The sequence below is a fragment of the Vigna angularis genome, chromosome 9 (assembly GCF_016808095.1).
Source record: "Vigna angularis cultivar LongXiaoDou No.4 chromosome 9, ASM1680809v1, whole genome shotgun sequence".
Classification (NCBI taxonomy): Eukaryota; Viridiplantae; Streptophyta; class Magnoliopsida; order Fabales; family Fabaceae; genus Vigna; species Vigna angularis.
The window spans coordinates 3,169,879-3,241,967 of record NC_068978.1 but is presented as its reverse complement, the minus strand read 5'-3'; the positions used below and the strand labels follow the sequence as shown (position 1 = coordinate 3,241,967).

The 72,089-nt window shown below is 31.9% G+C and overlaps 5 protein-coding genes and 1 long non-coding RNA gene across 14 annotated transcripts; 2 read left to right on the top strand and 4 right to left on the bottom strand.

Annotated features, from left to right (window-relative positions):
• Window positions 1-677: 677 nt before the first annotated feature.
• LOC108319325 (uncharacterized) lies at window positions 678-3,475 on the bottom strand. 3 transcript variants are annotated; one of them, XR_008245446.1, is made up of 6 exons: window positions 2,834-3,475; window positions 2,361-2,624; window positions 1,926-1,997; window positions 1,695-1,806; window positions 1,091-1,445; window positions 678-963 (listed from the first exon to the last, which is right to left on the bottom strand). It is a non-coding gene; the product is annotated as an uncharacterized LOC108319325 (long non-coding RNA). The 3 variants fall into 3 exon arrangements; XR_008245448.1 differs by lacking the exon at window positions 1,695-1,806; XR_008245447.1 differs by lacking the exon at window positions 2,361-2,624 and having other exon boundaries at window positions 679-963.
• Window positions 3,476-16,644: 13,169 nt separating this feature from the next.
• Window positions 16,645-18,317, bottom strand: LOC108319322 (transcription factor WER). The gene is made up of 3 exons (XM_017550423.2): window positions 17,985-18,317; window positions 17,633-17,762; window positions 16,645-17,432 (listed from the first exon to the last, which is right to left on the bottom strand). The coding sequence occupies exons 1-3, from the start codon at window positions 18,112-18,114 to the stop codon at window positions 16,904-16,906; spliced, it is 789 nt and encodes a 262-aa protein (XP_017405912.1). The 5' UTR covers window positions 18,115-18,317; the 3' UTR covers window positions 16,645-16,903.
• A 2,882-nt stretch (window positions 18,318-21,199) lies between these two features.
• LOC108319328 (transcription initiation factor TFIID subunit 12b) lies at window positions 21,200-34,591 on the bottom strand. Its single transcript, XM_017550429.2, has 14 exons — window positions 34,260-34,591; window positions 33,590-34,164; window positions 32,750-32,830; window positions 32,319-32,561; window positions 31,308-31,461; window positions 28,297-29,037; window positions 26,633-26,848; window positions 24,110-24,673; window positions 23,961-24,035; window positions 23,074-23,152; window positions 22,298-22,362; window positions 22,164-22,199; window positions 21,828-22,064; window positions 21,200-21,513 (listed from the first exon to the last, which is right to left on the bottom strand). The coding sequence occupies exons 1-13, from the start codon at window positions 34,470-34,472 to the stop codon at window positions 21,879-21,881; spliced, it is 3,228 nt and encodes a 1,075-aa protein (XP_017405918.2). The 5' UTR covers window positions 34,473-34,591; the 3' UTR covers window positions 21,200-21,513; window positions 21,828-21,878.
• Window positions 34,592-44,212: 9,621 nt separating this feature from the next.
• On the top strand, window positions 44,213-52,119 carry LOC108319314 (uncharacterized ATP-dependent helicase C29A10.10c). 2 transcript variants are annotated; one of them, XM_052868293.1, is made up of 9 exons: window positions 44,213-44,366; window positions 45,390-45,424; window positions 45,557-46,906; window positions 48,043-48,231; window positions 48,551-48,646; window positions 48,733-48,895; window positions 48,999-49,128; window positions 49,201-50,967; window positions 51,068-52,119. In XM_052868293.1, exons 2-9 carry the CDS (start codon window positions 45,421-45,423, stop codon window positions 51,497-51,499), a joined length of 4,131 nt encoding a protein of 1,376 aa, XP_052724253.1. In that variant the 5' UTR covers window positions 44,213-44,366; window positions 45,390-45,420; the 3' UTR covers window positions 51,500-52,119. The 2 variants fall into 2 exon arrangements, with proteins under 2 accessions (XP_052724253.1, XP_052724252.1); XM_052868292.1 differs by having other exon boundaries at window positions 45,390-46,906.
• A 4,622-nt stretch (window positions 52,120-56,741) lies between these two features.
• Window positions 56,742-58,391, top strand: LOC108319319 (protein ELF4-LIKE 4). 6 transcript variants are annotated; one of them, XM_017550417.2, is made up of 3 exons: window positions 56,742-57,050; window positions 57,599-57,652; window positions 57,754-58,391. In XM_017550417.2, the coding sequence occupies exon 3, from the start codon at window positions 57,789-57,791 to the stop codon at window positions 58,131-58,133; it is 345 nt and encodes a 114-aa protein (XP_017405906.1). In that variant the 5' UTR covers window positions 56,742-57,050; window positions 57,599-57,652; window positions 57,754-57,788; the 3' UTR covers window positions 58,134-58,391. The 6 variants fall into 6 exon arrangements, with proteins under 6 accessions (XP_017405906.1, XP_052724816.1, XP_017405908.1 ...); XM_052868856.1 differs by having other exon boundaries at window positions 57,741-58,391; XM_017550419.2 differs by lacking the exon at window positions 57,599-57,652 and having other exon boundaries at window positions 57,741-58,391.
• A 4,633-nt stretch (window positions 58,392-63,024) lies between these two features.
• Window positions 63,025-69,863, bottom strand: LOC108319305 (developmentally-regulated G-protein 2). The gene is made up of 12 exons (XM_017550397.2): window positions 69,735-69,863; window positions 69,570-69,651; window positions 69,295-69,362; window positions 67,988-68,064; window positions 67,580-67,760; window positions 65,513-65,569; window positions 64,857-64,931; window positions 64,606-64,725; window positions 64,167-64,337; window positions 63,936-64,049; window positions 63,640-63,810; window positions 63,025-63,447 (listed from the first exon to the last, which is right to left on the bottom strand). The coding sequence occupies exons 2-12, from the start codon at window positions 69,637-69,639 to the stop codon at window positions 63,352-63,354; spliced, it is 1,200 nt and encodes a 399-aa protein (XP_017405886.1). The 5' UTR covers window positions 69,640-69,651; window positions 69,735-69,863; the 3' UTR covers window positions 63,025-63,351.
• Between the last annotated feature and the right edge of the window lie 2,226 nt (window positions 69,864-72,089).

Here is a 72,089-nt window from a genome sequence, read left to right as displayed (position 1 = left end):
TAACATGAAAAATTATGAAAGTTTGTGTATAATGTAATATATTAAAAGAATATTATAATGAATGATATTAGATGTTTATTAAATTATCATTGAGAGAAATAGTGTTATGAATTTAAAAGTAATTAGTGAAAATTATGTTAAATGAAATTTAATTTTTTATTTAAAATTTTAGAAAAATATTATTAAAAGAATAAAATTAAAGTTATTATACTATTGTTATTAGTATGACTTGGTAGTACAGAAAAAATTACAAAAAAATGTAGACAATTCTTATATACGTAAATGTGTCGATATAACACTACAAAAATTTACAATTTTACCGGGGGTTATTTTTTCCGTTTTCGGCGGTTTTAACCCCTAGAAAATACGTTACCCGCGGTTAGGAAAGCCGTTGGGAAAAGCTGCGTCGCTAAGTAATTTCCGGCGATTTTTTTCAAAACCGCCGATATTAGCGGGGGTTTTATGCAAACCGCCGGTATTAACGGGGGTTCTGTGAAAACCGCCGGTATTAGTGGGGGTTTTGTGAAAACCGCCGGTATTATTGGGAGTTTTTCAAAACCGCCGATATTAGTCGGGATTTTCCTAAAACCGCCGGGAATATGCAATTTAGATTTTTTTTTTATTATTTCTAATTTTGATAAAAACTCTTTAATATATCAATCTAATAATTTGAAAAATTAAAATTGAATATTATAAAATAAATAGTAAACATGTTTTAATACAACAAATTATTCAAATAATGATTTACATTTATACCTAATTACACCTTCTAATAAACTAACATATAAACTAATAAAGTCCTCTTTAAAACATATGATACAATAGGAACCTCACATAATTACTTAAAAATTCCCATTAAAATGTTCTAAAGTGTAAATTCCAGCAGAGTTGTTGAGTGAGCCCTTTTATTACTATTGATCTCTTTTTCTTCTTTGATGACCCACTAGTATCCTTGTAGGTAACCTTAAAACAATATAAACAAATATTAAGCATCAAAATTTAGTATCCAAACAAATATTAAGCATCAAAATTTAGTACCCTAAAACATTGTACGTAATCAAGAAAACAAATGCCCAATGAAAAATCAAACCTTGCACCGAAAGCTCCAACTTCTCGTTATTTGTTTCGACATTCAAAGCTTCACTCGAAGGATGATTCCCTCATCCAATTATTGATGGGAAGCAACACTGGAATTAGTTTTCTTTTGAAATCGAGGACTATAATACTTAACAATCAAATATGTTTAGATAATAACCATAATATTATATTATCATCCAAAAAATCATAATATTATAATATCAAATATAAATTTCTTATAGTCAAAATAACAATTACATTAGTAAAAATTCGGACCTTGAATTTTAATTTCCAGCAAAGCCATCTTAGATATCCATCATGTCAAAACATTCATCAGGTTTCAACTGTGGAGGTGTGTGGCCGGAACCCTGAAATTATTAAAGTAAAAAAATAATAGAACAAAGAACTAAAATATTATTTACATAAACATCATTCTCAATGCATGATTGTAATGATTTTGGAAGAAAGAGTTTCACCATTCAAACCACATTGTAGAGTTCATTAATCGTAATAATCAACAAAGTGCTTATTGCTAAAATTATGGGTGAAAGTCTATAGTATTGCAAGTGCTAACTAATTATTATAAAAGAAAACCACTATCAGCTCTATCATCTCACCTTGCGAATATGAAGTAATCAGGCCAACTATACTTTTTCATTAGCTTCCATGCTTGCTTTCTACCTTCCAACCAAATTCCCTAACCCTTTACTCATCTTTACCTAAATGAAACTACAAAATTATGAAAAAGCAAGACTTTTAGCAAATTTAAGTATCAAATAGCAATACTTTTTGGTGCATAATTTTAAGTCAAGATGAAGGGAGCCTACGATAATAACGTTGTAACATACCACTTCTATTTTGCCCAGAGCATTTTCCAACTTTCCATTTAGTCGTTGATTTTCTGCTGTCAAAGCTTCAATCTGCATATACATATATATATATATATATATATATATATATATATATATATATATATATATATATATATATATATATATATATATATAAAAGACAATAAGCAAACATAAAAATAATGAATATCATACCAAAATATAAGCTTAAAAGATGCATCAGAAACAATGATTGTGTGTGAAGCTTTTAAGGAGCCGATGCACAGAACAATTTTGTCAGTACTATTTCTCAATCGAAAGCATGGTGTGTGAATGTCAGCCAAATTAGAAAATATCAATCTACTGCCTTGAACTTTTGAAACTTATTATTTACTCATCTTCAGAATGGAAGTTGGGCATCATCATCAGGTGCAAGAGTGAAATCAGAGCAACCTGACTCTTAAAGCTCCATGTTGTGTATATTCTGCTTGTCTCCTCTCTTGAGTCCATATAATATTAGCAGCTTTTATGAGAAGGGGTAATGAATGAGCGGTGAGATTGTAGAATGCCGCCACAGCCCTCTTGTACTTTGTGTATGTTAGGAATTAAATGCAGAATGTAGGTCTCTGATTTTCCTTTCCTAGTTCAGCTTGGTTTTGATCTTCATAGTTCGAATACTCATTGTTTTTCAGCAGTGTTTTTGTCAACATTAACCAACTAAATCAATAACAGAAGTTGTAAATTGATAAAAAATAACTCAATATATCTAACAGTTTAAACAACTATCAAACTAAGTTCAATCATCTATTTGCAATTTAAAACAACGTCAATTTCAGGGTTAAATACATTTCCCATACCAAATATTTTCTTGCAGTAATCTATATCATGGAAATCTTAGCTAGCTTCACCCAAACCCTATTGTTTACCTGAGAAAGTAGTGGATCATGAGTATATCGTTTCTCAACTTCACCGTATATTGGTATCTGTTGATGAACCTTGCTAGAATGCTCTGATAGAAACATTTTTTTCCCAAATCACCACCAATCAGACCCATTTGATTCATCAATCACATGTTCCTCCTACTCACAGGCACCAATCCCCAACCAATCAGCTTCCCAACACCCTTGGAACTCAAAACCCCTTTCGCAACCTTAATCCTTGCAGCCCTAAAGGGAACCAATTCTCCCTGGGAAGCCAGCACATTTCTCCTTAGCCACGACGAAACAATCCGCCATCTCCGCCTTCAGTTTGATAAAAATCGCCTTCAGCAGAGTCCTCGACGCCACCACCTCCACCTTGCCGTCTCGACCTTGCCGTCTCGACCTTGCTGCCTCGACCTTGCCGCCTCAACCTTGCCACCTCGACCTCGACACTCAACCCAAGCAGGGGAAGACACTCCACGAACACGAAGCAGGGGAAGATTATGGTGCGGGGAAAGGGTTTGGGGGAAAATTTGATGAATGCAGCTGGAAGAGATGCTCCACGAACACGAAGCAGGGAAGATTGGGGTGCGGGGACGGGGTTTGGGGAAAATTTTAACGAAGGCAGCGGGGAAGGAGGGAGAGAATTAGGACACATTTAGGGAATTAGAAGGAAATAAAGTGCGAGAGAGGAGGTAATAATAATTTTAAGAGACTACCGGCGGTTTCATTAAATAACCGCCAGAAATATTCGGGGTTTTTAAAACCTCCATAAAATAACCTCTCCTAAAATTAAATATTTTTGTAGTGTAAGTTTCTTTCTTTTCATTTTTCACATTTTTGCAAGTGGTATAAGGGTAAGATAAGTTGCATTTTTACACTCGTCTCATCTTTCTGGAAACAAACATGTTGGAAAACCCACAAATCAATAATCATGCACACTATGCCACCCGAAACAATCATAGTATAAAAGATGGAACGTTTCATCTTTTACTATTGTAATTCAAATTAAACTCACCAAATTCAAATATTATCATGTCATTTAAAATCTTTTTTTTTTCTTGCATGGAATAATTTAAGATCTCTTATTCAAGTTCTAAATCCAAAAATTAATATTCAAGATTTATCATTAGTTAATTTGAAATGGGGACGTATCTATATGGATACAAATTTTTCACACTTTATTTTTAGAGTAAATATATGATTTTTTTTTAACTATGGTGTTTGTATACCAAAAATCAATAATTGTAAAAGAAATTGAGTGATGTCTTCAAGAAATAACAACTACACATGTTTTGTGGTTACAACATTTTCTTTGGACTTATTATGAATTACTATTGTTTCATGAAAAATTACTGTGTTGAAGATCTCACATTAACCAAAACCTAAGTCAATTATAAGTAAAAATAATCTTCAACTTATAAGTTGGTATTATGAGAATGAACTAGACTTAAAATATTATAGAGAAAAAAACATGCAACCTACTCATGCTATATTGGAGTATAAGTTTGATTATGTTAAGATGTAGCAGAGGTAGCTCATAAGGTTAAGGACAAGGAAGAAAAATTCAATAGAAGTCAATCTCCTTCCAATTATGTACACTTTTCTTTGTATATGTGTTGAACCACTTAAAGTACTTGCTATATATTAATTTTTTATGCAAAAAAATTAAGAAAATTGTGATATGATACTTATATTTAGAAGGATATGAAGATGGATTTTCAATGGAAGGTTGATTAACTCAAGTAGAAGTAGAATATTAAGGTTGATGAACAATTGTAGAAATAATATGACGCTTTAACTAAGATAAACTTAATTGTGTCCTAGATGTTATAAAATATTGGGATAAAACATGTGTTACATTCTCAAATTTGTTGTGTTAATATCTTTAGGATCAATTAACACTTATGAGGTACTATTCTTGAAGCTTTATCACAACTTCATCCTTAAATGGTACCTTAAATGGTTAAAGAAGGAAAATGTATTTAAATTACCTTTAATCTCGATTGTTAAGCGATGAGAAACTATTTAAATGTGGTTCCTCCCTTAATCCTTTTATATATCTTTTAAGGATAAAACCATGATAGAATTCTGAGTTTCAAAGTAGACAATATTTCAAATACAATTATTAACCATAACAGTATTATCTCAATAGACTTAAAATTGAAACATTGACATCATATGTGAGAATGGAAAAAAAGTTTCCAAAGATGAATATTATAATTCCCTTAATCATTGACTAAGTTAATGAAAAAGTGCTTCTAAAATAAACTTTTGATTTCTTTAAACCTAAAATTAAAAGTGGGAAAAAGATTCCAATTTTTTTATATTTAATCTATAATAATCCAAATACATCTTTTTTTAAGCCATTTAGATGACTTTACCCCACATTCAAATCCATATTTTTGGATTTTAAATTCAACCCACTTAATTGGATTTAGATTGGGTCATTTCTTAGATTTTGAAAATCCAAATCCTAATTCACTTAATTGGATTGGATTTAGATTCCATCATTGTTTCAATTTTGAAAATCCAAAATCAATGTGTTTAAGTCAAGCCAAGGTGACTGAGGACAAAGCTGAAGGACAAAACCAGTTGATCACAACTAAAGATCAGTCAAATCAACCATGGTTAAAGGTCGTCCCGAGTTGATCTCAATCAAAGATCAGCTCGAGATTATCGTTAGTTGATCTCAATCAAAGATCATCTCGAGTTGATCCTGACAGAAGATCGGCTTCAGTGGGTCTCGACAAAACATTAGCCCAAGCCAGTCTAGGACAAAGGACAACCCAAGTCAGTCTCAATCAAATATTGTGTCGTATTGGCAAGGGTCGAAGGTCAGCTTGTCGTACCTGATCAAGCTAGCCAAGACCGAAAGTCGATCGAGTCATCCCCAATCAAAGATTGGCTTGGGTCTATCTTGGTTGAAGGTCGGTCTAGATTAGTCCCAACCAAAGGTCAATCTGCATCGTCCCAATTGAATGTTAGCTCAAGTCGGTTCTGGTCAAGTCGATCCCAAAGGAAGGTTAGTTTGAATCAATCCCAACTGTAGGTAGGTCTCCATCAGTCACAGTTGAAGGTTGACCTGAGTCAACGTGGCCAATTTGGTTAAGGCCAAAGGTCAATCAATTTGACCCTGACCAAAGAACGGACTAAGTCATCCATGACTAAAGGTTGGTCCAAGTCATCCCAGTTGAAAGTCAGCCACCGCAATTTAGCCAAAGGTTGACCGAAGTTTGATGAGTCAATAATCGAATATAAACTGAGTTAGTTAGATATAGATCGAGTTGGCTCAAAGATTTGCCCAGTCTGCCTAGCGAAGATCGACCGATTCGACTTGGTAATAGATCAACCGAATTAGCCTGACTGATGTTTAATCAAATCTGCCCAATTGAAGGTTGACCAAGTCGGTCAGGTGAAAGTCAACAAAGTCAGTTCGATTGAAGGTCGAATAAGTCAATCCTAACGAATGTTAGCCTAAGTCGGCTCGAGTCGGTATCAGTCGAAGGTCCACCAAAGTGAGCCCCGATCAAAATTTTACCATAGTCAATAGTTTGCTCGTGTCAAATTTAACCAAAGAAGGTTATAAGTCAAGTCGAACATGACCTAAGGCTGATTCAAGTTAGCGCAAGCCGAGGCGGCCTAAGCGAAAGGGTCAAGCCGAGACGGTCTAACCCATATCACTATAAAAAAAAACTTATTTTACTGATGATTAAAATTTTTCGGTAATGCTTACAATTCATTGATAAATCAAAATTATAAACGATCAATAATTTGTCGATAAATATCATAATCTGGTTTATCTTCTTCCTCTTCATCTATTTGATTGAAAATTTCATCAAAGAAATACATCTTCTTTATCACCTTCAACCCCTCAAAAAACAACAAAATCATTCCATCATCCTCAACCTCATCTCCAAATTCACACAAGAAACCCACAAATTTAATTTCTTCTCTTCCAAATCCTTACTTTATGTAAGTGCTCCAAGTCTCCATTAATTACCATGTGTGAATAAGGAGGAATCTATGTGTGAAGAAGATGGAGGCACAACGGTTACTCATTATGGTGTTCCTAGATCTGCAATTGAAAACGGAGAAGAAAAGGAATGACATCGGTGATGCCAACAACATTGTCAAACATGTCACACGATGTGAGAGTGGAGGTAGCGCAACTGTGGAAAGTGATGATAACCCTATGGTGTTTATGCGTGAAGGTAGAGGAAGAAGGGATGTATTCTCACGACAGCGTGACAAAGCTCTAATCATAGCAACAACAACTTTAAGCAACAATAAAGGTACTAATGAAGATGCTCTGGATAGTGGTCTTGGCAGCACTAGAGTGACAAAGGAACATGTGAAGGGAGGAGAAAGTCATGGAAGGTCCAATAGAAATAAATACATGTGTGTGGTAATGTCATGGAAAGGAATGAGAAAACCTTGAGGCTTCTATGATTGAAGAAGAAGAAGAAATTTAGGTTGGAAAATTTATTGTTGTTTTTTACCGACAAATTTTAAGGTATATAATTATCGATGGATTTTATCGATGAAAAATTTATCGATAATTAAAATTTGTATTAGTAACAAATTTATTGACAGATTTTACCGATAAAATTAAATTTGTCGATAATTGAAATTTTAAAATTCTTAATAAACCAAATATTTTTATAGTGTGTCTAATGAATATAAATATATTAAATCAATCTCATTTATTTTAATATTATTAACAAAGTGATTTCGATTTAGTTTAAATCCAATTTAAATTGGATTGAAAAAAATATGAATCTAATTTATTTAATAAACTGATTTTTCAAATCTATTTTAACTAAGTCATCTATATTTAAGTTATAGATACAATCCATTTAGTTATATCTAGATTTGATATTAAAAATTCAATCCATACCCATTCTTCCTTACTTCCTTAGAATGAAGGACTTATTCTTATAATAGTTATATATTTGTTAAAAGTTAAGATACAAAATAATTTAAATATACATTTCTTCCTTAATTTTTTTAAATACTTTTGAAGAAAAAATGGTAATGAAATTATAAATTTCAAAATGAACAATAATTAATTCTAAAATTATTAATTATCTAAACAACTTGAGGTCAAAACAACTCTGAAAGTTGTTCCAAATATAATTGTGTTTTTTTTCTTCTCATTTTTATCATATTTTCAATAGAGACAAATTAAAATTATTTTAAACATTGAATCTAGGTACGTATTCTTCTATCCCATTTTGCTATATCAACTAACGAGGAAAAAAAATCAACAAAAGTTGGTGTTATATGTGGAATAAACTTATATGTCATTTACACTGCCCAAAAACTAGAGAAACAAAGACCATATATATCAACTTAAAAAAGGAGAATTTGTTGACCATAAAAAAATAAAAAAATAAATGTTTAAGATCCAAAAATGGAGGACAGAGATTCATGTACATATAGAAACTGAGAAAAGGTAACAATCTAACAATTCAAGCTGTTATAACATAGCATATATTAGCATCTCTTATTTTCTAAATAAATTTTAAAAGTATACTATTTACGGTAAAATTAATCAATAAGTTTTAAATAAAATTTTAACATGGCAGTTTAGTTTTAAATTCTAACTAAAATTATTATAACTATTTTCTTAGCACTGCGTTTTTTTGAATGTTTTCGTAATTAAAATTAGTTTCCGAGAGATATAAAACAGGATTAAAATTTAAAAAAATGTTTAACTAAACTTTCTATATCTAAGTTTGAAACAGGAAGTAAAAATAGAGAAGTCACATAACAAAGGTACACACTACGAGGAAAAACGATGGTTCAAACAAGTGTCTCTAATGCTTCCTTAGAAATATTAAAAGAAAATAAAAAGGAATATTAAAAATAAATCAAATGAAAGATTGTTTAATTGAAAACACTTCATTATTATTTACTAATATCAATATTACTTTTTTTTATGGTATATAGTATAGACCGAACGGTTAACACTCAGGACCGTTCGATTTATCCGCTACATCAACATTGGTCAACCAGATTAAATGATTTTATTGATGTTGTACCATAATTGGACCCCCGTTTAAAGTTATTATTGGGCCAATAGTCAATAGTAGAATGATTAAAAGATATTAATTAAAGATATGATAAGTTATTTATGAGTAACTAACCGAATCTAAAGATAAATTTGTTTTTATTTTATTGGATCTGTGCTAGTTTAGCATCTATGGGATGAGTTATAAATATAAGGTCAATGCCAAAAACCAGGTATGTTCTACTAGATCCAAAATACTCAATTGTGATAAACAATTCACTAAACCACGTCTAACTTGAGCGTTAGAGATCCTTTTGCAAGTACCTCACCTCTGGTTAAGAGTGAAAGCATTCGGAGCAGGCGACTCAAACACTGGAAGACAAGAAGGCTACATCAGAAAGATATATCTCTCAACTCCCACCGTGGGGCCGAGAGAAGTATAAGAAACCTAATGGTGACCACAAGAAATATGGAAGAGTAACAAAGCACCAAAAATATGTTGCTCTACACCAAAACTGTTCCTCTGCACCAAAAATGGAGGAACAGAAGGAACATTTTTGGTGCTTTGTTGCTCCTCCATATTTCACGTGGTCACCATTGGGTTTCTTCTGTTTCTCCCAGCCCCACGGTGGGCGCCAAAATGTTCCTATATGATATGGATATGTGTAGGGCTAAGATATATATCTTTCTGTCGTAACCTTCTTGTCTTCTCTTGACCAAAAGGCACTCCGACGTTCAAGTTAGGCGTGGTTTAGTGAATTGTTTATCACCATTGAGTATTTTGGACCTAGTAGAACATACCTGTCTTTTGTCCTTGACCTTGTATTTATAAGTCATCCCATAGATCCTAAACTAGCACAGATCGAATCAAATAAAAACAAAGTTACTTTTATATTCGTTTAGTTACTCGTAAATAACTTATCAATATCAGATATCTTTAATTAATATCTTTTAATCATTCTACTATTATTTTATCATCTATTAGACTATTGATCCAATGATAACTTTAAACGTTGACCCAATTATGATCCAACATCAATAAAATCATTTAACTTGGTTGACTAATGTTGATGTAGCATATAAACCCAATCATCCTGAATGTTAACCGTTCGGTTTATAATATATACCATATACTTTTAAATTACTACTATTAAATGAAAAAATATGGATATCATTTAGTTGATTATGAATGTTAAGAAAACCCTTATTTCAATATCATTTTGAACACCTTAATAAATTATGTGTACATCTCTAATTAATTATATTACATTTATGTATTTCTTTACATATTTATTTAGATAAATATCTTCTTTTTTTCACAAATTTATACCACTTTTCGTTTTGTGACGTATTCATCCTCATGCTTTTTTCATCTTTAATCAACGCGAAACCTTAAAAAGTTGTGGGACTGTAAATTTTTCTCACATATCCGTGGTACGGTTCACTGTATTGGGATTGCGTAACAGAAGCAAGGTAGCTGGGGCTCACGATTATGAGAAAGTCACAAAATAAACAATTTAAAAATTAATTATATTTTACATGATATATATATATAAAAGCTCGTAATGGTATATTTATCAACGGTAAAAATGTAAGAAATTATAGTTATTTAACATATTTATCTTGATTAAAAGTTGAAATTAATAATAATTTAAATGTGTATTATTTCTGTACAGAGTGTCGATGATCGGTCTTTCTTATTCTGTTTATAGTTACTGTTTTAGGGTCGATTTACCTTTTCGAGGTTAATCGGCAAAAAATATTTTGACACTTAAATCATATGGTTTTTAAAAAATGTAACAAAATCTTGGTCATGAAAAAAATGTTTTTTTTATGTCGATATAAAACCTATATTTATAAACTTCGAAATAACAATTAAATCAAAAAAATTAATTACTTATTAATGATTATTATAATTTTATTAACTATCCATCAATATCATTATTAATTATCTCTTAATTATCTTAGTGGTTGTTTCCTCTGATCAATTGCAATCTAATTATCTATCAATATCATTATTAATTATTTTATCGGTTGTTTCTTGTTATCACTTACAAACTAGCTATATGTTAGACCAACTGACCAATCCACAATGGAACAATTATATATATATATATAAAAGTTGTAATAAAAGCTAAATCTTATAATTTGTAGTATATATATTAGTTTTAGTGTTAAATCCTGAATTAATTGATGTTGTATATAAATAATTATATATTAAAGATATTAAGCTCTTAACTTTTGTCAAATCAAAATTTATCAAAAACAATATTAAGGTATTTTGGCACTTATGAACGTGAAAGGTTATAAGACTTTTAATTTATAGTAATTAAAGACTAATTATATTTCCTAATGAGTAAATAAAAGGTTTAATAGGTTCGGAAGTCCCTATATTTGCGGGTTCGTTTCAATTGGATCCTTCAATTTTGAAAGTGATCAATTGGGTCCCACCACCGGCCTAATTTAATATTTTTAATAATTTCTAATTATATTTTCATTTATTAATATATTTAACAATTAAAAATGTTAAAAATTCATCTATACAGCTCAAACGGTGCCACCTGGATGTCATTTATATTTAACGAAAATGCTATTATTGAATCAAATTGACCAAATTAGGGACCCAATTGATCACTTCCAAAATTAGAGACCCAATTGAAACAAACCCGCAAATATAGGGACCTCCGAACCTATTAAACCTAAATAAAAATATTAAAAGATAATTGATATGACATTATATTCTTCGTATCATTTCATTATTACCAAAATTATCAATGAAAAATGAAAAGATAGTTAAAGAGTTATATGTGTTGATTTGGAAGAGTTCTACTCTTTGTTATTATTATAAATTCAAAAATATATTCAAATTTATATAAAGGATAACTGAGGTTTAAGTTTAGTTGTGACACAACAAAAGAATGAAAAGAAATAAAAATGTCATTTTCAATTGTTTTAGTTAAAACTTTTAAAAGTGAAAGTGGTAAAAGAGCAGTGATGTAAACATACTAAGCTTGATTATTAAATTCCCTTTTGTTTTATATATGAGGTGATGTAATCTAATATGAGGAGATTGAACTCAAAAGAGATTCTCCTTGCTTCTTTTTCTTGCAGCAACCTTTATTTTATAGGTAAAGATTAATTTTTTTTATTAATAATCATATGATCATAATGTGTACTAGGTTGGAAAACTATCATTATAATACGTGATTAGTGGGGTGGAGTAGAAAGGACGAGGGAGACATTGATTTTGTGTGTTTCTCATATAAATATGAGAAAAAAAAATAATTTGTAGATTCAGTGTAATATATATTTTATATTTATATTTATTTGTTTATTTCATTTCTTTATTCTTAATTTCAAATTTCTAATTCTTTGTAGACTCTTTCTTTCTCTATCTTTAAATATTTTTCTTCAAAAATATTTAAAATTTATTAAATGATTTTTTCTTTTTTAATAAGTTTTTAAATCCGTTAAAGATTTTTCAATAGATTTCGAAATCTATTAAAGTTTTTAAAAAACATTTAACGAATTTCTGTTATAGTTTTAGAAAAATTCTTCAATAAATTTTAAAATTTATTAAAAAAAAGTCATTCAACAGATTTTGAATTTATTGAAAAAAAGTTAGAGTATAAGATTTTTTAAACTACAAAGGTTTTGAAATTTAAAAAAAAAATTGAAAATACAATGGTTGGCCGGGCCAGAAAAAAAATGCATTTTTTTTTATGTTGGGTGTTACTCCCTCCACCTCCCCACTATTTTCTTTTATTTCAAAAATACTTTACATCTCTCCATTATTTTCTTTTATTTCAAAAATACCCTACACCTCCCCCACTATCTTATGACAACTCCACAGAATCACACCTTAGAACCACACCTCTAATTTGCAAGGTGGAAAACAGAGTCAAGATTTGAGCTTTGGAGAAAGAGAAAAGGAAAACCCTCATGAAAGAGGCAATGTGAGGGAAGGTTATAAGCTTTAGGAAATGGTGGCTGCCATTTCGGAAGACCCATTGACCTCTTCTGAGAAAGACAACAACAACAGCAATGGCACCATACCCAGAAGACCAAAGGGTAGGCAAATTTCTTCAAGGTACATGTCTCACTCTCCTTCACCTTCGCCTTCTTCAACCACAACAACAACAACTTCAACCTCAACATCAACGACAAGTTCTTCTTCTTGTCAATTCTCTTCCCCTCTTTTTTCTCATTCCACCAATCCCTTTACCCCTTTACTACCAAAGCGTTCCCAATCGGTGGACCGTCGCCACCCGCGCCCCTCAACATCGCTTCCCGAGGCGGCAAAGCTTCTGGTGACTTACACTCGAAGCTTGTCGGTTTCCTTTCAAGGAGAGGCCTTTTCGCTGCCCATTAGCAAGACCAAAGCCATCACCGCCGTGGAAGGCCGCGACGGAGGGCCACTCCAGTGAAGGGGGAGAATTCAAGGCCGGTGGATCAACATCGGTGGCTGGCGAGGACTAGGCAAGTGGATCATCTTTCCAAGAGTGTGGATATCAGTGATAAGAAGAAGGTTGTTGGGAATGGGTTTGGAAAAGTGGGGAGGGATTTGCAGAAGTCAATGGTAGTGGAAGGTGAAAAGAGAATGACTTCTTTTGATGGGTAATGGGAGGTGTAAGATATTTTTGGAATAAAAAAAATAGTAGAAAGGTGCAAGAGCTTGGGGGTGGTGGAGGGAGCGAACACCTTTTTATGTTTATTGTTACTAAATCTTAAAAGCCCATATTATAGCTATTGGGCTTGTTTTTTTCTCTTACATTCTACATTTTTTGGACACCTCTCATTCTTTTCAGATTACTTTCAAGTGTAAAAAATATACGTTTTGAAAAGTTGATTCCAAAATGAGTGAGGTGACCTAAAAAGTTTTATTGGGTGAAGAAAGAAATAACCTTATTTAGGTTGCTTCTTAAAGTCCAAACCAAATACTACTATTTCGAAATTTGAATCCAGTGTAGGCCCATTTTGTAGCTGAGAATCAATGCTATGTTACCTAAAAAGTGAATTATCATAACAGTGTCCATTTATATTATATTGATCTACTTAAAAAATAGTAATGCCCTTTTCGGAGAGAAAGGAAATACTAAAAGAGAAATGGGTAAAAAACAAAATAGAAATATAACTGTTTTGATTAGAAAAAACTGAAAATAAAAATGTAAAGTTATTTAGCTTAAAAGAAAAAAGAAATATATATATATATATATATATATATATATATATATATATATATATATATATATATATATATATATATATATATATATATATATATATATATATATATATATAAATTTAAGATTCCTCTCAATCAATACTAAGATCCATTCTAATTTTAAAGATACAGCAGAATCACTTTGCTAAAATTCTAACAAAGAATTTTAACTCAGATAAGCACATTCGATATATTAATGGATATAGAAGAATTCATCAAAGTTTAACAATATGAATGACATATATTCAAACTGAGTTATCTTCATGAAATTATTTTTTAATATGTCCATTCTTTTCATTTTTTATGTTTATTAACTTTTTATATTACATGCTTTTTTTATATATTGTACTAACTTCTGATCACCTTGAAATAAGCAAAGATATAAATTAAAACAAATAAATTGATAATCATAAAAAAATACATATAATTATGGAATTTAAAGTTACATTAACTAAGTTTTTTTATTAACAAATATTAATTGTTAAATTTTGTTAGTAAGAAAAGTTAAATTCGTAATTTTTATCAAAGTACATTCAAATCTTTCAAACCAATTTTATATATCCATAATGTTAATAAAGAAGTTGAACGTATAATTTCTCTTACTTTCCCTTCTAACTTTTACAACTAGATCAATTATAATTCCAAAATAAAAGAATTGTTACATTAACTAATAATAGTTTAAAATTTTATATAATTATTTAGAATAATATTTACAAATTAATCATGTGAAACACTTTTTCGATAAAAAATTAACTTATAAATTTGGAATTGTAAATAACATTTGACTATTTAAACAATGTGAAAAAAAAAAACACTTTGAATTGTACAATTTTCATTAAAGGTGCCTAATAGCTAAACCATGATATAATATTTGATTTCAAGTAGGTTTGAACACTGTATTCTTAAATTTTCATCATACATCATATTTATCAAAGACTTAATAGAGTCGAAGACATAATTTAAAAACTTTAAGACTTTCTTATAAAGACATAATTTAAGTTTAAGACAACATGTTTTATTTTATTATATTATTGTTATTTATACTTTTAGGAACTTTTTTAGTTGGTGGATATAATTATTTTTTCGAAGACTGTTAGATTTTTTTCAGGTAAATTAATTATATATTTATTGTTAGAAGTTTTAGACCAATATATAAATGGATATAAACTTTATCTTACAAATCTTATTTTACATATTAGTTGTGTAAAATTGAATTAGATTAAAAATCAACTTATAATTATTTTTAAGCGGTTTGTAAACATTACCTATAGGTAGTTAGTTTTAACTATAACTCTCGATTTCCATATCCATCAACTCATAATGATTTGTAAAAGGTGTCATTGAATTTATTTATTGATGAATTCTCTATTAAAATAATTATATTGGTTGGTGAAAGAGTAATTAGGAGAGAAAGAAACGTTTCCTTATTGTAAGAGATTTATATGCAAATGGAATTGAATTCGAGAGGCACGTAGAATAGATCTATGGGAAAGTGAACTGCTATGGCATTACAGAACAAAAGAACTACTTAATTGCATAGGCAGTGGTAGGGACATTTTTTATTAATGACCACCATACACTATTAAAACTATCTTCTCTTTTAGATAAATTTGCTTTCACATAGATTCTTACTCACCTCACCCATCACACCAATCATCACCACACAAAATTACTTTGCTAGCGACGTGGTGGTGAAATGGAGGGTAAAATTGTGAACTCATGGTTCTCTGAGTAATCAAGACTAATCAAACTCTAATATCACTAATTAATCTTTCGAAACAACCAGAAATCTAATACTAATGAAATATGAACTCAATTCACAAATTAGAGATTGAAATTATCTAGATAATTAACAACTATTTGTTGACTTAGAAATCAAAAGCAGTGAAAATACTTAACTATTTAGGATAACTTGAGATTATACGCTAATCCGGTATATAAGTATATGATGAAGAATACTCTAATTCAAAATTTTAACATAATAACTTTGTTGTCACACTTGTTCAACCTTTTCATTTTAGGTACTTATATTCAGTTAGATTTCCAAGAATAGTTGGATTCCCAACTGATATTTCTGACTTGAATGCCACAATTTCTAAGATTATGAAACCTGCTACCAAGAAATGTGTACATTCAAACTAGGTACTGCATCAACAAACTGTCGGATTCTTTAAGAAGGTTGGGAGAGAAGTGTAGCAAAGTGGTGCATGACTATGAAAATTGCAGATAGAACTGAAGACTGAAAACCAAGTTTGTGAAAACTAAGAATTGTTGGTAACAGGTTTTGCTTAACTATAGTTAGTGTGGGGAATTTTTGGCACCATATTCACGTTCAGAATAGAACTTACTTACATATGCTTATGAAGTTGTGGATGCATGAGTTGATTGTCAAAGGCTCTCCATCATTTTTTGTAAAAGCTGTGAAAGGTAGATAACCTCACATGGGCATATAAATATTTTTCTTCTTATCTAAAGCAACTTTTGGCGTCGTGCGTGACAGTGACACATCAAAGTTAAGCAAAAGTAATTTGTAAAAGGAAATTGTAGCAAAGAATCCAACATATTCTAAACAATAGATTGTACTGTCTAGTTGGAATAATGTTATTGATTTTGGAGGAACACAAGGGTTCGTACGTGAGTTCACAATCCAAGTAAGTAGAGAGGGAAAAGGAAAAGGAAAAGGAAAAAGAGAAGAAACCCTGGATTCGTGTGAAGATCTAGCTAGAGCTAGATGCTTAGTTAGGCGTTCCATATATAGATGGCATATTTATCTATAACACTTGATCTCTAAGTACTTGACCTTTTTCATCTCAGTGCAATAAATAAAATCCCTTGATCAATCATTTTCAAGTCCAAGAAAGGAAGCCATTCTCTTGAGTTCAACATCCAAGAGGGTCTCCAGAGGGTCAAATTTCTCTGCCAAGAGATGGTGACAATGATCAGAAGGTGATGATGAGCTAGGACTGTTGATTAAGCCTACCTGTTTGTTGTTGTGCTCTTCCTCCATTTGTGGGACCTTTGAGTTTGAATCATCACCAATCAACAAATGGCTTTGATCAATATCGATCAGGAAATCACTCAAAGAAGCTTCATCACTACTACCCTCCACTTTATTTGAGGGACTACACCTATTATTTTCCACAATTTTACTGTATTCAACTGCACTGACTCTCCTAGGGCGTGGAGCTTCCGGTGCGACATGAACTTGCTTGATCTTCTCTTCTTCATGACGTTTGTGTTCAGGTGAAGAAACAGATAATGATGGTGTACCATGTTTCTGTAACTTCTTTGACAGATTGGTGTTCCAGTAGTTCTTGATTTCATTGTCTGTTCGTCCAGGTAGCCTCTTTGCTATCAATGCCCATCTGCATAAAGATAAAAACCACTATGCTTTACAACCAAGTAATTAATGTACCAGTTTTCTTTCTTTACTTAGACTTTGTTACAGTTTTATACTCTTATATTTTAAAAAACTGCCTTCAAAATTGATTGAAAATGGTGCTGTTTATGATAATACACATGAGATCTTTTGAATATAAGTTAAAAGACAATAAATAAAAAGCACCTGTTACCAAGAAGACGATGAAGTCTGATAATCATATCTTCTTCATCCACTGATATGTCACCTCTTTTTATACCAGGCTTGAGATAGTTCAGCCACCTTTGTCTGCAGCTTTTTCCACATCGCTTTAAACCTGCAGACATCACTGTGATTTGTATATATATACAACAAAATGCCAATGTCTAGAATAAACAAAACCCTGATTTCAGGTCAAAGAAACACACGATTGTTCTGTGAGGTATCATGCAAAATAAACAAAACCAGCTTCCAACTTGAACATTCATTCACCAAATCAATTGCTTAGACTACAGATTTTTACAATGAATTTCTATGAGAATGATGTGAATGTGGATACCTGCATTTTGGGCAACCTTCTGCCATTTTCCTTCTCCATGGATGGCAACATATTTGGAGAGGGTTTCATCTTCTTCTCGAGACCAAGCACCTTTGTTGATCTCTTTGGGACAGCATGGTCTTCTTCCCATTTTCTTCAACAATGTTCCTTCTCACTACACACACAATCTATACTTTCATATTGCACTCAGATTAACACCTGGCACGCATAAAACATCAGTCTTATTATTACAAATATGATTAGGTTATCTTAGGAAACATGTTGTACTTTCAATATTCCGTAGCTACTGAAATGCTAGTCTTGTCTCTTTTCTTTCCACAACTATCTATTGATACAATTCTATAAATTTAAAGTACTGGTAGTACTCACTATTAATATTGTTTTTTCCTATATTTTTGTTTATAGCTGCAATAACAATTTGTCATAACTATATTATTTGCTACTTTTAAAATATTTTTGTTTTAAATTCTTTATTACTTTAAAGCATAAGTATAAGTTATTTTTCAAAAATCATATTTCAAATATAGTGTCATAGGTATATATGTAGAGAGAGATGTAAATGTACAACAATAGTTAATCATTGAATAATGATACCCATACATGTTTATTTTGTCTATATCTATTATATATTTGTTTTTTCTTTTTATCTCTTTCTTCTCATCACATCATCCAACATATTTATTTATTATTTTTGTTGTCTCTCTATCTATATGTACATGAATAAATTTCTAAATCATTTATAGGATTGAATATTTTGGTTAAACACCAACAAAAGAGTTAGTTTAATAATCGATTATTAAATTTTAAAATATACATAATAAATACATTGAATGAGAAATAAAAATGAGAGTGATACAATATTAATTAAGTATTTGATCATGGAGTTTGCATTAATTTTAAATTGTCTAAGAAATAGAGTTAGGAGGAAAAGAATGAATGATTAATATTGAAGGGAGAGAGCAATGGTGGTGTACTTCAAAGGGGACCATTCAACAACTGATGGACCATTACCAACCATGAATTTCATGTATGCAATATGGAGAAACCTTTTGGAGGTTGTGACCTGTGACACAATCAACTCTTCCATATGTAGAAACCTCATTAATGGGTACTTTAAACTAAGGACCAAACACACCCTCTTTTAAAGATATGTGAGAAATAACTAAACAATCAAATTATTCTTTCCACCATAATTTTTTAACAATTGAATTTGTATATTGGCTTTAGTATATGGATCTTATTCATATCAACTTTTTCACATTTCACATTTGCATATAAAAGAGTGGTGCTTTCTTTTTGACACTTATCCCTTTTATTATCTTATTGTATATGGATCAACTTAGGTTATTATCCATCCATTCATATAATCTCCATCCTTATATCAAGTAAAGACATATAATATAGTCAATCTAGATAAACTCTAAAAGTAATGTTATCACATATAATGTCATAACGACTAATTTACCTTGCATCTCCAATTATTTTATTTTGTACTACCAATTATTTTTAAAATTTCAAAATTCTTCTCTACAATTCAAAAAATCCTATATCCCATTTTTTTCTTAATCCAATAAAGATTTTTTTTTCTTCAGATTTCGAAATTTGTTAAAGGATTTTCAAGGCTTCATCCAATTTCAAAATTCGATGAATAATTTTTTTTTTCATTGAATTTCAAAATCTGATGAAGAATTTTTCATTTTTTTCGTCAAATTTTGAAATTCATTGAGATCTTGGAAAACCTTCATCGGATTTCGAAATCCAATAAAGACAACATCTTTCATCGGATTTTGAAATTCAATAAAGAAAAAATCCTTCACTGAATTTTAAAATTTGATGAAAAAAAATGTAACCTCTAAGACTATATTTTGAAATTGGAAATACATAATGAAATGATTGAAGTTACAAAGTGAAACAATCTACCATAATTTAGAGTTGTAAAAAATGTCTAATATAAATAAACTCTTGCCCACATGAACCAATAAAGCCCTTACGGGTTTAGAAAGATCCATGGGTCTTTAAGATATTAAAAATTTGACCTACTCCTTTTAGTATTTTTCTTGAAGTCATTTAAAAATTACGGTGGTGTTTAAGATAATAAGTCAATACTAAATTTAAGATAAGTTAATTGAACTCTAATTAAAAGTATTCTAATAGTTAAAAGTATATTTTACTTAAGTCAATAGAAAATATGATTAGACTAGTGTTAGTTAATAGTAAGAATATGACAAATGTCGTAAAAAAATGTGTTAATTAAGGCTAACAATAAAAAATTAAATTGAGGTCAATTGAAAAAAAGTTTTAATTAAGTTCGATTAAAATGTCAAAATTAATCTTAAGATGTTCTAAATTATACCAAAGATTAACTAAAATGAAATAATAAAAAAAATGTCGTAATAAAAGCCAAGACGAAGATCCTTCGTCGAGTCGAAAATATATTTAATAAGATTATTATAGTGTTTTAAATACGACCAAACAAAAATTATCTTAAAGGTGAAGATAAAGATGCCTAAATCTAAACCAACTAAAACATATACTTAATCGAAATTGACTAAAAAAATAACTAATAATGGTTAAGCTGACAATAATTAAAAAAAAAACTTTGACCAAGAACAAAGTAAAATATGTTTCATTTAAAGCCAATAGATTCTTTAGTTAAGTCAAACAAATATGAACTAAAATTACTGCTTAAAATTGAGTTAAAAATTATTTGAAGTCAAACTAAAATTACTTTATCATATAAATGAGCTAAAATTACTACTTAAATTTGAGTTAAAAGACTTCCACGAAGTCAAAATAAATTACTTTACCAGAAACCAAGTTCAAATTATTTTCCTTTCTTGTTTTAAGTACCTAGAAATGTTATCTTTTATTTGTATTCTCTATAAAAATGTCGTTTTTATTTAATGTTTTTGCACATGTACATTTTTTAATTTATTTTGAATCCATGTTATTTTATTTTAATTTATAGAAATCACGTTTGACATCATCATTTGCTAATTTAATAATTTTGGTGAAATGACACATAATGTCTACCTTATAATCTCGTTAATTCAAGTGTTATGGAAAAATTGAATAAAAGTACCAAGAGAAATAAAAATGAACAGGAATGAAAAGTATTCTTTAACAGACAACAAAATCAGAAACCCAGAGCCCAAAGCAAATGCTATAATTAGCACATATACTAGCGTTTCGTTTCCGTTTTATATTTGACTACATTAAAATTCAAAGCCCATGGTTTGCTTTACACTCGATCCAAAATTGAAAAGCTTTACACCAGTTTTGCCTACTTAATCATAAACAACATGTATCCTAGTATTTAAACTACAAAATGAACTCGGAAACAGGCACCAATGGACATTAGAAAACCATAATTAAGATCAAACAGTAAAACAAAAGGACTACTATTGAGGGTTGGGGCAATATCAAGAGTTACTGGGATCCTTTAACAACTATTTTTCATGTCTAAATACTAAGTAATTACAGTTCCCTTGTATACTAATCAGTTTCAGAAAGCAATCTCTTCCCAGACCTGCCAGATACCAAAATAATGCATAACACAATTAGAAAACTTACTATCCGCTCAAATAGTGGTAGTTTAAAGTAGCAAAGAGACAAATTAAAGAAAAATAAGGACATTTACAATTTTTATTATCTACAGCATTACTACATAGTCGAATATCGGTAGATAAGTGCTTACTGAAAAAACAAGAAAAGATTTCTGATCGTAATGATTATATATTTTGGAACCAGATTGACTTGTCCGGGTAAGCAAAATAAACAGACCACGACTTCAAAACAAAAGGAACGCGTTAAACAAACAAACAAAAAAAAATACGAACTTACCAGGCACAGGCAGTCAAACCTAGCAGCACGAAGTCCAAAATCAAAAGTTCATTAAAACCTTGTCATCTGCTGTAGCATTTGAGAACCAGCTGCCTGAGAAACCAACTGCTCTGAACTCATGGGTCTTACTAGATGGTGAGCTCCCATAGGGGTAGGATTTGAAATGCCCTGTCTACTCAACTCTTTAGAACTATTAATATTTGACTCAGAGGCCGAAGATTCCATCATTGTGCGAATCTGATCATTGAAAAAGAAAAGTTAGAAAAAAACACCAATTATATATTGTCCAACGGAAGAAATACAGATCAACCATATGCAAGAATCCTCCAAACGTACCATATCCAGGCGCCTCTTGTGAAGGTCATTTAATTGCTGCAAGTTTGAAAAATAGAATGTAAGATGATGAGATTGATTTCTTATTTTTGGGAAAGGGGAAAAGGAGGAAGAGAAAAAAACGCTTTATTCCATACAGGTTTGCTTTGATACTTCTTCTCTTCACTTGAATATCCTGGAATTGTTAAATCCCAATTTTTCTCTGCATAACACGGCAAATAGATAAATCAGCAAAGCTTTGATGCCAATTCTTGCAAACCATGATCATAATGTGCTATCAATCCAAGCATTCAATGTAAACCACATTCAAGATATCAGGAATATCACGGTCTTTTATAGATCATAGAAGCCTCAAATAAGTCGACAGGACTATATTGAAAGTAAAATTCTAACACAGGGCTTGGTAAAAGTCAACACAACATACAACTTATCTAGCCCGTCAGTAACCCAAAGAATAGGATTCAAAGTTCAAATACATATATCAGAAAAAAAATGCACTAGAAAGAGACAGCAGTAGAACTTAGACTCAAGGCCTAAGTCAACCCTTGCACACGCTTTACAAGTTCTATTTCATAGTCGATATGAGAAGTTACTATCCTTTGCGGCTGCAATTATTAAAGTAGCCCCTAAAGAGGCCATAACAAAAGCAGGTTGGGGGTAAATGCAATTAAGGTGGGTTTTCAACATACAGTAAGTAACTCTCCTATCTCTTTGCATGAGTAAACAATATTCATATTAAGAGAGCATATTTAATCACTTAGACAAAAGCTGCATGAAGCTAATAAAGTAGCCAATAATACTTCAGTGGTCAAATGTGTTTAACAAAATTTTAAACTAAATCACTTTGAAACACACAACAGTTTCTTCTTTTTTTGAACAGGTGAGCTGAAAATAAGGTACACAAACAACATACCTAGGTGTAGCAATAAATCCTTGGACTCCAAAGTTGATGATTTTCTATGTTTTGCCAAAATGCAACCGTGTGTAGTTGTCTGCGTGCAAGAAAATGATAAGTACATTTCTGAAAAACATAACAATCTTGGCCAAACACAAAATTATCAACAGTACATTTTCACATCAAAGCAAAGAAATAGAATACAATCCAGTTTCAAAATATTTATTTCCTCGGGAGACAATCTTGCATGACCATGACATTCGCGAGTACTGAGTATTACACTATGCACAGCAGTAAAATTTTAGCAAATTAACAATAAAGCTGGAAAATTGTCAATAGATTATTGTGTCAAAAAATCACTCAACCTAAAAGTTAATGTTGAAAAGTGATGTGGGAATACATTTAACACACAACATTAATAATATCAAGAATCCAGAGTTAAGACATTATTAATCTTTCAAATTGTAATCAACATGCAAGCTTTATAAGTCCAATTATAATATATGTTGTATATAATTCAGTTAGTGTTGTATGTTAGTTAGGTAGTGGCTGTCAACAAACTGCTTATAATATTTCTATAAATAGTAATGATGTATTCTTTCTGATACATCATGTGTTTGAAATATAAAATTTCAGATTCAGTGTCCATATCCCCTGTTCTCTTTCCCTATTCTTCTCTGTTCTTGAGTGTATCTAGTTTGTTCTAACAATAAAATCAATCCACTCAACAACTTCACCAATAATAAATTCCTGTATGGCAGGCAAGTTTATTTCACATGGTGTTTGCCCTGGATATCTAAAGTCAGGGCCTGCTGCTGGGTAACCATGAACTGTTTCGCATGCACTATATACGCATTCATCATGAAGTTGAAAAAAAAAAAGATAAAACATCTTAGCATCCTTACAGAGTCAATGAAGTCATCAGCAAGCTCTAAAAGAAGATCTATAACTTCGGGGTCCAGTGTACCTTGTGGATCCACCTGTACAATAAAGTTATGATTCAAAACATAACCAATAAAAAAAATTATGAAAAGGACAAAAGTTCAAGGAGAACCTGTGCAACTAAATCCTGTATCTTTCTCTTCCCAAGAACTTGGTTTGTTGCTTCTGTTCCTTGGCTAGAACTACCACCTGGTGTAGTTGCACCAGATGCAGTAGCGTCTGGCTGTGATCCTGTTAGACTGAATGACTTTTGGCCTGCAGTTCCTGGCATCCTTGGAGACTGTTGCTGTTGATGGACAGAAGCCTGTGGCTGAGACTGTTGTTGTGGCTGCTGATGTAAGAGCTGTTGTTGCAGCTGTTGTTGAGGCTGGTGCTGCTGCTGCTGCTGATGCAGCTGAGACTGCCCCATCGATTTCTGTTGCTGAATCAGCTGGGACAATTGTTGCTGGTTCAGGCTCATAGAGTTTTGTTGCAATTGAGTAGAAGAAGCCAACGGCTGCCTCTGCTGCTGTTGAAGACGCAATGGTGAGGCAGGGCCAGACATTGCTGGCATTTGCTTAAGCCACTGTTGCTGTGTTAAGGAGTTATGAACCATCCCTGGTTGCCCATTCTGAGACAACCCAGACAACTGAGAGTTCATAAAAGCAAGGGATGATGACCTTGGTAAACCTTGAACCTGCAGTCAACAGCATTATCAATGCTCTAATTCATCTCAATTCCATTTTGAAAAGTTCTATACATATTTATAAAAGTCAATTGAAGTAATTCTTGACATCTTGAGCACGAAGATAAACACATAAGTCCATTCCAACAGAAAATAATTATATATTATAATCATCTCAAAAGCCATTCTCTGAAAATTTATAATTATATATTATACATTAAGCCCATTTGTAACCAAAAATTTGGCCCATTCAAAATCTTGTATTTATGAACAAAAAAAGTCCCATTCACAAATCAAAGGAGAAAAATCAAAGGCAAAAATACATCAGATAAACCTTATAAGCAAAAACATCAGAGAAACCTGGGTGGTGGGGGTGGTGGTGGCAGTGGCGGCACAATCACAGTTTGCAATAATTTAGTTCACAAAACCAAGTTTGAAACAAAGTCACAAGAAAATGGGACTGTGGTCCAGGGTGACAGATTGGGGATGGCAGTTCAAAACAGTAAATGTGTCACAAATGGGTGAGGAGATAGGGTTGCACAGCAGACTATTAGTGCTTTTCAAATGAAGAAAGAAAATGTTTAGGGTTTGTACACTTTTATAAGATTGTGATTCTACTATAATTGATCTTATCTTCAAGTCAGCAACGGAGCCCTTCTTCTAATTATAGAATTGTGCAACTTATGAGTAAAATATCAATTTTAACAACAGAGCCCTAGCTCGTTCCATGAGATTCAGTGAACTATTTCAAAATTCCAAATCAACTTTGTCAACATTCCTAATCATGTATGGTAATAATCCACCCATTGAGTGGGTATAAACAATGGACGCTACTATGTGGGACAAACGAGACCGCCAATGGGGTTAGGGCTAGTTTGAAGCAATTCAATGAATAAGACAGGATAACTATTTGAAATGAATCAGAGAGTGAGCATAAAACATTTTGAAGATATTAGAATAGAGTATGATGAGAATTAAAAGGACATTCAATTAATAAAAGAAAGTATGGATTAGTAGAGCCAAAAACATGTTAGTTTAAACTTGAAAGAAAAAGTGACTTTAAGGAAATATAAAATAAGTAATTTATTTTTTTAGAAATTTTATAAAATAATATATTTCTTGTTCAGTTATGATTATAAAAGGTACTTATTATTCTGAAAGTTGTGTATAATGACAGTTTTTTCCAGAAGCTACTCAAAACAGATTCTAAACACAATAATATATATATATATATATATATATATATATATATATATATATATATACATTTTTTTTTTCTTATAAGGCTTAGACAAAATACTAGAAAAAATTATAAGTAATTTTTCTTCAAATAAAAGTGGTTATTTGTAAAAGAAAGTTCAAACAACTGGACAAGATCTAGATAAAATGGAAGGTGGCAGAACAATTGGTGGAATATAATTTCAGTCTTATGGGTCATTTTGATAAAATAGCAAGTATCAGAAACTTTTATGGCATGTGTTCCGGTGACAATGAAAACAAATTGCAAATCCTGCCATAGAAGACCAAATTAACAGTCTATGACAACTAATAAGAATTTCTAGCCTCTGGAGCTCCAGCCAACCCCAACTTATGAGATGAAATGAACAACCGAGGTAGTGACACTAGGATAAACATTCTACTCAGATACCACCTCTTAAAACAATGGTCTGCATAAAACCAAAACACAATGCGTGCAAGAACAGTCCATAACTACAAAATCAAATTGGGGTATATCATTGATGTTAAAAGTGAGAAGATATTTGGAAGTCCGAAAGCATGAACTTTAAAAATATGTACATCTTAAAATATCAAAAACACAGCAAACCTTGACAACATGTACATTTAAAATATAATCGATATAAGAGTGTATTACTGGCAAACTGGTCATACGACGAAACAAGAACATTGGTAAGCATTATTATTTCCTAGTTCACTGAAATTGTATCTATAAACATAAAGCATAGAATATACCTGTCCAGTTAGTGAACTTTGCTGAGACATCTGCTGCCTGATTTGACCCGGACCCATTCGCAGCTGCTGTGCATAAGCAAGGGCTCCATTAGCTCGCAGTTGAGAGGTGAGATTTGGTGTTCCAATCATACCCATTGCTTGCATTCCTTGCAGAGACTGTCCAGCAGAATTACCTGAGAACTGAGACTGCTGAACTAGCCCACCTTTTTGCCTTGGCTATACCAAATTGAAAATTATTTAAGAAAAATAGCTTTTTTGACACAGAAGGCATCACACTTCAATATCAATGCAGTAGCCAAATTAAAGGTTGTCAAACAAATTCATATCATGAATTGTTAAGCTAATTCTTTATGATTTATAGTTCAAAGCAAAATAGCTCTAAACGTAACAATTTTATAAAAAATTATGAGTCACAAAACAAAAATCACCAGTATCAATATCAAACAAATTATTAAGAGTCTCATAAAAGCATAACGGAACAACTAAATAGAAGAACTGAATACAATAGAGACTATGTGAGAGTTTGAAACTGCTACTACTTCAGAGGAATGAAAATAGAGCATTGGAACAAATAAGTTGGGTAAGTTTTGTAATGTACCTTTAAAAACTTTTTATTTTGAAGGTTGTCTTATTGGACTTTTCATTTTCTTCTATGAAAAATGGTAAAAGAAAAGTAAGACAAAAATCGTATCACAGTAGATGAAGTTGGCTACATGAGTTGTTTAATATAATTGGGCTCACATACAGACCAAATTCTCAAGGATACTATTCACATGAAATCTCTTTTAACAATTTCCTCTAATGTTAAACTTGGTTTCCCTTTACCCCTTTTCAAAAGCCTAAAAATCACCCAATATACCCTACTCCTCAGTGCTTCCAGTGGAAAATGGTAAAAGAAAAGTAAAAATAAAGAACCACGGATTGTGTGAATGGTATGAGTATATAAAATTGTAGTGATTGTCTCATTCATCCATGTATCACAAGATTCAAAGATTATGTGATTCATCGGAAGACATACAAATTCCTGGATAGCCTAATTGTATAGAATCAGGCAATCCAAATAAAGATTGTAAAATAACCATCCATTAAAAAAACACCAACCGCAAATCACATTTATAACCAACATGGTTTGTGAAGTCATCCAGCAATAACACTGCTCGGTATTACCAGACAGGAAAACTTGGTGTTATTAAAACACAGCCACACTATCGGGAAAGAATTTATACAAAACCTATCACAAATACCTAATAACAAACCATGGAACTAGACTTCAGCATGGTTGAAAAGGTAAACCGTAAGGCAACTCAGTTGCTCCGATGGATTCCAATCCTCTCCAGTTCATGAAATAATAAACAGATACAACTTCTATAAAGTAACAACTCATCCTTATGCACAAGTTGCGAAATTATATCAGTGACATGACTATGGCCCTCTTTGGATCAACATTCCCATAAACCTTCACAGGGGGAAAAAGCTACAGTAAACAGGCTTATGGAAAATTTTCAATTTTTTTTTTCATTAAACAGGCTTACTGGAGTTTTTAGGAAAAGAAATCTATACCCAAATAACTACAGTACGATTTACCAATTTTACTCCATTCAGTATCAAACACGAAAGACGAAATGCAAAAACAATTAGCAGAGGAAAACGAAGTTGAATCATACCGAGGAGAGCAAGTTAAACTGCGAGCCAGCACCAGACAACATGGGGAAGTGTCCGCTCTGCCCTATCAGCGCGGACCGCGACAAATTGGAGCCGCCCAACTGCTGCTGCTGGCCCGCTCCGCCACCAGCGGCAGCAAAGCTCATCTGTCCGCCGTACAATCCGGCCTGCTGGCGCATGACGCCGAACTGCTGCTGCTGCTGCGCCTGCTGCTGAGGCTGGATTTGATTGAGGCGCGAGATGGAAGGCGATCGCTGCAGCGTCTGCTGGAGTTGGAAATTGGAGATAGGGTTGATGCCGTTGATGGTGTTCATGGCTTGCGACGACACGAGAGGCTGTTGTTGTTGAGGCGGACTCAACTGTTGATGAAGATTTTGCTGCTGCTGCTGCTGCTGCTGCTGTTGCTGTTGCTGTTGCTGGTCTTGGGGAAGCGGAGGGAGCGAAGGTGAAGGCATGTTGTTGTGGGAAGGGGAAGGGATTGTAGGGTTGGAGGATGGTGCGGGGTTCTGAGGGTCCATTGGTGAGGGTTTGGACGACGGTGATGCGCTTTCCGCCATTGATTTTGATGTGATCGATTGATCAATCGGTGCTATGATGCGGCCATGGGCGTGCAGGGGAAGGCGCAGAGAGCTGAGTTGAATTGAAGGAAGGCGGAAGGCTGGAGAATCGATCTGCGTCAAGAACCTTGCTTTCGAACAACACAAACAAAACAATCTCTTCCTTTCTTCAAAATCGAAAAAACCCTTTTATCCATTATCGAATATTGAAACAATTCTTCAATATCTTTCTTAATGGCTAATCCTCAATCTATATGACAAACTTCCATGCCAACTGGAATAAAAGTTTTAACAAAATATTAACACGATGGACCGCGTTATTCTAACAACGAAATTTGCACACAGCCAACATCACGTGTCATGAATTCATTGGGCTGTATCTATTTTATTTTTTGTTTTAAGAAACGATCATGATATTCTAACAACAAAATTTTAACACATTTTTAACAACGTCAGGTGTCATTGCTGCATTGGTCCAATTCTTTTTCTTTTATTTTTGAAATTGTGACATCGAAATTAATGAGAACTTCAGAAAATTTGGGATTCTAAATATACCCCTTATCCTATTTCATTAGAAATCACTGTTCTCTTTCTTCCTTCTCGTTCACCATCTTCGTTCTAGCTCTCCCTTTTGCTTTTCGATCTCCCTCTTCCTTGTGGTTGTCGCTTTTCCTTCTCGTTCTCCTTCTACGTTTTCGTTACATTTCTTCCTTTTGGTTAATGTCGTCCTATTTGTTGAGTGTATTGTGCAAAATGGCAAGTTCTGGTAACGATGGTCCTTCAACGAGCAAGGTAAATGCATTCTTCCTTCATTTTGTACATTGCGTTTTCGGTTTGGATTTTGGGTTTTCCCTGTTAAATTTTTTGTTATTTTTGTTTTAGGGCTTTTATGTTTTGGTTATTTTGTTTGTTGTTGAGGGTTAGTCACTCCTTTTTAACAAAGTATATTTCTACTTTGAACGATCATTTGACAGAGAAGCACCGATCACTAATTGCAAAGATGATGGACAAAGTGTTTTATGTGAAGAACCGTCCATGAACACTAGATTTTTTTTCCCCGGGAGGCATGTCCACCAATCCACCTCCAATGAAGACTTATGTGAGGATGGGGTCACGAAGGCGTTACAAGAGTAGAGTGCTTAGGACTCCTTACACTTGATTTCTTAGAATAAAATATGAGTGATATTTGTATAGATTTCTTAAGACAAAGTAATACAAAATTGTACATAGATAAACAAATGTTTGTAATTTAGAATATATTTTGTTCAATGTTAAGAGAAAGTAATACAAAATTGTACATATTATTAATGTTAATTGATTTTTCTTTGTTATTGTCATTGTGAAATGAGGTTTTGTTTGAATTGTTAATGAATAAAGTGACCACTTTGATTAATATTGATGTATTTGATGGAGGAATGAAACAATGTTTGTGACATGATGAAGTTAGGTTAAGTCCTAGAACTTCTGCACCAAAAAACACAGTTGTAATCGATTACAACTCATTGGTAAACGATTACACGAAAATCCAGGATTTGTACATAAACTTGTATTGGAGGAGTCAGTTGTGGTAACCTAGGTGACCATGGTCAAAATTTTTAATTTTTTGACATAAATCCAATGGTTTCACTTGATTTTAGTATTTAAGTGTGAGTAAAATCTGGAAAGTCATGTTTGGGCACCCCATGATTGAGGAAAGGAACAATGTTTGTGAGATGAACAACTTAGATGAAGTCTTGAAACTTCTACACCAAAAAATACACTTGTAATCGTTTACAGATGCTTGGTAAACGATTACACAAACAAAATCCAGCATTTGTACAGAAACTTGTACTGGAGGAGTCAGTTGTGGTAACCTAGGTGACCATAGTCAAAATTTTTAATTTTTTGGCATAAATCCATTGGTTTTCACTTGATTTTAGTGTTTAAGTGTGAGTAGAGGCTGGAAAGTCATGTTTAGACACCCCAATATTCACAAAAGTAATACTGCTTTATTGTCGATTTTTTTGTTCAGAAGTCTATTACAGAACTTGGTTTATTCAAGTAGGTATTTATCAACAATAATCCGCAAAAGGTTGATGTATACATTCATGATGAGAACCTTAAATTTCCATAAAGCACTTGAGTATTAAAAACCTTACAATAGTAAAGTAGCAACATAGTAATTCATGCCTCGCTGGTGTGTACGAAATACCAAAACTTTGCCACCGACGAACATCCAAATAGGGGAAAATGATAGAACTCAGACAATGCGAAAACACAATACGGGTGTTTTTGAATAATTTTTGAAAGTCATAAAAGACTGGCGGAGATTCTCAAGAGAGTGGAGAGCGAAGAGCGACTTCGCAAAAGTGCTCAACTTTGAAAGAAAAAGACTCAAACAGGATATTCGATACAGTGGCAGAGAGCGGAGACCGACTTCGCAAAAGTGCAAAACTTTGAAAGAAGAAGATTCACACCGGAGAATCGAAAGAGTGGCAGAGAACGGAAACCGAATTTGCAAATGTGCTAAACTTCGAAAAAATAAGACTCAATCCGCCAAAAAGGGTTTCTGAATATTGTTTCTTTCCAAAAACGCCCTCCTGAACAAGCCGATTCCATTTAAAAATTAAACTAATCATTTTGCAACACGTGGCATTGTCAAATAGTTGGCAAAAATTTGTTGTCAAAGAATCATTTTCCTTAATTAAATAAGTGAGCGAGTATTATATTTTTTTTTATTTGGCTAAAACAAATTTATCGTAATTAATATCTATTTTAATTGATTATCGTAATATATAATCTATTTATTGTACTGATTATAGTACAATCTATTCCGATCCCATTTTACATGAATATTTTATTTACAATATAAGTTTAAATTAAGTAGTTGAGTCAAAATTTTCTTCTAGAGATCAACATAGTCGCAAATTCGACTCATTGTCATCCTATTCCCGACACTATTTTTTCACTTAAAAAAAATCAATTATAAACATCAACACCTATTTTATATGTAATTTTAAAAATCTATAATGAAGATATATCTTTAGATTAAAAAATTTATCCTTAAATAAATAAAAAATAATTTATTTATTTACTTTTAGATAAATATTTGGTTTAATATATATATATATTGTTTTTAGTACAATGATAACGTTGTTTAGCTTTTCCAGAGGATTTGCATTGATTAAAAAGAAAAACACAAACAAACATCGGCCAAGAAACTAAAGAATGTTGTTAATTGATCTGAATGAAAAATAAAATTAATTTAATTTGATATAAATTACTAGAATACAAGTGTCACAAAATGAAGAAAAACATGATAGAACGGGCATGTTCAGGAACCCTAATTTGTAGTACAACATGAGTACAGTGAGCTATGTTCTTGGTCAAATCAGGTTTATCACAACAGAAGTAATCCTGGATTCCAAAATTGGTGGAATTCAGCTTTCCAAACTCTATCATTTTTCTTCTCGGGTAATTTTCCCTGCTATCCTTTTAAACACATCAAACAGAACAAAAACATTACAGAAATGTAGACTAGAACAATTTGAGATTCCCTAGCAAGAGAACAATGGCTTATGCTCACTGCTCTTCCTGCCTTTTGGAAAGAGGCAATCACAAATCCAGGGTCATCTCTTGCGTTCCATGACATTGCTGGAACACTAATCTCACGAGTTCTGTCCCCATGAACGTGATCAGAAAACGTATACCTGTGAGCACTGAAAATAATCCTGCAGACAACGGGTAGATAGGCATGTCAAAGAACCATCATAGGACCAATATTTTTGTACCTGAAGGCTGAAAGAAGTATAACTTACGACTGAAACCATAACATTTTTCCAGAAACACACGTAACATGCAAGAGAGAATCCAATCAAGTACTTATCATATGAACACAATCAAATATGCACTTGATTACCTTGGTTTCAAAGCTTGTAAAATGTACTCAGAAGCATTCGGAGGCAGGGTATGAAGCAACTTGTACAGGCCACCCCTAATTCTAAAAGAAATAATTAGGAACAGAAAGTTTAACAACATGAATAATGCAAGAAGGAACACTGACAATTGCCTAACAAACTAAACAGCATAAAACTATAAACACAGATAAATATACCAAAAAATTTATTCAAGGAACTACGATTATACTCAGTCACACACTTTCAGAAAAGACTATAAGAAATGTACATCCTTCGGCAGAATGGTCTATTTGGTCATGAAAGTGTGGTGTGATTCCAAGTTAGTCCCTAAGCTTAAATAAACTAAAATAAAGTCCTGAAAGCAGCTTTCATATTTCACATTCATCTTCTATTTCATATGATTCATTGCATGATATCATTGAAATGCAATTTAGTCTCATATTTCACACTCATCTCTTAGTTCAAATGAGTTTGTCTGTGGTGTTATTAAAACACAATTTAGTTTCTTTATCTTATCATCAAGATGCAACATGGATCTCCAACAGCCCTGACGTCGAGGATTGAACATCTTAAATGTAGAAATAATGAAGGGCCTATTTGCAACTGCATAATATGTCAAACAAACTTCACCAGACTCTAATACTATCTAAGAAAGTGAACTTAAGCCTGGTTCGTCCTTTGAGATTTGCTCCCGCTTAACTTATATACTATAATTTAGTCATATCAATGGGGGATCTTCAACATTAGTCATAGATAGAGCAACTAAATTACATATTAATGATAATATGATCGTATTCAAAACCAAGGATGAATGTGAAAGACTAAAGCTACCAACCACTAACCTGCTTTCTGGCACCACATTTAACCCCTCCATGGAAGAAGTCCAATACTTCTCAAAATCACCAACCGAACCAAATTGTTCATTCCTCGTTTGATCCAACGGCAGGTGCAGCAAAACGACAGGCCCTGACCCAGATAAAACATCCGCATCTGCAAACTCCCCAAAACCATTGACTCTCTTCACCACCCTCTCCGTTCCCATGTGAACCTCCACACTCTCCCTTTCTATCACCTTCTCCACCTCAAAACGCAACCCACCACTCCCCCCGCAAAGCAGAGCCATCGAGTTCAGCGTGACAAAACTCACGTTCCCAATCTCAAACGCGGCGCAGCCAGAGGAATCCAACCCAGGAAACTTGCTCGCAATCCAACTAACCCTATCAACATCAACGGCCCCACACTCTCCAACGTCTCTGTCGCCGAGAACAGCGTGGAACGGAAGCCCAACAAAAGGGCCCAACACTCTGTAAAACCTCCGCAGCACCGACACCCACTTGCTCCTCGTTAGCTCCGAGCCTCGCGCCGAAACGTCGCCCAACACCAGAAGCAAATCGGGCCGCAGCACCTCGAACGATTTCTGAGCAATCGGTGACGCGTGGATAAATTAAAAAAAATTGAAATTGAGAAAACGGGGTTGTAGAAGTGGGTACCTTGAGTCCTCAACGTTAGTACCCGAAAGAATTTGGACATGTAGTAGTCTCGGAAGAAGCGGTTGACGAAACCGGAATCGGAGAGAAGGAGGTCAGCGACCATCATGACTTTAAGGTTGTTGTCGATGATGTTGTCGGTGTTGTTGCAAGAAGGCGTTGACACCCAGTCCTCGAAAAGGAGAAGAGAGAGGATTGCGAGTAGCATGAGGAAGAGCGTTCTGAAAGTAAGCGCCATGGTTACGCTTCTTCTTTACACATCTGCTTCTCACTCCATTCTTCTCGTATCTCACTTTCTGCGGCGCTGTTTGGTTTCTTTTCGATCACTGCCATTGTTACGTCACGTGTTAGTTACCGAAGGATACACACTGCAAATTCAAAGCTCTCTCTCACTCCTTTTACTTCCATATTTTTTTACTAATGCTCCATTTAACTTCTTACCAAGATAATTTGCTCATTTATATTTTTTATTTTATTTCCTATTTAACATTCGTTATAAATATAGAATTTAGAAAGTATTAAATTTTTTATATCGGTTATACAGTTGATATAAAAAGTTTTCCTTTGATATCAATTATTCCTAAAATTAATATGAAAATTTTCATTTTTCTACTGATTATTTTTATAACAAATATAAAAAATATCATTTTTTATATTAATCTAATCAAGTATAAAAATTCTTTTTTTCATATTTATTATTATTGAAATAAGTATAAAAAGCTTTTTTTTATACGTATTATTACCATAATAAATATAAAAAGTCTCTGTTTTTTATATCTATTGTCACTATAACATGTGTGACTTATGATACAGTGTGTGTAACTTTATGATTTTTCAAAGAGAATACAAATTTGGAGAGAATGGAATTAGGTGAAAAAAATTCACATTCAAAGGTACTAAAATTAAAATTAAAAATATTTTATATGTATCAACACGTACATGTAAAGTGAAATAATTAGAAAATTATTAAATATAAAAGGAGATTTGGAATCTAATATTCATAAACGAAGGCATAAAGTGAAGTGTAAACGTTAGGCTTACAAAAGTGACATGCCCTTTTGTTAGGCCAAACTTTCCACGGCCTGTTCTTTTCACGTTTTTTTTTTCTCTTCTCTTTTATGTTTCGTCAGTTTTCTCTTATATTATAGCTTCTTTTTTACAAAATGACTACCTAATATAATTATTTCATTTTTAGTAACGGTATCCTTAATTATTTATAAGTAAAGACCATTATTCTTCTTTTATTACTGTTTTAGTCTAAGAGGTCCAAATTAATTTTACTCCTTATAACGATTTCCAGACTCCAAGCTTGAGTACAAGTTTTTTCTTTTACTTCACGTTAGTTATTGTTTGGTTTATCTCATGTATTAGTATTAATAATGTACAACCAATATAACTAACTATCTGAAAATCATAAATATATATTTATAAATTTAAGATAGATTTTTTATTAGTGATATCCTAATTATAACTCAAACCGTAATAAACTAGCTTATACTTAACATAATTATTCTTAATGTTATTTTCAATTCAATTTTAGTCTGACCATTTGATCTTTTGGTCGGCTTATATAAAATCGTAAATTTAATCGATCGCTAGCTTTTGATTAATCGAACGATCATATTATTCAATTACGGTAGAAAAATTATTAAGCATTCAGTACTATTTCTTTTCTTTTTGTTTAATTTTGAAAAGTTGATAGTAATGGTGGTTTTACATTTATTGGTGTGGTTAGGTGTAGATGGTGGTTTAGAATGGGTAATGTAAGTACAGAGAAGTAGCATAAGAACTCACATGCTATGTTTAGTCATTTACTAATGAACATGCGTGATTTCAACGTACACACTTCTTACTGGATCACATTACTATAAAGTTATACCACCTTCTTTTGTTACCAACTTTTTTTTTATTTCCTACTACTTATATAAAATCAGTAATAATTTTACATGCGATGTTTACTGAATATATATATATATATATATATATATATAACAACAAGCTTGATAAAAAAAGACAACAGTAGAGATATTTTGAATTCACTACTTACATAACAACAAGTTGGTGGTGAGAAACTTTAAATAAGACCTGTAAGTAGTTTATTATGCATAATATTATAATAATTTTAATTAATTCATTGTTACATGCTTACATGTAATTATTATTATTATTATTATTATTATTATTATTATTTTAAAAATATTTTTTATTACAAGTGATCCGGAAGTAAATAAACTTGAAAAAAAAACTTTATGCTACTAATATTATTTATTTAACATTAACTGTGGACTTTATTGTTTTGAGGTTATAATACACGCGTATCCGTGTTATCTGTATGAAATATTATACCTGTATTTAATAATAACATTATTATATCGTGGATATCCAATTAATATTTTATAAAACTACAACAATTTTCATGGACGTTACAATTTTAAATATCAATAAAGATATTTTATAGCAATAATAATTAAGTCTTTTTAAATCTCTATTCTCATTTTTGTTTTTGAATTAAATTTTATAAAATATCTCAATTTTTTTCTCAAATTTCTTGCAATCAAACACTAAATTTATGAAAATCAAAGTAAAGATATTATCTAAAAAATTATATATTTCCACTCAAATCAAAATATATACACACGTACCCATACATTAACACCAATACACATACACACACGATAATTTTATATTAGTTTAATTTTATTTATAATTTAGGCAATTTTATGTTATATGGATTGATTCTATTTTATTTAGTTTTAAAAAATTCCTTCCCCTCTTGGTACCTTATGACATCAGATTTTATGTTGATTCACAATAAATTACTGCAAAAATATTTGATTTTATTTAAATTATAATACTTGTATGTATATATGTATGGACACGGAAAATAATTTCTATATACATATGAATAATTTGTAGGAGAAATAATTATATCTTTAAATATATAAACAATCTTATAATTAATGTTCGTAATAAGCAAATTACGTTTTAGGTTTTTAGTAAGTAATGTATATACTGTGGCACATTTTTTTTATTTGATAATTTTAAAAACTAAATAGAGGGAGTAATATATATAATAACGAAAGTGTATAATAATACATGAAATGCACTTTATTGATTGATCTTCACATTTTACTATACTACTTTTCTTTTCTTTTCTTTTCTTTTTTTTCATTTTAGCAGGAAAAAAATCAATTTTTATTTTTCACCATTTTTAAACAACTCACTATTTTCATTCATACTCTTATATCAAATTTAACTATTTTTTAAATCACCCACAAAAGCACACCATTGCTCTTAAATTATTGTTGCTTAATTTCAAACAATGTACCTCCAACTGCATAAAAAGACACAATGAACCTTCCATCTTCATAAAAAGTCATAAATGAAAAGTGATACAATGGATTCTCGAGCCTCTTCAGAATTATCACCATTAATGAAGTAGCTACAGTACTTTAAATTATTGTTTTTCTGTAAATTCCACACAATCACTGTATAGAAGAAAGGGTTTCTTTCAAACATCCAAATTACTCTCACTCACCAATTAACAAGGTTATCTATTTTGTAATATATGGTCAATGATTAATACATTTTTTACAAACACATTACATCCAATTATTAGTACTAATGTCACATTATACTTAAAAATAATAATATAATTTAAGTAAAATGGTGCATTCTGAGATGGTGGTCAAACTTTTCGTTCACACTGATGTAGATCATCACCTACCACCATTTTGAAAAAATGAGATGAAAAAAAGTGTACATAAAACAAAAACTAATAAATTAGCAAAAACTCACAACTCATAACTTTGTTTCGAAAATCTTAGGTGAAATACTCAAAAACATTTGCACAAATGTGGCCAACTTGAATTGATTGCTCTCAACATATACTCTCATAGGCATTTCATGCAAAACTTGACCAACTTCTAGCTATAATTTTTGTTTACCTTTTTTATTTACTTTATAATTAGAAATTTTTGTTAATTAGATGTTTTTTTTTATCTATTGGAAGTCTAAATTCAAATCTAGCAACAATTTTGCTACACTCAATAGGAAACGAACATCATGATATTCATTTATATATTATAAATTTATTTTATCTTTAACTAAGATAGAATTTTAAATTTCATTGAAATAATGATAAGATTAATTTTATGAACTTTAATTTATTTTTTATAAGATATATTGTTTTGATATCATAGCATATTAATTTTGATATTACTATATTTAATTTAAATATATATTAATCTTAGCATTGTATCGAAATGAATTTTACAGTTAAAATATATATAACTAATAAAATATATATTAAGATAAATAGTATTATTGTAAATATAATATGCTATTATAAGAGAAATCATTAAGAATTTTTAAAGTAATTAATACAGAACATCATATTGATGTAATTAGAATTTATCTGTAATTAGTAAACTAGAAAAAGTTATAATCATTTTAATAGGTAAGGAAATATATTTTTAAAATGTCTACATGCATGATGTTAAAATTTTCTAATTGCGGGGAGTAACAATCAAATATGAAGTATGCTCACCAACACCAACATATTTTATCCTTTCAAAGAAATTATTTCGCTTATCAAATCACAAATTGCCTCACTATCTATAATATTTCCTAAAATAATATATCTAATTTGTTAACTATAATTTTTTCCAATAAAATATGTCCCACACCTACTTTATATAAGGACAAAATTATGCATATTGAACTCCATTTAAGATACAAATCAAACCAACAAAATAGATAAGTAATGTATAAACACGGGTGATTGAATGTTCAAAGTGTTATGTATATCCTTACCATGTTTAAAAATGTGTTATGTATTTCCTTACCAACTTATTTTGATTTGTATACAGTATTTATTGTAAATGGTCATTTATAACCATTTAACTGTCATGTATTATCACTTTTCAAATATTTTGTTTAAGTTTTAAGTTAATCTTTATAGACTTGTTCCAAATAAACTTTCATAATTATGTATTATCTCTCCACACCCTTATTTGTGTCATATGATATTATTTCATGTTTGACAATGTGAAACAATTTATGCAACTTATACTAAAGAAATATTTTTCCAATCAATACATACACAATTTAAATTTAGAACTTAACCTGATTTTTTTACTTACTTTGCTATGAAATCAATTGGTTATGTTATGTCCTTTAGCTATTCTTCTAGATTTTTTCACCACAATAACTTTTTTTTTGTGTTGCTTTTTCTCCGTCCATTCGCCAGGAATATCATATTTTGTATAATATTTTACCTTAAATAATAATTTACATCTTCACTTGCCACATTCAAAACTTATTGAAATTTTTTATGTTTTTAATTCTGAATTCAACTTTATCCTCTGCCAAACAACAAAATTTATATACACACACGAACTTCATTTATCTTTCTTTCTCTATCAAGAATATTTTTCTCTACAACATTGTAATTTTGTAAGCCATTTTTCAACGTTTTTGTACAAGGTTAAAAAAAACAATTTTTATTAGAAAAAACTTGTAACACTCCTCACACCTTTAATAAATAAATATTTTTGTTTGCACAAACTTGATCTCCTCTCGAATTTCTAGAATAAATGTTTGAGATGTTTCTTAGTAACAATAAACATTGTTAAAACAATAAAAAAAATGGAAGGATTGAGTTGGTTCACACGATATTCACATACTTTATAGATTGTTTTTACATGTTGATAACAAATTTTGGCACACAATTCCTCATAAGGCGACCTCATCACCCCTTACTTTTATAAAAAACTTTTATAAAAAAAAAAAAGGAACTTGAACTTTGTAAGTGTTCATGGCTTTGAATAAGGAACTTGAACTTGAACTTGAAAGTGGTTATGCACTATGTGGTCATGACTTTTAAACTTGAGCATTCTACAAATAGTTTACGAAAAACAAAATGTTTGACCTATATGAGCTAGTAAAAAACATCCTCAATGAATTATTTGTAGTGTCTATGTAACCCCACAAAATTTTCAATCTCATATATTGTCTCAGGGATGTACTCATCATAACATTGCATGTACGTATAAATATAAAAATATTACCCTAACTTGATATGACATATCATAAGAATTTCACTTTAAAAAAACTAATTGGTAATTTAACATACAATTGTTTCTTCCTTAAGGCTGTGTTCACTTCGAAGGTATTTACTGTTTACTAATATCATCGAGCGATGGAAAACAATGCATTGTGTGTTCACTTGAAGGTATTTGCGCGCAAGTAACGTGATTGATTTGCGAGATGCACTTATTTTTGGTCACCCGTCAGATTGAGAAGATTTGGAGGGATAGTAGCATGAATTACTCATGTGCCCCTCACATTTTAAATTTTTCCAGAACCACTGCTCATTTGTCCTCATTCAATCTTCACTGCTCCACACGTATTCCAGCACAGCACCAATAAATCACATATTCATACACCTCTTTCACCACTCATAAAATTGTTCCATCATCCAATTAATCTCTTTTTTTAATCATTAGTTTAGGAGTGAAGAAAACAAACCCCAAATAACACTTCAACTTATTTTTCGTTCACTGTTATAAATTATGCATTTTTATAATTGAGAAATTTATATTTGAGTCTAATAAAATTGTTATAACAGTGGTTTATGTAATGCTGTGTTCACTTGGGGGTATTTTACCAAATTATAATTGAATTAATTTTTATAAATTATTTTTAATAATTATTTTTATTTTTTTCCTCTTAATAAACATTTTTACAAATAAATATAACATAAACAAATACCATTTTATATCACCTTAATACCTAGGGGCATTTTGGTAATCTTTAATTTCTACCAATTAAACAAAATTTTTAAAACTGTCACATCAATCAAATCCTACACTAATTCTCACAAACTTTACCCCTAAATCCACTCTCAATCACCTTCAAATCCACTCAAATAAACACAACAAAAATTACCCTCAAATCCCCTCAAATCCATTCAATCACTCTCCCCCAAATCATCTCCCCCAATCAACCCCAAGTGAACACACCCTAAAGCTTTTAATGTTGCCTTTTAAGGATGATTTATGTTTTTTTTACTCTTGGAATAAATAAATATGTCATTTATGAAGATAATGAAAATTTATTTTAAGAAATGTTGAAAGATTTTATTTATAGAGTTCATAATATGCTTGGAACATTTGTCACTTTAAAGAGCATAACAACATACTTAAAATATTCGTCACTATTACAACTACACTTTTTCTTCCTTTTTCTCTTCATCCTCCTTCTCCTTCTCTTTGTTTTTTTTTTCCTTTTTTTACACCTATCTCCTCTTAATATACAAAATAATCCCATCAAACTTGGCAGAAAAATTGTCACTCATTTTTATCTATAAAAATATCCATCGATAATAAAAATTATAAATTACCGACATAATTAACCTATGTATGTATTATCGACGAAATTATTCGTCAGTAATACAAGTTATAATTTATCAACACATCTTATCATCAAAATTTACCAATATATTTATTACAAAAAAAAATTGATTTATTGACAAATTTATTTATATCAATAAATTTATTTCTGTTGATAAAAGTTCGTGAAAAAATATGAATTTTTTTAATAATAACACATTACATAAACATCACGTCAATGCATAACAGATCATAAATGACATTTAATGATTCACCCCTTGTGATCACTCAAGCATATTATATCTCCAATCATTAATCAAATAACATTTTTAAAATTTTCATTTATTATTTACACAAATACGCATAACATTTTTTAATTTTAAAAAATGTTTATTTTATCATATATATATATATATATATATATATATATATATATATATATATATATATATATATATATATATATATATATATATATTCAGTTTACCAACCCAACATTTTCTTTTGTAGAAAATCCACAGCATAAGTTTTATTTTTATAATTATAATTTTGAGCGACATATTGTTACTTAAAAAAATCGCACTGCAACATAAAATATAAATTATCACTTTAAATGAAAAACTTATTTTAGCTTAGTGACAAACAACTATTAGTTTTGCTTGAATTTTTACTTATTAAAAATACTAAAAGCCTAGTCATTTTAATAACAAATTTTGGAATCAAAACATATGTACATTAGATTTAAACTTACTTTCAACCATTTCAATAGTGTTCAAACAATAGGCTACAGTGGTTTATGAAGTTATAACCTTAATATAACATCCTTAACTCTATTCATTATCTTTTAACTCTACATGTCTAGAAGATAAAAACAAAAGTAATGTTCCATAATCTTTTCAACACAATAAAACCAACCCAGCAATATAATTTATCTTAAATTTACTTTTAATATAATTAATACAGTTAGAAGTAAATTGTATCTATTTTAACATAGAGTAAATGATCTCTAAGCGTGTCTAACTAAACTAATATTTTGTTAATGAAAGCCTAACGTTACAAGTAAATTATTGAAAAAAATAATGAAAAAATATAATTATCTATTTTTGTATTAAATAATAGATATATTATTAACTGAATTATATAAAAATACAATTACTTTATTTAACAATATCTTAACTATATTTTATATTTTTAGTGTTGAACTAATTATATTAATAATAATAACTAAAAAAAGTATAGTTAGAAAATGTCATAGTTTAAAACAATAAATATTCTTGAGTCCAACAATAGAAGAAATCATATTTTCATAAAAACATATTTGAATATGTATTTTATAAAATACGTAAAATACGCTCAGGAATAAAAAGTTAAATTTGTTAAATGTAGAAGAAATAACAATTCATAAATATTTGTATCTATTCTGTTTTTTTTCTTCTTAAAATATTTAATTATCAGTAAACATTGACAAATTTATCCTTTTTTTTCACTGTAATTAAATGCTCTGGACAGGTATAAATTAATAAAAATTGAATTCCATGCACAGGTGTAAAAACTTTTACTTAGTTTTTTCTGCAATTATGCAATCGATGTCAACTTTGTTTATAATTAATCTTCATAAAGAATTTTGTCAAACCATATTTAATAATTTTTCTAGTTTTAAAGACTTTTACCTTATTAACTAGTTAAAATAAATTTAAATATGAATTTAATTGTAATACATCTTAGAAATAATAAATTTATTAATTTTTATAGTATTTATATTTTTTACTCATTTTTTTATACAGTTAGAGCATGAAAATTAATTTAAAACATAAATTGTGTTTTTGAGAAAAAAAAAATACAATTCTTTATTTTATGCATTTGAAAACAAGCCGATTACTTACTTTAATAAGGATCATTAGTGAAAGATATCAATATTTTGAAAAATAAAAAAAAAAGTAGTTATTCTCAATATTACTTGTGCCGATGCATAAGTTTTCTTAATATTATCCTATTAACAAAAAAAAAAGAGGGAAATATATTAAAAGTACAAATTAATAAAACATTTATTTACTTTTTCTAAATATCATTTTTGTAGAGTGGATTGACCGTTTAAAGTGAGAATATCAAATTATAGAAATGAAAATGTTTTAATGAATTTCCCTTTCTGTATTTTCCATTAAAAAAAAGATGACAAAAGAGATACGAAGGATCAGTATTACGCGAAGAGACACACGAAGGTGTCACCGGAAAAGTACAGCGAGAAATTAGGATTTTAATTGTTCTTAATAAATTAATTAGAAAAACTAACGGCCATAATTTCTCACGCGTTCCGTTTCGCGTGGGTTCCACTCGCCGCCGTCCAGAACCGTGGGTGAGGATTTTGAATCCTTTTCGTTTGGTCACGCTTAGGTATATCTATGCTTTCTACTCGCTAAGACAGGGGAAAATACCGAGTTACCCCTGGCGGCAGCGATTTTCCGATTTTACCCCTTTGTGAAAAAATTAAATGGCGAAAATATCCCTGGACGGAAATTACTTAACGGTGACCGGTGGAAACTCCGGCCGGCGACTTGGGATCCATGTTTTCTATAAAAGCCCGTCACCACACCCTCTCTTTCCCTCATCAAATTGCATTCTCTTTGTCTCTCTCTTTCTACTTTCTCTCTCTAAATTGCACCTATAGAGCGACCCTCTTCTATCTCTCTCTACATCGGTCTCTCTCTTAAATCGCCCCCTTCTGTGCGGAGTGAGAAGAGGTAAATTCTCTCTCTCCAGGACTAATTAATTTAATTTTCTATTTTTTAATATTAAAAAAAATTGGGGTGGTGTGGGTTGTTGATAATTTCAGTGGTGAAAATCTGGATGGGTAGAGAATCAGTAAATGATTATGATAGTGAATGAGGAAATCAGGGTTGACTGTTTCTTTTGATTTGTGGATTATTTGGTTTGATGGTTTGTGATTGGGAGAATGGAGGGCAACTGGTTTGATCTCTGAACGTGGGGTGTCTGTGTGTCTGTGAGGATAAGATCTTGGTGAACGGGTGTGTGGGAATCTGGAATCTTGGTGGATGAGGCGTTGGTGAAGGTACTAACTTGGTTTTGGTTATTGAAACCCTAGATATGATGATTAGGTCACTCGTGGATGGAGTTTTTGTGGTTCCACGTTCAGTGTTTTGATTTAGGTTTTGGGATGACAAGTTAGTGGTCGTTTGATCTGGGGTGGTGTGAGTTCAGGACTGTTTCTTGTGCTTGTATTTTGCTGGCTGCTTCTGATTTGACCCTTGTCATCTTATTCTTGAAAGGAGTTCTGTTGATAGGTGGATTGGTGTTGATGAGCATTGGATGGTTTATTGAAGATTGGCTTTTGGGGAGTTCTTAGTGTGAGGTTTTCTTTTGAAGTTGTTTTTGGTGATGGGTTTTGATTTGTTATTGGGGATTTCTGACTCTGTTGTGTTCCATTTGGATCATTTGTTTGTTTTAGTTTCATCCTCAATCATAGACATTGTGATCAATCCATCCATGTACACAAGTCGTCACTACCTGTAAAGATTGGTAAATTGTGGATTTCATTCTGTGTTTGTATAATTGTTTGTTTTTGGTTTGGGTTAGTTGACAGATGTAGATTCTTGTGATTGTCTTTGGCGATACTGCATCTAGGTTGTATGTGCTTCTTTTTACTTGTTATGTAAATTCATATATTGCTGCTTGTTACCTTACACTTTGAGGCAGTAGAATTTGTACCTCGAGCCTTACGGCCCTTTGTACCTTTCGATTTGCAGGTGCACTGTCTGTCCTCATTGTGGGCATGTCATGGGTATTGTCTCTTAAAAAAAATAAAAGCAACCTTTCTGTTCAACAATATATTCCGAGTTTAGTTTGTGTACTTATGCATATGAGATGGGTTCTCGAGGAAGGCCATTATTTGATCTCAATGAACCGCCTGCAGAGGATAATGATGATAGAGATGGTATTGTCTGCATCCAGCCCCAAAAGACACACCCATCGGCAAATCCCCATGCTTCTGAATTATTTGCAACATCAACTGCATCCCAAGGAATAGTAAATAATCATGCTTTTTCACATGCCTCATCTGTCTCTGGATTTCAACCTTTTGTTCGGCCTAAATCCACTGGTGTGCCTGAATCAGATGCTGAATTGAAGAGAGCAGGAGACCAGGACACAAAAGTTTCCTCAAAGTCAAGTAAAGATGAAGATGTGAAGGTTATAGATTCACTGATTCAAAGTTCAACAAATGCCCAACCTACTGAGAGGGAAGAAGGGGAATGGTCTGATGAGGACGTGTTTGCTAATGCAAATGGAGGTAATAATGCTAATGCAAATGGAGGTAGTAATGCTAATGCAAATGTAGGGAATAATTTGCCACAGCGAAGTCAAGCTTCAGAAGAGGTAGCAGCATCTGGAATGGTGGATGGGGGTGTTGTGGTTGCTTCTGACGGTAAGCATAGAAATCTTAAGAGTTCTGATAGTATAAATGATGAAAAGGGTAGTCATGCTTCTATAGGTCTAGAATCAAATTCGAGTGAGCAGAAAAGCAATAGTATTCCAAATTCAGAAAGCAATATAAAAAGTGAAACCTCTACTGATGCACTGGAGGAACCCGCTTTAGTTCCCAAGCAAAAAGAAGTGAAAGGTATTGAAGCAAGTCATGCGCTTAGGTGTGCAAATAATCCAGGGAAGAGGAAGATTGACCAACGTAAAGAGGAAATGTTGGGAAAGAAACGTAATAGACAGACAATGTTTCTTAACTTAGAGGATGTTAAGCAAGCAGGTCCTATTAAAACCTCAACCCCTAGAAGGCAGAATTTCTCGTCATCTGTTGTAAGTCGTACAATAAAGGAAGTCCGCACTATTCCTGCACAAGTTGAGCGTGTTGGAATAGCTAAGGATCAGAAGCTCACTGAGACTACTTCTGGTGAAGGTAGCAACCATGCTGAAGCACACGAACCTAAATCTGATTGTAATGGCGATACTACTGGACCACTTGTTAGATCCAGGAGGTTAAACAGTGAGACAGAACCTCCTGCAGAGGCCAATTTACCACCCATTCCGAGACAGGGTTCATGGAAACAATTGACAGATTCAAGGCAGCAGAAAAACACTCTCCATTCTAATAGGAAGTTGGGATTGAGTGGTCAAAGTTCCAATGATGTTAAGTTAGGAAACAAGAAACATCTTTCTATCAAGAAGCAGACTCCTATCAACAACCAGTCCCAGGACACATCTGTTGAACGTCTTATACGGGAGGTGACCAGTGAAAAGTTTTGGCATCACCCAGGTATCAAGTAATTGTGTTATTACCATAGTGCAGTTATATACTATTATTGTTAAGCTTTATGGTCTCTTTGGATTTGTTTCATTTTATTCTTTGCACTCGTGTGGTTTCTGATTTCTCATCTTGTTGCTCCCTTCCTCCAGTTATCACACTGTGAGATTCATAACACTGGAGAGATATGCAAAGGTGATGACAGTTGTTTTTGGAATGAAATTTGATATTGATTTGATAGCTTCCTCTGGTTTACATGAATTCTTTATGTAATCCAGTTGCCATCATATGCCTCTTTTGTGTTATGGTTCTCAAGTTGTCTTGTTTCTTGAGAGAAAATGAAAGATAACCGGTGGAAGGGAAACTTGGAGCTTTACTTCAATTTAGTATTTTGACTATTATCTGCCCTGTTGTTCTATTTTCTCTTCACTACTTGCTGATTTTATCCAATGTGTTGGATTGTTTGTTTTGTTTTCTGTGATTTGGATTGTATGAATGGTTTTAAATGCAAAATATTCATGTTGTCTCAATTTTGCCACCCATGGTTTTTTAGATTCTTTAAAAGGGTCAGTAACAGTTATTTGACCATTTTCAAAACAAAGTTCATCAACTGTTAAAATGTTAGTTTTATCTACACAATATCCATGCTGTAGATAAGAACTTCTCAAATGTTCTTAATCAGAAATTGTTATCTTTCCATTCAAATACAGGTTTATTTATTAGAATGTCATTTCATGGATATTAGGGTCTATGACTATTGTGGGTGGAAATATGGCAAACCTGCTGAACAATTTGACTGTAGTTTAAATAATCTGACATTTTATTTTCATGCTCTGTTATTCTTTATGTAATAGAACTTCTGGAAGAGTTCTCTCGTACGTTAAATATTATGATCACATGAGCAAACAAATGCAAAAACATGTATCAATCCTAGTTTCATATAGCTGGTTCCTATTATTTGTAGGTTAAGGCTTTATGTTGTAGTATGTACTTGCTCATTTAAACTCTAACGCATTTGCTTCTAGTAAATGAATTGATCTTCATTTGTCATTTTTCTGGTTAATGCAGATATATCCTTTGGTTCCTTTTGAATTTTTTGTTGTTTTTTCTATTATTGTTGGTAACTAATTGAAGATCCTGTCATTCAGAGGATACTGAGCTTCAGTGTGTTCCTGGACGGTTTGAATCAGTGGAAGAGTATGTTAGAGTATTTGAACCTTTGCTTTTTGAGGAATGCCGTGCTCAACTTTACAGTACTTGGGAAGAGTCAACAGAAACAGTGTCAAGGGATACTCATATTATGGTGCGAGTGAAGGCGAATGAGTCAAGGGAAAGAGGTACGTCTTACCTTTCAGTGTTTGTTTTGTGTTACATATATATTTTATTTCTTTTGCTAAGCAATTCATTGCTGTGAATTGATACTTATTGCATTATTTTAAACGCTCCATCTGTATAATAGAAACTGTCTCCTTAGTTCATGGAATTTAATTTTTACTTTTCCTGCTTGTAATTTTGTTTGGATCCTTACTAACTGTGCTTCATGCTTTATCCTTGCAACTTCAACAAACAAATATGTAGTAGTCCCTTACTTTTCTTCTTCTTATTGCTTTTGCTTTTTTTAATCCGTGGGTTTAATTTATCTGAATCTCTTTTTAGGGTGGTATGATGTTAAAGTTCTTCCAGTACATGAGTTCAAATGGTCATTTAAGGAGGGTGATGTTGCAATTCTTTCATCCCCCAGGCCTGGATCAGGTTTGTTGCCAAATATCTAGTACAGGATAATCAGTTCTAAATTTTTTTGTAGTTCAATTGTGTTAATAGTTTTATTATGCAAGCAGTTAGATCCAAGCAGAACAATTTATCTGTAGCTCAGGATGACGGGGAATCTGAAGTCACGGGACGAGTGGTTGGTACGGTTAGGCGTCACATACCTATTGATACCCGTGATCCTCCTGGTGCTATTCTTCATTACTATGTTGGAGACTCTTATGATCCCAGCAGGCAAGTGTTCGTTAGAACTTTCCCCTTGAGATTCCTTTATTGCGTTGCTGTGCACTTATTTGGTTCCCATATTGATCTCAAATGTTATTGTTGTTTCCTGTAGGGTTGATGATGACCATATCATAAGAAAGCTTCTAAGTGGAAGCATCTGGTACCTCACCGTTCTTGGTTCTCTTGCCACCACACAACGGGAGTATGTTGCCCTACATGCATTTCGTCGATTAAATTTGCAGGTAAATGCTGAAACTTATCATGATATGAAGTAGTGTTGTGGGGTTTTAATTCTAACTACTTTTGCTTTCCAGATGCAAAGTGCAATCCTTCAGCCTAGTCCCGAACACTTCCCTAAATACGAGCAACAGACCCCAGCCATGCCCGAATGCTTCACACAGAACTTTGTTGAGTATCTACGTAGGACCTTCAATGAACCCCAGTTGGCAGCAATCCAATGGGCAGCTACCCACACAGCTGCTGGCACAAGTAGTGGATCAACTAAAAGGCAAGAACCTTGGCCATTTACCCTTGTTCAAGGACCTCCAGGAACAGGAAAAACACATACAGTGTGGGGAATGTTGAATGTCATTCACCTTGTTCAGTATCAGCACTACTACACCTCTTTACTAAAGCATGTGGCCCCTGAGAGCTACAAGCAAGTCAATGAGATTAATTCAGATAATGTCCCCACTGGATCTATTGATGAAGTTCTTCAAAACATGGACCAGAATCTCTTGCGAACCTTACCTAAACTGGTCCCAAAACCTAGAATGTTAGTCTGTGCTCCATCTAATGCTGCCACTGATGAGCTTCTTGCTCGTGTTCTGGATCGTGGATTTATTGATGGGGAGATGAAAGTTTATCGACCAGATGTGGCTCGAGTAGGGGTTGATTCTCAGACACGTGCTGCCCAAGCAGTATCTGTTGAGCGTAGAACTGAACAGCTTTTAATCAAGAGTCGGGAAGAAATTATGGGATGGATGCACCAGTTAAAGAATCGTGAGGCACAGCTGACTCAGCAGTTGCATTGTCTCCACAGAGATCTTAATGCTGCTGCTGCTGCTGTTCGTTCCCAAGGATCTGTTGGTGTTGATCCTGACCTTCTCATGGCCCGAGATCAGAATCGAGATGCTTTGCTACAGAGCCTTGCTGCTGTGGTTGAAAACCGGGACAAGGTTTTGGTTGAGATGTCTCGCCTAGCCCTTCTTGAAAGTAGGTTTCGACCTGGTAGTGGATTTAATTTGGAAGAAGCCCGTGCTAGTTTGGAGGCCAGTTTTGCAAACGAAGCAGAGATTGTTTTCACTACAGTTTCTAGCAGTGGCCGGAAGTTGTTTTCTCGCCTTTCCCATGGTTTTGATATGGTGGTCATTGATGAGGCAGCCCAAGCCAGTGAGGTGGCAATTCTGCCTCCCCTCTCTCTCGGTGCAGCTCGATGTGTTCTTGTTGGAGATCCTCAGCAGCTTCCTGCTACAGTTATAAGCAAGGCTGCTGGAACATTGATGTACAGTAGGAGTCTTTTTGAAAGGTTCCAGCAAGCAGGTTGCCCGACAATGTTGCTGTCTGTGCAGTATAGAATGCACCCTCATATTCGGGATTTCCCTTCTAGGTACTTCTATCAGGGGCGCCTTACCGATAGTGAAAGCGTGGCTAAACTGCCTGACGAGCCATACTACAAGGACCCTTTACTTAAACCTTACCTATTCTATGATATCAGACACGGGCGCGAGTCTCACAGAGGTGGATCAGTCTCTTATCAAAACATACATGAAGCACAATTTTGTCTCAGATTGTATGAGCATGTTCAGAAGACAGTCAAATCTCTGGGTCTAGGAAAAATTACTGTTGGCATAATTACTCCATATAAGCTGCAATTGAAATGCCTCCAGCGTGAGTTTGACGAAGTCTTAAATTCAGAAGAAGGGAAGGATCTATATATCAATACAGTAGATGCTTTCCAAGGTCAAGAACGAGATGTCATTATAATGTCCTGTGTGCGTGCATCTAGTCACGGTGTTGGTTTTGTTGCAGATATTCGTCGGATGAATGTTGCCCTTACACGTGCAAGAAGGGCCCTTTGGGTATGGATATCATTCTAATGCATTCAGTGGTTTTATTTATTAATTAGAAACTAAACTTGTTTTAGTTGATAATATTATTGATAGTTTGTTACCATCACAGGTCATGGGAAATGCGAATGCTCTGGTGCAATCTGAAGATTGGGCTGCATTGATTAATGATGCTAAATCTCGAAATTGCTATATGGATATGGACTCTCTTCCTAAAGACTTCCTGGTGTCCAAGGGACCTGTTTACACATCATTGCCCGGTAAGCCTTCATCAAATATGAGGGGCATGAGATCAGGTGGACCAAGATATAGATCAATGGATATGCATATGATGGAGTCCAGGTTGGGAGCACCATCTGAAGATGACGAGAATATGGGTGCTCCAATTGGCTCGAGAAATGGGAACCATCGCCAATCACGGTTTTCAATGGAGAACTCCATAGATGATTTTGATCACGGGGGTGACAAATCCAGAGATGCTTGGCAGTATGGTATACAGAAGAAGCAGAACTCATCTGGACCCATGGGAAAGAGAGACGTATAACCATTCCTTGTCTGCAGATTCTTCTTCTGCATCACGTGGAGATATGTGGACTGTTTGATTTCCTCATACTGTGATCTCCCACAGACAAAAAGCTTGTCTCGGCCGCGATATTGGGGCTTTCGGCAAAGCTATATGAGCCACAAGATTCTCGGCCTTGGAAGAGGGAGGTGCATGCAATGGATGGATGAGTTGGACAGATGCTTGTGTTGGTTCTGACAAATTTGGGCACATAACTGGGATGGGATTTGTGGGGGGAAGACTGCAGAAGATTTGCTGCCAACCCTTATTTATGGAGTGAATGGATTGGAGACAACCTGCTGGAAAGCGGGGGAATACTCAATTTTGTATCAGAATGACAGGAAAAAACATGATTTTAGGGATCTAAGGACGCAGTTTGCTGTCAACTACTGACTTTGTACATAGATGGGTTCACAACATTTTTTTTAGCAAATTGTTTGTGTTTCATCAATTTCATGACAACCTCAAGTGTTTCACCTCCAAAGAAGAAAGGAAATATAGGGGTTACCCATGTTCTTATGTTACTTTCCTATACACTGAAATCTGCTTGTATGAAAACTTCTATCATTTATTTATTTATTTATTTATTTTGTTGAAATCTATCTTCTGTGTTGAGATAGTACTTGAGATACATCATACCAACGTCAGCATTTGTTACTGTATTTATGCTGATGGGGTACTCTTCACATGCTCTGATAATGCCTTACTTCTCTAAACAACTATAACAAAATCAAAGGAGCACTTCATGGATTTTCAAATTTGCAAATAGATTAAGAATTATATAACTAGCAAAGACATCCGTCGTTAGCATTTGGGACAACTCAAAGAGGCCATTTTGAGGCAATTTATTCTAGAGAAAGATAAACGAAAGAGAATTCCTAGTTGAAGTAGCATAAATTATTAATCAACTCTATCACGGGTTCCCTATTTGCTGGACATGACATTGCGCAGATCCAAGTTGACTTGACTGGATTTTGCATTAAAGAAGCATCGTAAATACACATTGGTTAGTTGTTTCTGCATAGAAACATTAACAAACATTTTATGCCAAAAAATTATTATTACCATTATTATTATTATTATTATTATTATTAATAATAATATCACACATTATATTATGTAATCAAGATAAAAATGAAGGTAGCAATGAAAATAGTATTAATTTTTTTTTCTCATTTCTACATATACAATAAATTAAGTAGAGTAGCAGATAGAAAATGTAAATGAAATGGTGGTACAATATAGACAAGGGCACGTGTTTGGAGTGACCTTATCTGGCGGCTACCTTATTATTTGTTAACGAGGTGACGGCACATGGCACGGCGCGTGCACTATCTTCAACTTCAATCTCACAAACCTAGAAATTTTATAGACTGCTTCATCTTCGTACTTCTGAATTTTACGTTAGATTTTTAGGCATGCTATGTTCTCAAATATAATATTAATGTTTCTCTGTCTATCTCATTAGGTTGGCTGTATAATAATTATACACTACTTTTTTTGTTGTTTGCGTTGTTATCCCAATAATAAAACATATTTTCATACGTATTTTTAAAATGAAAAAAAAAAATCATTTTCAAACCAACCAAGTTCTGATCAGCGAAATTCACGATGCAATGTATCACGTGCAGAATCTAAACTTAAAAACTAAAGAGAATGATCAGCAACTGAGAAAATCATGGCATGAAGCTACTTCCAAATCTCATGGCAGTCTAAGATCTTGAATCAATCAGAATTCTCATGAGAGATTTTTCTAAAATAGAACTATTGAACTCAAACCATACGTGGACATTCAACATGTTGTATGTTTGGTAAAGGTATATGTCATTCTAATTTAGTGAGAACAGATATTATACTACTTAAAATAGAGAATTTGACTTCTATAAAAGAACATGAATGATATTGTTTCAACGAAAAGATATATACTGAAAAGTGTGTATACCTTTTCTATATATATCACATTGATGTTAAAATAAATATTTCTAAAATCACAAAAAGATTAAGAAAAAAATAATAGATGAGGTTCAGTTTGGGTAGTGAAGCCTAACCTAAGGTCCTTAAAATAGGATTTGTTTGGTGGTGAATAATATAAATGCTGTGCAACAATGAGAGTGAGAGGTGCTTAAATATGGTAAAAAAAATAACTTCTTGAAGTAGGATCTTCAACAACTTTCATCTCTTTCTCTTCTTCTTTTACAATCATATCATTACTTTTTCATGAAAAATCTCTCCTACCATATAAAAAAAAGTTCGTGTAACCTCAACTTGATGAAGCAAACACCATAAAAAAAAAAAAGAGATAAGTTGGCTCCCCTAAAATATACATTGTTATTGGTTAAATGGAAAAGATATAATTTGTGTGTGTGTTTTTATGTTTTATTTATAGAGATTAATGGAGTTGACAATCATTTCTAGCAAACTAAAGCCACTGTAAAAGAAAAAAACCTACTAGTAACGGGATAAAGTATCTTAAGAAATCAAAGTTAGAAGGGAGGAGTTAAAAGAAATATATATTACTATTCTTTATTTTTTTTAAAAATGAAATAAATAAAATGATAAAATATATCATAAGTTTAATGTTGCAATAATTAGGAATGATAAAAATACTCATGTTTGTGGTTATCCGAATAGTTGGTATCCATATATATTTATTATCCGTAGATAGTGAGTAATAGATATTTTATCACACATTTATAAATAGATTGAGTACGAGTATCATACTACATGTATCCACATATATCTACTATCGATAAAAAATAAAATAAAATTTTAATTTATATTTTATTAAGTTAAATTAAATTTAATCTATATTTTATTAAGTTAATTTAATTCATATTATATTTTATATTTTTTTGTAATTTTATTTGGATTTTATTTTAAAAATTTATAAAATATTTATTTATTTTTAAATATTTACATATATCTATAAATATGAACGAATTTTAATACCTATGTATATTTTTTAAACAGATATCCAATAAGTAATAAGTTAATTTTTTTTATTACAAACAGGTAGTGAGTAGACACTGTCCTGTACTCAATCTATTGTCATCGTAAGAATAATAATTTGTTTATTTTTAAGAACACTATACTCTCTTACTTCAAAGTAGACATAATATCTTCCTTCTTCATTTTTTTTCCTTTAAATAGTACTTACTTAATACTTAATAGTGTGGATTAGGTTACTTAGGACTTTTGGGTTCAATGGTGAGAAAAAGGGGAGGGAGGACAAATTTTTTAATTAAATGTTATGTTTGGTTAAGAAGAGAGAAGGCAATAATAGTTATGTTAATTGATATTCTCATTAGAATGTTTTAAAAGAAAAAGTAAAAATATATAGCAAAATATTTCATATTTTTTCCATTATTAATAAATAAAAGTTATAATTGTAAAAAATTTAAAATTTAAATATTTAAAATAGGGTTTTTTTTTCTTTCTGCACTTATGTAGTGTTTTTTTAGTGAAAAATATTAAAAATATTTCTTTATACGGTTTTGTGCGAAAGACTCAAATGATCAGGAAAGTTTTTGGGTTGTAAAATTTGGATATTGTATTTTGGATCATATTATACAATATTTTGAATTATAAAATCAAAATATATATTTTTTATTTATTTTTTATTTGACTAATTCAAATTAATAATTTTTTTACCTCTTGAGTGGCCAATCTAAAAGTTTAGCTTTTATCAAAGTTTCCCGATTGTATTATTTAGAATATTATTTTTAAATTCTAAAATACACAATTAAAGAAATAATAAATTTACATATTCTCTTAAGGATAATCTAGAAGACTTACGGATTGGTCAATTTAGAAGACTTTGAGATCTTACAATTAAGAAAAAAAAAACACTCCAAATCAAAGACCCATACAAACAACAAAGGATCAAATGAAAAATTTCAAAAAGGTGTAGAAAGAAATTCAAGGGTGCAGAAAAAGGTTTCCAAATTTTCCTATTCTAAATAGTATAGGAAGCCGAAAGCCCAAAGATCGAAAATCCTACATAAATAGGATGCAATTTAATAGCCATGTTTGTGTCATTTAGTTTAACAAATGATAATTAATTAAAATTTAATGAATGGAAACTGTAGAATACTGAAGATGTATAAAAAATAACCCTTTTATTTATTTTTTAATAAATTATTATGTAATTTTTTATAATTTATTTTAATTTATTATATAACGTCACAGATAGCACTGCCTAACAAGATTCTTAATAAGTATATCTTTCTTTTTTTTTTAATATATTTTGTCAATACTTCTAATTCAATCTCAATTTTAAATTATTTTCACTGCTTTCTAAAAACAATTTTACAGTCACTCTCATTTTCCTACTACTTACGCTCACCCTCGCTAAAAAAGAAATCGAGAAATTATTTTTAATGCAATTTGTGTGATACTTTTACATCATTTTTCCTAAACATTTTTTTTTTGCAAATTTATTTTTATTTAAAAGAAAAGACTTTTACTTTGATAAAAAAATATTTTAATCATTATTACCACTAATACCATGTTATTAGAGTCAAAACTATTATAATTATTATGACTATTATTTTTCTTGTCATTATTATTCGTACAAGTCTTTACCTCCATAATTGCTAAAATCGTTACTACTACTATCTTATTATTATTGACATTGTTATCATATCAAGTACATTTCGATTATTGTTATTATTGGCGTCCATATCTAAAATTACTATTATCTACCTCTATTAACATTATCACTATTTCATCATCCTTTCTAGGTTGAAAAAATTGCATATAGCATAAATTATATTTTAGATTATAATAATTTGATTAAAATAATCTAATAAAAAAGAAGTTGATTTAACTTCAAGAGACTCCGCTAAATTTTGAAAATAATAATAAATAAATCATTAATCATCATAAATTTAAAATTGGTAGTAACTTTTGAAAATTTTGAACTTACACCAAAAAACATCCCAAACAAGATTTAACATAAACAAGTTAATTATTTGACAGTATTTTATCAATACTATAAATTTAAGACTAATATAACACATTGGTATAATTTTAATCTGTTTTCATAAGATTTGTCAATAAATATATACATATTTAAAATGATTTTTGATAAAAAAAAATAGCTGTAGAAGAAATCCGTGAAGGGAAAAGCAATACAGCAGTTAATAGACAAGAAGCATGAGGCATGTAAATGTGATGTTATATGTTACATGTGACACATGTGGTGTTGGCATAAGGCTTCGGTGTGGGGCAACTTGCAAGAGCAAACTTGTCTGTCTAAGTGCTGCGCTGTTCAGTTTGTGCCCACAACACACACTCACTGCGGTTGTTGTTGATGTAAACGAGGTTTTTATTTTAACGCTATCATATCATCCATCATCTCTTCTCCTTGTTTTTTTCTCCATCATTTCAGGGCCTTTCTTCGCTCCTCATATTCCATTCTTTCTTTTTCCCCTCAAAATATCTCTTTTCCTCTCAACCCCAACAAAATTCCAAACATTCCCCTCTCCTTTTCACGTCACTTACCACTACTGGGATGCTCCTCTTTCTCAAGGTGAGATCGCATTTCTGGGTTCTTCAAAAGTTTCCATCTTTTCGCTTCTGGGTCTGATGGGTCTGTTCGATTCAGCCTTCAACTCTGTTTAATTTAAATTGTACAACTCAACCTATTATATATACATATTTATTTATACTGGGTCGTGTTATTTTATTGGAAGGCGAAGAAGACTTATTGATATTGACTTGGCTCTTGGGATTCCCACTACTAGGGTGGTTAGGTGCTTGTTTGTGTTGTGTTGTGTGTGTCACTGTGTCCTCCTCTGTACCCTCTTGATTTCATTGGTAACAGTAAAAGCAAAAGGTTCTTTCTTGTGGAAAAGGGTCCCTTGCTTTAGGGCTGTGAGAGAGAAAAAAGTATTTCTTCTTGATGATGTCTTTTGATGGGTCTCTGGAATCTTATGCAAACCCTTCCTTCCATTTTGGTTGCTTGCTTAGGAGATAGAGGAATGAATAGGGAAAAGTATGCTTGTTGTTGATCATTGTGTTTCCCAAAATTCCTGTTCCAACTGGATCAACTTTTTAAATTCCTTTTCTCCTCTGCAGTCAGGTAGATTAAGCATCCTATTCCTATCTGATTGTCTCTTGTATTTTAATTTTGTAAGAATTCTCACACCCTTTTGTCTCTTTTTCTTCTTCATGTATTGATCAGGGTTTTAAGTTTTGGCTTTTCATTCACTTGTTATAGTTATTTTTTGCAGGGTTATTTGTTAACTGAATCCTTGGTTTAATTGAGATGGACGGTGATATATTTGGAGAGCTAGGCAATTCAACACAAGTAGATAGCAGGCTTTTACAGGTATTTCAGAAGAGCTTATTGCAAGCTCAAGACATTTTGAATCAGAACCGGTTGCTGATCAATGAGATAAACCAAAACCAGGAGTCCAAGATGCCTGATAATCTAAGTAGAAATGTGGGTTTGATCAGAGAACTCAATAGCAATATCAGAAGGGTGGTTGATCTCTATGCTGATCTTTCTAACTCCTTTACCAAGTCCAGAGAAGCTTCTTCTGAAGGGGACTCCAGTGGGACTTTGAAGTCTGATGGAAAAGTCAACCAGAAGAGAATTAGATCCAGCTAATTGATTGAATTTGATCTTTCTTGTAATCAACAAGTTTATTCTGATTCTGGAAGGAATTTGTTCGGTAGAACTGAGTAACATCCTCTAAAGTTATTTTTGTGCCAAGTCTTCCATATTGGGTTTATGTTTAGAGGGCCAGAGATTTAGTTAATCATTTGATCTATGAAAGTAGCATCAATTTGAGGACCATACAATTGTGATTTTGTGTAACTCTGTTAACTTGGTGAAATGAAGCATGTTCACGGACCATTTAGTCAAGTTTCCCAGCTTGAACTTTTTAGATCTCACTGATATTGATATTTAGTGGTAAATTTTGGAGTATTATTCATTTGTTCTGCATGTTAATCGTTTGATGAGTTGCTGTTACTTGATTTCCTCGTGGATATTTGATACCTGAGATCCAATTACTAATTTACTGCTTGATTAATGTCATCATATGTTGATGATTGTGGTCTTTAACCAACACACTACAAGGATTAAAATCTAGAAATTTTGTGGTGGTCTTTTATCACTTCATAATGATTTGCTCATTTGTTCTCCTCAGATTCATCATGTCTGGAGAAGCAAGAGCATGTTCAATAGTATTAATGAATAACAACTTTTTGAGATGTTTGGTGGTGTGGAAAGAAAGCCACCATAGATGATTTACTGGATTCTGTTCACCAAACAAGACTAAGACTAGCCTTTGGGTTTACATCCTAATCACATGAAATATTATTGGAATTCTTCTACAGGAACACTTTTGGGTTTTGGGTGGACTTATGATGTTATTGACATAATGGTTGCAGTAAGAATACTAGAATAAGCAAATGTGGCATTCTACCAAACATGAAAAAGTAGCAATAATTAACTTGAAAGTCTTCCTTCGGAGGCTCATCTGATCCTGAGAGCTTAGGATCCATCCACACACGATCTTTTTTTAGATAAAGAGCTTTATGACAGAGAGTTAAAGAAAGAACTTTAATGTAATTCAAATAAGATTTTAATTCTCTTTAGTCTTAGTCTTTATTATCCCTCTGATTCAAGTATATCAGATTTTCTTTTATTTCATTATTATCTTTAGTTACTAAAATAAAAGGAATAGTTAAAGCATACATTCTTACTTTTTTTTGTTTTAAAAACTATCATCTAGACAAATGCACTGTAATCAACAATCAACTTTTCATCTAAAATTTAACATATTTTGAAAGAAGAAACAGTTAAAAGATTATTATTTTTTCATTCTCTTATTTTGCTTGTCTGTTTCTATTCAAATATTCAGATAAAACTGTAGAAAATGGAACAGTATTTTAAACTGATGACTAATAATAAACATGTGACAGTAGGATGTAAACTTTCTCATACCAGACATTCAAACTTAGGAGTAACAGATTGATATCTCATGTCAAATGACAGGTCTTACAATCAATGGCAGAGCATTTTCTTTTTTCCCTTTTGTTTGTCTACTTCAAAAGAAACCAGATTTTGTATTGAAACTAGTTTTACCTTTCTAAATAACATTCATTATTTTTATTTTTCTTATTTATAATAATTATGTAATACATTTAAGGATTAGAAACATAATTAAAAAGAAAAAAAAAATTGAGTATTATACTTTTTAAGCAGATAATAGAACAGAAGCCAAACCTCAATTGTTTTTATTATCATCCTTTGATTACAAAGAAATGTTTACCTCAATATAAACATTGACCTTTGTTATACAGATTGTGAAGATAAATTTATAATTTTAATTAAAAAAATTTTAAAAATAATTGTGTAGGCAGGGTCTAATAACTTAAAGTTGTAGTGTGGTCCAAAAAAATACTCATATAGTATTAGTATTTGTTAAAAAAAAAAACTAAAATTCATTCTATTTTCAGACTACCAACAACTTCAGAGTTTTGTGCTTGTTGTTGCCTGCATTAATCTGTATCTTTTACTAAAATATAAAAAATAATTTTCCCAAATTTAGAAAACAGGCTTAATGTTCTATATGAAGCTAATGATCCATCTAGTAATACACGAATAAAATTTATCCCAACAAAAATTTGTGTATATATTTTGTTCTGATTGTTATAATTTACATATCAATATATCTGAGCAATAAGTCGTGTACATAATCATATTTAGATAAAATTGGGAGACAGAAAATTAAACTTAAGTAAAATAAAAATTTGTAGATAAATTTAAAAAAAATGTTTTACAGAACTTTGAGATATAAGAGAAATATTTTTTAATAATTTGGAAACTTCAAATAAGATTTTAAAATTCAAAATAATCAACACAAACGTATGAAAAGTCTCTTTCAATTAGGTAGCTTAAATCTGTATAACATTAAATTATTTAAAGATTTAAAGAAAAGGAGTGGTTAAAATTTGACCAATAAATTTGGAGTAGATTTTTTGCATTATTAAAACTTTAATATTTGACTTTATTGTTAGATTCGTTGCAAGTTGTTTTGAACCGTTTCTTGCAGAACTGAAACTCTTGCTTTTTAGTTTTATTTTTCTGTTATTAGCTTTTTGCTCTAATTAAAATTGGCTTTTAAGAGGTTGTGAAGATCCTCAAAATTTCAAACTTATTTTAAAACTTAAATAAGATTGCAATGCACTTTTATTATTAATTAAATATTCTATAAAGATCATTCCATTATTTTCAAATAGTTATTAGAATTTGGTTATACTTTTTCATCTTTTTAAATACTATATTGAGACGACTTCTTTCGATTTTTCTTCTATTCTTCTTTTGAGTCGGCAATGACTAGAACTGCAGCTATTTTTGTTTTTCTGATACCATACTTCTTTATAATGTGGTTTTGCTAGTGTAATTAAAATTAGATGATAAAAAAAAATCGTATATAGTAAAATTTGTGACAGATATTAAATAATGATTGGTGATATTTAATTACTCAGGTGGATAAAAGATTACATTCTTTAATTTCCCCAAATTTCATACATGATGTCTTCTTTAAGAATTACTTTTGATAATATAACATTTGTAATGGGACATTGTTGTCCAATATAAGTTACAACAATTTTTATAATATATTTGTAATATATATTATACATTTTTATTAAGAATTACAAAAATATTTAATAGACTTGAAACCCTTTCTATAAATATATTTGCATCCATTACAAAATTTTGAATTATGGTATATAATAAAGTTACTATAATCTATTTTAACACTAATTATTTTTCTTCTAGGTAAATTATACCACCAACTTTTTAATTGATCCATGAAATATTACACTTATGATTGTATATACGTGAGAACTTAGAAATTAATCAAGAACAAATGATTTTATGGGATAAGTTAGTAATTTTTTTTTATTATTAGAATTGAGCCAAAAATAGAAAGTAACATTTACTAGGTCTTCTTCACACATTGTACATAAAATTGTACAAAATAAATTTTGTACAAAGTTTATTTTTACGATTTTTTTTTCACACATAGAGTAAACTTATATTGGTACAAAATTTATAGGTAAAAGTTGTAAAGTTAATTATATCTAAAGGAACATCATCGTATTGGTTTGTGTGAGATGTATTGATAAAATAAGATTATTACAACTCTATTAATCCTTAAAATCAAATAGAGAAAAAATGTTAGTTGTAAGAGTCGATGAAATTCTTATAAAGTATTTGCAATAGTCAAACTCATTAGAAGTAGAATTTACTCTTTAGTCAATACATCAGTTACAGAGAAGAGATTATGAATCGTAAATATTGTTTTGTATAGACAATGCTATGAATTTAATATTAATGATAACAAATAATAAGTTTGGATGATGACTATGTGTGATTTAAATTTTAATTATTATTTTAATTTATTTAAAACTTGTAAGATTCAAATTATCTCTAGCTTACCTATGGGTTTTGTTTTGATATTATTGTTGATATATTATGACAGTGAATTTTCACAAGAGTATAGAATAACGTAGGTGATATACACGAGTAGCTATTTTGTTTTGCCAAATGCTACTATAGTATAGGTGCATTTCATTTAATAGTACTGTTAATACTATTTTTGAGCTGTTACAGTATTAATTTCATAATATTCTAAGGTGTTCACAAACAACTATTCTAAACTTAAACTTTCTAAATTTCTTTTAATATTTTCAATGTCTAATTCAACATCACTCCTAAATCTTATGGCTTAAAGCTATTTTGGGAAAAATAGTTTAGTTTATATATTGGTTTTAAGGGGACATAATATCATATTTAATTTTTAAAACCTCAATATATCTATGCAATTTTTTTCTATTTTAATTAACTTTTTTGGACATAAGGTCTAAAACATTATTCGAATAATTTAGTTATTGATTCACGTTTTTTTTTATTACAACTTTTTCTTCACCAACTAAATCTTTAAAAGGTTGTTCCTACTACTAAACGATAACACTTCTGTAATTTTATTGTTCAGAGTTTACCAAAATGTTATTATTTTTTTTTTCTAAAGAGATTATTCTTTTCTATTATTAATAGGTAGATTAAATTATTTATTGTACAACAATCTAAAAAACCAATCAAAGAATATGTTAGGTTTCTTATCTTTATAAGTCTTAAGATTAAGAAAAACTAACTATAATGTCCATTTTACTAAGCTAGAAAGTCCATTTTACTAGTCTCTTCAAGGGTTTCATTTTTCTCTTTGTTTTTATTTAACAAACCATAGTTCCTCGAACTTGACTCATTTTGCCATCCTTATGACTAACTTTTTTAGGCACTTGAACTCTATATTTTATTACATTTACTTCGTTTATTTTAGGTAACTTAAAATTATAATTAATCTTATATACGTAATAGTAAATTAATGTATACTTTCATCTAAAGTTTCATAAAAATATTTTATAACTAATTTTATCTTAAATGTTATCACGTATTAATTATAAAAATGAAACTTCAGATCTCATCAGAAAATAACACCAACAGTACCTATAGTCCTACATCTAATTATTATCCATAATCAAAACAATGCAAAAATTGTTAAGATGCAGTGCCCGTTTCCTTTACTTTCTGCTTCTCTTCAAGTCATAGACGCACACTTCATAATAGACAAAAACTATTTTTTCAGGGGAGGGGTGGTGTTACAACACTTGGGTGGCAAAAAACATAGGAAAATTCAACCCTATGTTGGAGGAGCTATCACCTTTGATTTGGATGTATCATCAACTCTGGTCATTTTTCCCATCCACCAGGCAAATCAATGAAATCACAGGTAGTCTCACATAACACATTATGTCTTCAGTGGTGCCTTCTTCTCTCTGTCAGATATCCGAGCAGGTGCATTGGAATGTGATTTAAATCTTCCCCTTCCTCCCTCCTCCTTTTCCTGAACAATACATAGATACACGCATATTATGTACTTACACATACAGACACACATATACATATTATAATGTCACATTTAATCTCTCAACAACACAGATATACAGGTGTTTAGCGAGTAGCAATAACAGAATTTGAACAATGTTGAAGCATCAGTAAGACAGCAGAAAACAAGATGAAGGGTGGCTTTTCTTACCTTTTTCTTAACAATTTGAACCACATCTTCGTCACGAAGATTATGACTAAGACCGCAATGTTGTGGGTAGTGTCTTGCACTAGCACCCCAGACCAGAACATATTTGACATCCTTCACCAAACTTCTGTGAATATGGTTGCAAAAATCTTCTACAGTGCAGCCTCCTCTATCCTAAAACATATTTTGCCAGAGAAAGTGATATCTCTGATAGATTGCAGGATTAAAAAACATAGGAGCCAAAGGTTTTCAAGCTAGTTTAAATAGAATAAGGGACAGATAAAGATAATGCAACATACAGCAGAAAGAACCACAGGATCAGAGAAATCTGGTTGCTGGCCTTGTGGTTTTGTGTAAACTCTAACCAGACCCATTTCGTCCCACATCCTTGCAAGTAGTCTGTCTAAGTTCAGCTGAGAAAAAATAAATTGTGTTAGAAATATTGAAAGGGACAAAAAGAAAATAAAAACGGAATTGCTAAATCCTTATGGTATCTCATTCTTCTTCAGACAGTGAAAATGTTAACCCACCTTCAAATTGCAGCTAATGACAACAGAATTGGGTTGTCGAGCTAATCTGTCCACATCATCAATACCAATGACGTCTATCTTGTTGTACACATATACACACTTCATGTATTTTCGGTTTCCTTCAATGACATCTATGAGATCATCTACTGTAGCATCCTCACGGAAAAGGATCTGAAAGTCAAATTGTCAGTTAACTCCCTTTACATACGTTGGTAATAGAAATCCAATATCAATGAAATTATAGTAAATGTGGTAATTCACCAAAAAAAATAGTAATGGAAATTACAAAATTATCAACACGATGAGATTCCATCAGTGATATAAGTCAGTTAATCAAGACTAGCCTACACAATCTGATAATTACAACTGCATATGATCATATTGTTCCATGATTACAGGTCCGCAGAAGGAATTGCATACTTTAAAGTTTGAGGTATACCTCTGCATTGTGAATCTTGTACTCATGCAGGATCTGATAACACAGCTTCTCATCGACATGAGTCAAAGGCAAAGTGCTATTGAATGAAATGCCTCCCGTCTTTTTCTTTTTAAAATATATCTTCCAAGAAACATAAAGCTCCAAATTAATGAGAAAGTGATGACAAAAACATAAAAATCCAACTTGGTCCTATATGCTGTATATAATACATGTTTCATGACACATTCCAACATATTGGCACACAATCTTACCTGAGGTGGTCTCTTGTTTAATCGCAAGCCTACTGCTTCCAGCTCTTTGGTCAATATTTGCCTATGACCCTCACTCTGACACATTGGAAACACAAATAAAAGGTCATGGCTTGAAAATTGAAAGTTCTGAATTTCAAATTTAAACATAATTAATCTATCTAAACGTGACCGAATCAATTTTGCATGCAACATTAATTTATAGTGAGTAGACACACGAGCATTGTGGTATGCTGCTGTACCCTTTGCATGGTAGGAGGCCTTTTACAGGAATGAGAAGAAAAGAAAAAAATTGAAAATATGTAGAACTCACATTTATTATTCACTCCGTGGAACACAAGGTAGGAAACACTATGCATTATTATCTGACGTAATAGGATGGCAGAGAATTGCTAGTGAATATATATATACAAAGAAAAAATAAAAGTGGCAGTGCCAGTGAGCAAAATTGTATAATGAAAAAAGCAACTAGCTTAGTTCTCGGAGAACCTGTTGGGTATTTTAAATGATAATGTTTGAGCTAACACATTCCTAGCTACTTAGTATCTGTAGCTGAAATAATAGTTTGCTGCATTGACCCACATATCATTTTATCAACTAGAAATACTAACGACATAAAGAGAGAAAGACTGCACTAGAAAATGTAAAACGACACTTACTTTGGAAGCATCAAGAACCATCAGCACTATGTCTGAAGATTTAGCAACAGCAATAACCTGAGAGCACATTCAGAAAACAAAAATCCCACAATGTTAATAACAAGCCAAACAATACGTGAAAAGAACGTAGAGTCATTATATAAATTTGAAGTGTAACTCAATTCAGTAAAAACATTTTGCGAGATGAGAACTGCCTGAGTATTACAAACACTACTTTAGTCATATCTCCGGTTAATGTATGTTGGGATTTTCAGAATTTTTGGAAATATGAGAGATATAAGAACCATTGTATTATGTTAGTTATAGGAAATTATGGGCTTTGTATGGACGGGTTAACCTTTTCGTGACAATGGTATCAGAACCTTGCAATGAACCCAACTTACCGAGTTCAAACCTTGGGAACCTACTCCTACGATTGGGGGAGTCCTAAATTCAACAAGCTGCCAGGTGTCAGCTTCTGAAGGAAGGACGTTTGTTATAGGAAATTTTGGACCTTGTATGGACAGATTAACCTTTTTGTAAAACATATAAGTATAGTACGATTAACAATACAAATAGAACGATACGATTCAGCTACTCCGCAATATGAATTGTGGAATGAATCGTTTTTGCTCCCAAATCTTGCTTGAATCGAGAATCGCACGAATCATGATTCGATTCGCAATATTGGTCAATATGGGTTTCTAAACCAGGTCAGGTTGACCAGCCCAATTTGAAACCCTAATTTTCCTCCTTTTGTTTTTCCGCGCCCTTGTAACCGACTAAGGTTCATCTCTCTTTGAATCACGTTTCTCCTCTCTCGTCTCTCATCTCTCATTTTGCACACGCCAATGATTATCTGTTCATTTGTTCGCTGCGTTCATGCATCTAGCGTATGCAGTGCAGTGGTGGTTGCACGGTGGTGCAATGGTGGTGCAGTGGTTCTCTGTTCTGTGCAGGGAGGTTTCTCACGTTTTTGTGCAATGTTTTAGCTTTGTGTTGGTTATGCATTTGCTTCAAACATGGGTAAATCAAAAAGAGAGGTTGATATTACTTGGAACTATTTTGAAAGTATTCCACCAAATAGACTACAAGTTAAAGGCATCTTATGCAGCAACCACATTTTTTTTAAGGCTGTGTTGCTGAAATTGTGAAACTATGTGGTAAATACACATACATACAACCACTCTATTTGACTATGAGGTTGTTTGGTAATTAATTGTCTCTTTGCATATTTATATATCTTATATATTTAAGTATATGTTACATTTTTTTTTAATATTTATAAAATGTTTATGAATAGTACGATTCACAATACAATTCAAAATTTAAGCTCTCCGATACGGGATATGATTCGGAATCCGACTACCATGATAAGAAATATGTCATATGGAGGAACTTGTTATTCATGTACTATATAACCACCAGTCACCATCTCAGAAGTTGGTACCATAAAATGCTTCACCCAGCCTTTTGATCAACCACCCTCCACAGGTAGCATTTTTTGAGACATTGACAGCCAACTTTAATGGGCCACAATTAAGGAAGGTTAGGGGTGACTGCAATCAAGGGAACTTTCCAACATACACCCAAGGCGATAGACCTAAAGTGTGACATTAGATCTAAAGACAAGCTTTGATATCATCTTTAGATTAAGGACAATGTGTGTAATTCAACCCCACACAATTAATTGGCTTGTAATGTCAGGATAACCCAAGCCTTATAAACACTATAATAGCCATATCTCTTAATGTGGGATCTCAACCCCCTAGAGCTAACGTTTTGATGTTGCAATTTCCTATGCTTCATTAAACCTTTCTTGACAGAGACTTTGTAGGTAATCCTTCCCTATACGCTGGCAACCAATTCTAATAGGCTGCAAAAAAGTATACTCGGGGGTAATAGCAATTAAGACAACTCTCCAACACATCACATTCTGCTAAATAGACACTAGATACTTCGGTTTGCTGCCTTGGGAAATCTAACGGCAACACTATATGCATGTTGATTACCAATGAAAGGAAAAAAGAAAAAAATAAAACACTACCATATCCCTGGAATGATAGAAAACAGCAATATTAGTTTTACCTGTCTCCCTCGTCCCTTGCCTTCAGAAGCACCTTCAATAATTCCAGGAAGATCGAGTAACTGAATTTTAGTATCATTATAGTGTATAATCCCAGGAATACAGGTCAGAGTTGTGAACTCATAAGATGCAGCTTCAGAGTGTGTGCCCGTTAACATTGTCAAAAGAGTAGACTTCCCCACACTGGAGTACGGAAAGGTAAAAAATGGAAAGGGTTAGCACTAAGCAGTTTAACTAACCTAAATAAAGTGTAAGCAGATGCCTAAAACACGTATACACCCATCCAAATTATAATCATTCAAGGAAATGTAGCCCAATGCCAACTATATTCAACTAGATAATGGTAGTAAATAAAATAAAATACATCAATTAGTAAAACTAAAGGCAAAGGGATATTTTAGAAGGAAAACCTTGGAAATCCTATCAGCGCAACACGTCCATGGCCAAATTTTGTAACTTCAAATCCTTCTCCGCCTCCACTAGAACCCTATCACAGAATTTGATAATAAGATAGTATACCACAACTTACAAAAAATATTTACCAAGGAATAGCAAGCTGTGGCAGACACGACCATAAACCTAGGTATTTCGAAATACATAAATAAGAGATTCACTAACCAGATCCCAAGTAAACGATTCACTAACCAGGTTCCTAGTACAATAGTTATCATAAATCACAGTTGGTTAACATTGGAAGGAAGGGTACGTTTGAGTAAACTTTTTTATAAACACTTCTAAAAGAAAAAACTAAAAAGGAAAAACGAAATAAATATCTTCATAGGCTAAAACTAACTTATGCAAAACTTAATCTGTAGAAACTCTCTCATAGCTTCTCCAGAAGTCTGATTATTAACTTATACATAGGAAAATTTTAACTTGTGGAGAAGTTTATTTCATTTATTTTCATATTTCCTCCTACTACAAGCACTAACCAAAAAATATATACCAACAGACCTAAAGAGGATTACAAAACAAGATCTCCTAAAGAAGGAAAAAGGAAAAACATAAAAAAACAAACTGAAGCAAAAAATTGAAAAGGACGAATTGCTTAGTAAATTGATAAGAAAAATTCAACTAAGAATTGTTGTGCTAAGCTACCCGCAGATAGAAGTCAATAAAAAACTAGTTTCACTCAAAAGTTATGGGGCAGCTTCAGATAAAAGAATCCAGTATCACCTCTCCATCCATAAATACTATTTTCACACAAAAACAGAACATTACTATAAAATCTTATTCTTGTTCTTCCTACTGATGACTTCAAAATGAATAGATAGGAAGAATTCTGGAATCCAGAAAAATTCATTGCTTGTTAAGAAAAATGCAAGACTGGTGAAAACAAGACCAGAAAGGAAAGCCACCAATGGCCTCTCGCTGGGCATTTGTTACTGTTCTCTATTTAAACATGTATGCTAATGAATTGATGACAGCAGCATAAATTCTTCAGTAGCTCAACAGTAATACTAAAATAATAAAAGTATAAGCTATGTGCATTAAACTAGCAAAGGCTGAAATACTGTCATAACATAAAATTGGACTACGAACTTTCCCTCCTTTTCTAATCTACAAATTATAAAATCGACCTCACAATCCAAAAATAAGTTAAATACCTGATATCTAATGCTAAAATGTATAAAATCAATATCATATTGTTTTGGATTGTGAACCATATCAGGTGCAGCACCACAATTCGATATAAACAGTAACTACAAAAACGTACTTTCGGAGGCTCCAATAATTGTGTCCTTAGTTTTGCTATCTTCGCCTTGAGCTGCCCAAGATGATACTCTGCACGATACAAAAATCAAAGTACATTCATAATCACGAAAATACTAAACACACAAAGACGTAGAAAATAATCCGAACCCAAAATTAGACCACAAGGCCAAAGAATTATTTAAAAAGGTAAGAGAAAAAACAAAACACCCAGCAAGAAAACACTTTTTTCCGGGAATTCCACTAATCGAATGAAATCAGAGGATACTAACTGAGTACCTGTGGCTTTGTTTTTCTGGGTCCGAGCCATTTCGGCTTCAATTTCTTTGATCTTTTCAATAATACCCATTTTTATTTTCCGCTATAACCAACAAAAGAGTAATCAGCAAAGGTAAAGCAGAAGAATCAAACAAGAGAGAGAAACAAGGTACGATCTTAATTCACCGGAAAACACAGTCACAAGATGTCGTCGAAAACCCCCAGAGAGAGAAGAGTAGGTCTGAAAAAAGAAGATTGAATAATTATTTGAGGCCCATTTTTAACACCTTCTGATTGGGCCAATCTTTTTTTTTCAAAATTCTTATTGGACCAACGACCTTTAAATACTTTACGAAACAATTGGTCATTTCTTTCTGCAACCCAATTATTTCATGTGCACCTCATTGGAGAGGTTAAGAGATCAAATTGCCCCTTACCGCTGCCACTCCTTATGTGTATATGTGCGGTATTATGAATAAGCTTAAGAATAAAAAGATATTAGAGACTATATACTTTGGAAGTCATATTAAAAGAACCGGATTTTTAAATTACATAACATGATTTGAATTTTTTTTATAAATTAATGTTTCTTACATCAGATAATTCAAAAAATATTTTTTATATCAAAAAAATCATTTTACACAGTTAATTTTTTTTTAAATAAGAAATTTATCTTTATGGGATTCAGGAAAAAAAAATCATGTTAGTTGGAAAAGAAATTCCCTTTAACCATAAATCAAATCTTATCTTCATGACAATGATAAGAAGAAAAGAGAAAAAATGTTTCATATTTTGTTCTAGGTATAATCTTAATAATCTATATTTAATTCTCCTGTTTTTTCATTTTTTAAAATTTTTATGATGTTGATTTTATAATTTAGGAAAAGGAAGAATATACAATAGGCTTAATACCTCTTTTGGTCCTTCGAATGAGGGGTTGTGTTCAAAATGGTCCTACCTTTTTTAAAAAGAAACAAATTATCTCAAAGTTATGAAAAAACAGGTCAAGTTAATCTTTTTTGCGGCGTCAAAAATGTAACGGTGCAGTTGCCTCCCTGGACAAAACATAATGACTTGTCCAATTCATGTCATTGCATGGCAGTGTGAGGCTAAATGACGTGTTCAACGAGAGGGAGAGGGAGTTGCGCGAAAGGACGGGGACTGGTTCTGTGCTGCAGATTTTCTTCAACGAGAAGTTGATCGGAGGGTTGGTGGCACTGAACTCGCTGCGGAACAGCGGGGAGTTCGACCGGAGAGTGGCAGAGATGCTCGGCGGGAAGGCGACTAATGGGAACGCGCTATGGCCGTCGGTGTATGGGTTTCATTAAACGACACACAAACTGTCAGTAAGTAAAATTGCCTCATTCCAAAATGCCTCTCCAGGTGAAAATGATGAGCTTCCGCGTACTGACTTTGGAGTCTCCTTAACCCTAGCTTTAACAATCAAAGACCCCGGTTGGGTGATTTTTACGAGAGGGTTTGGCATTTTTTTATTCGCGATGAACTCCCGATTAGGGTTCCTAATTTGGGGTTTTCTGTCCTGTGATTAATTTTCATCTAAAATTTGGTTTTCGCAGGTTCTTGGTGGCTATTGATGAGGCTCGATTTGGGTTTCTTTAGGTCTTTGCGGTTTCTTGCAGGTTTCAAAGGAGGAGATTGGTGGAGGAGCTCGCCTTTTTGTTTTTGAGTTTTTTCGAAAGTCTGACAGAGAAGATGATGATGGTTTTTTAGTTTCGAGTGGCAAATGGAGGAGGAAAATGTGATCTAGATGTTAGGAAGAAGCTGGTAGCCTTAGCGATGGTATGAGGTGTTGACGGTGGCAGTTTGTGCCTCTAACGTTTCTAGAGGTGAAAGATGAAGCTTGTATGGTAAGCAATTTGTTTTTTTTTTAATTTAAAATTGACACGTTATATTACCTCAATGTGTCATGTATGAGAAAAAGATGACAACTCATTAAGTTTTTGCCACCGGTACATTTTTGACGCCGTAACTTGATTTATTTTTTCACAAGTTGGGATCATTTGTTATTTTTTAAGAAAGGTAGGACCATTTTGGAACATAACCCCTCTTTTAAGGGATCAAAAGAGGTATTAAACCTATATAATATTTGATTAGTTAAAATAAAAACAACACTATTTATTCTAGCATATAATTTTTTCCTTTAAATATCACACGATACAGAGGAAGAGAAATCATTAAATTAAATCAATGTAAAATTATAGTTTTATTATATTCTCCTAAATCATAAAAATTTATTAAAAATTCAATTGAAAGTTCCAACTTTGTATATGGTTACAAAAGAATATTCAATCATGATTCAAGTGAAATTATAACTAAGAAAATATTAACTATCTTCTAATAAAAACAACACAAAACAATCAAATAATAAAACTAATATATTTTATAATATATTTTTGGTAACAATTTAAAATATAACCTGGATCAACCTTAAACAAAGAATCTAAAACTAACCATTTATTAATAATGGAACGGAATTAAACAAAAATGAATAGGACAAAATATAATCAAGCCTAAATATAA

Bases quoted from the DNA above. Each gene is read 5' to 3' on its own strand.
- LOC108319322 (XM_017550423.2), bottom strand. From the start codon at position 18,114: ATGGGAAGAAGACCATGCTGTCCCAAAGAGATCAACAAAGGTGCTTGG. The intron at 17,763-17,984 runs GTATCCACATTC...TGATGTCTGCAG, and splicing joins GAAGGTTGCCCAAAATGCAG to GTTTAAAGCGATGTGGAAAA. The intron at 17,433-17,632 runs GTGCTTTTTATT...ATCTTTATGCAG, and splicing joins CATCGTCTTCTTGGTAACAG to ATGGGCATTGATAGCAAAGA.
- LOC108319328 (XM_017550429.2), bottom strand. From the start codon at position 34,472: ATGGCGCTTACTTTCAGAACGCTCTTCCTCATGCTACTCGCAATCCTC. The intron at 24,674-26,632 runs GTATATTCTATG...TGTTGACTGCAG, and splicing joins AAAGTTCACTAACTGGACAG to GTTCAAGGTTTACCAAGGTC. The intron at 22,200-22,297 runs GTATGGAATAAA...TCAAACTTGCAG, and splicing joins AGAAGTATCAAAGCAAACCT to CAATTAAATGACCTTCACAA.
- LOC108319314 (XM_052868292.1), top strand. From the start codon at position 45,508: ATGGGTTCTCGAGGAAGGCCATTATTTGATCTCAATGAACCGCCTGCA. The intron at 48,647-48,732 runs GTTTGTTGCCAA...TTATGCAAGCAG, and splicing joins ATCCCCCAGGCCTGGATCAG to TTAGATCCAAGCAGAACAAT. The intron at 49,129-49,200 runs GTAAATGCTGAA...TTTGCTTTCCAG, and splicing joins TTCGTCGATTAAATTTGCAG to ATGCAAAGTGCAATCCTTCA.
- LOC108319319 (XM_017550419.2), top strand. From the start codon at position 57,789: ATGGACGGTGATATATTTGGAGAGCTAGGCAATTCAACACAAGTAGAT.
- LOC108319305 (XM_017550397.2), bottom strand. From the start codon at position 69,639: ATGGGTATTATTGAAAAGATCAAAGAAATTGAAGCCGAAATGGCTCGG. The intron at 69,363-69,569 runs GTACTCAGTTAG...TGTATCGTGCAG, and splicing joins CCAGAAAAACAAAGCCACAG to AGTATCATCTTGGGCAGCTC. The intron at 67,761-67,987 runs GTTTTCCTTCTA...TCCGTACTCCAG, and splicing joins GCGCTGATAGGATTTCCAAG to TGTGGGGAAGTCTACTCTTT.